This window comes from Polyodon spathula, chromosome 21, assembly GCF_017654505.1.
Source record: "Polyodon spathula isolate WHYD16114869_AA chromosome 21, ASM1765450v1, whole genome shotgun sequence".
Lineage (NCBI taxonomy): Eukaryota > Metazoa > Chordata > Actinopteri > Acipenseriformes > Polyodontidae > Polyodon > Polyodon spathula.
This window is the reverse complement of record NC_054554.1, coordinates 20,069,095-20,141,183: the sequence shown is the minus strand read 5'-3', so window position 1 is coordinate 20,141,183 and position 72,089 is coordinate 20,069,095. Positions and strand designations below refer to the sequence as shown.

The 72,089-nt window shown below is 38.9% G+C and overlaps 4 protein-coding genes across 8 annotated transcripts in view; 3 read left to right on the top strand and 1 right to left on the bottom strand.

Moving 5' to 3' along the window:
• Window positions 1-5,164, top strand: part of LOC121296195 (carbonic anhydrase-related protein 10-like) — a 201,598-nt gene extending 196,434 nt beyond the window's left edge. Inside the window, exons 7-9 of the mRNA XM_041221473.1 lie at window positions 2,115-2,269; window positions 2,654-2,828; window positions 4,571-5,164. Coding sequence (XP_041077407.1) covers window positions 2,115-2,269; window positions 2,654-2,828; window positions 4,571-4,593 — 353 coding nt within the window. The 3' untranslated portion in view covers window positions 4,594-5,164. The remainder of the gene's footprint in view (window positions 1-2,114; window positions 2,270-2,653; window positions 2,829-4,570) is intronic.
• A 10,715-nt stretch (window positions 5,165-15,879) lies between these two features.
• LOC121296593 (39S ribosomal protein L38, mitochondrial-like) lies at window positions 15,880-25,997 on the bottom strand. 2 transcript variants are annotated; one of them, XM_041222306.1, is made up of 9 exons: window positions 25,900-25,997; window positions 23,811-23,990; window positions 23,431-23,565; window positions 22,582-22,790; window positions 22,036-22,108; window positions 21,648-21,693; window positions 20,708-20,866; window positions 18,454-18,590; window positions 15,880-17,499 (listed from the first exon to the last, which is right to left on the bottom strand). In XM_041222306.1, exons 1-9 carry the CDS (start codon window positions 25,985-25,987, stop codon window positions 17,363-17,365), a joined length of 1,164 nt encoding a protein of 387 aa, XP_041078240.1. In that variant the 5' UTR covers window positions 25,988-25,997; the 3' UTR covers window positions 15,880-17,362. The 2 variants fall into 2 exon arrangements, with proteins under 2 accessions (XP_041078240.1, XP_041078241.1); XM_041222307.1 differs by lacking the exon at window positions 23,431-23,565.
• Window positions 25,998-28,634: 2,637 nt separating this feature from the next.
• Window positions 28,635-35,372, top strand: LOC121296421 (tripartite motif-containing protein 65-like). Of its 3 annotated transcripts, none has more exons than XM_041221981.1 (7): window positions 28,635-28,760; window positions 29,830-30,242; window positions 31,038-31,133; window positions 31,704-31,937; window positions 33,190-33,358; window positions 34,011-34,100; window positions 34,256-35,372. In XM_041221981.1, the coding sequence occupies exons 2-7, from the start codon at window positions 29,832-29,834 to the stop codon at window positions 34,780-34,782; spliced, it is 1,527 nt and encodes a 508-aa protein (XP_041077915.1). In that variant the 5' UTR covers window positions 28,635-28,760; window positions 29,830-29,831; the 3' UTR covers window positions 34,783-35,372. The 3 variants fall into 3 exon arrangements, with proteins under 3 accessions (XP_041077915.1, XP_041077914.1, XP_041077913.1); XM_041221980.1 differs by having other exon boundaries at window positions 29,809-30,242; XM_041221979.1 differs by lacking the exon at window positions 28,635-28,760 and having other exon boundaries at window positions 29,031-30,242.
• A 1,287-nt stretch (window positions 35,373-36,659) lies between these two features.
• On the top strand, window positions 36,660-50,641 carry LOC121296424 (WW domain-binding protein 2-like). Of its 2 annotated transcripts, XM_041221988.1 has the most exons (8): window positions 36,660-36,812; window positions 42,428-42,536; window positions 43,754-43,889; window positions 44,602-44,694; window positions 45,593-45,715; window positions 46,229-46,348; window positions 49,400-49,523; window positions 50,332-50,641. In XM_041221988.1, exons 1-8 carry the CDS (start codon window positions 36,754-36,756, stop codon window positions 50,333-50,335), a joined length of 768 nt encoding a protein of 255 aa, XP_041077922.1. In that variant the 5' UTR covers window positions 36,660-36,753; the 3' UTR covers window positions 50,336-50,641. The 2 variants fall into 2 exon arrangements, with proteins under 2 accessions (XP_041077922.1, XP_041077921.1); XM_041221987.1 differs by having other exon boundaries at window positions 49,400-50,641.
• The last annotated feature ends 21,448 nt before the right edge of the window (window positions 50,642-72,089 follow it).

Genomic DNA, 72,089 nt, shown 5'->3' with positions numbered 1-72,089 from the left:
AAAAGCTGATTTATACATTCTGTACTATTGTACTGATTCTTTTCTATTTACAGTTACTTCCAATTTATTGCAGATTAAAAAGTAATATACCACTTTTGACATTTAATGGTCTGGCTCATTTATATGTGTCGGATCTCTTGGTTACATAAGTCCCCATGTGACTTTGCATTATTAGAATACATGACTGCTGAGGCTCTCAGTGCTAGACTGCGACAGCTTTCTGGTATTATGCTCCCAAACCATGAAAATCAGCCTAGTGGATTGCAAATGTGGTGTTGATTTTTAAGAAGGAAAACTCCATAACATGTAAAATCATGGAAGCAATCATAAGAGGTGAACTTGAAGATTATGTATATAGTATCAACATTATATGAGACAGCCGATGTGGAATCAGAAAAGGAAGATCCTGGTAACAAGCCTCTTAGATTTCTCTGAAGAAGGATGGATTCAAAAAGGGCACCTGAATATAACACAATAACACAAATAACGTGAAAAAGTTGTTAAGCTAGGTAGACCTTTTACATGTTCTTTAATTAATTGTGACAACTGTTGAGATGCACTTTGCAGTGGCTGCCCCCCCCCCCCCCCCCCCCCCCCAAAAGCAGGTGACATTGAGATGTCTGTTTGGGTTACTAGTCGAGTGGATGCTCAGCTGATAACATGGTTTGTTCAGGGGTGGAAAGCGTATTCAAACGTGTTACTTAAGTAAAAGTCAAAGTATCCGTCTAGAAAACTACTTGAGTAAAAGTACAAAAGTATCATATCTTAAAAGTACTCAAGTATCAGAAGTAAAAAGTAGCCGCCCTTAAATTCTACCCATGGAAATCCACCTGAAAAAAAAAAAACCTCATCCTGCAGACCTACAGTATGATTCGCTTTTGATATTATTGATCTTTTCCTGCTTGTTGGAGGAAAACATTCTGGATCCACAACAGCTTTGGTATAGCTTCCCATTCGATAATGGTTGTCAATCAATTGAAAGGGAACGTTAGGTTATTACCATAACCCTGGTTCCCTGAAAGAGAATGACAACCATTACCAAATGGGTCCTCTCTAGACCGTTAATCACTGAGCATATATAAAAAAAACCTGCCCTATCAGGGCCCTGCTGTGAGGGGAAAGTCCCTCCCACCTCCTGCTGAAGAGGGACGTCCTCACAAGCCGTCGTGGCTCCAGATTACTGACAGTACATCTCCATGCTGATAGCCTCAGAGCCCACGTGACTTCTAAGGGCATGCCACCTGCAACACCCTAGAGCCCAGAGAGGGTCTCGCTTGGTTTTCAACATCAAGGCAGTAAAATTGAGCTAATATCTGACTACCTATCCATGTAGCAGCATTTCATAACTCATCTAATGAGGCGCCATGAAGGAAAGCCCACAAAGTTGCCTGGTCCCTGGTAGAATGGGCCGTAATGTCCCCCAGGGGGAGTCCGTCTGTTCGTACGTCAAGAGTATTGCATCTGCCACCCAGTGCGCTAGACATTGCTTCAATAGGGACTGAACTCTAGAGCGGGACCCATAGCAGACAAAAAGCTGGTTGGACTGTCTCCAGGATGCTGTCCTATCCAGCTAACAGTGCATAGCCCGAACTGGGCATAGCATGTGCTCTCTACGGTCCTCCTCTGACTCATGCGGGTGAGGTCTGAAACTTTCCAAAACCACTGGTAGGTGGAATGAGGATACCACCTTTGGCAAAAAGGATGGATTTGTTCTTAATGTTACCCGCGAGTCATTTCCCTTAAAAGCCATGCATGTGTCATCAATGGATAGCGCATGAAGCTCACTTACTCGCCTGGCAGACGTAATGGCTATTAAAAATGCCACCTTCAATGAAACAGGGCACAGTTCTACTGACGCCATGGGCTCGAATGGGTGACCCATAAGGGCCCACGGTACCAGTTCTAGATCCCACTTGGGGACCATACTTTTCATGGGAGGACGAAGCCTCCGAGCCCCTTTAAGGAATTGCACTGCCAGGAAATGGGACAGCGAGTCAGTTTTGTCCTGGCACACTGATATTGCTGCCAGGTATACCAATTTGACCAGTTCTGTGGTTTCCAGAGACATTTCTTCACTATTAAATGCACTGTTTTTTTTTTCCTTTTTCCTTTAGATGATGCATATTTACTACAGGGACTAAATATAGAAGAACTCTATCCAGAAACATCTAGTTTTATTACCTATGATGGGTCGATGACGATTCCACCTTGCTTTGAAACTGTAACCTGGATCCTAATGAACAAGCCAGTCTATATAACAAGGATGCAGGTAGTTCTTCAAAACATGTTTATACTGGACGATATTTGATAAGATTTTGTGTTTTGTACAACTAGATCAGAAGTTTTTTTTTTTTTTTGTTTTAATAAAGTTATCCCAGTTAGACATATTTATATACACCTCTTTGAGACCCAGGCATGGTATAAATGAATATCCTGATCACTGATATCAATGTGATAAACCATCAGAAATGTCCTGGTATGGGAATTTTCTGCCTGCATCACTTGGAAATTGTGTTGCAATAAGCATTTGTGTGGTACAAAAAAATACAACTTAGAGAGTAATCCAATGGATGAAAGTTTGTATTTAGCTACTTGTACTTTTAGCTATTTATTACTGAAGAACATCTTCTCCATGTTGTTTTTATGTGTGCAGATGCATTCTTTAAGACTTCTAAGTCAAAATCAGCCATCCCAGATATTTCTCAGCATGAGTGATAACTTCAGACCAGCCCAGCCTCTCAACAACCGTTGCATTCGTACCAACATCAACTTCAGCGTGCAAGGAAAAGACTGTCCCAATAACAGAGCACAGAAGCTGCAGTACCGAGGTAAATAAGTCTCCAAGCTATTACTGTCACGTAAACACCCTAGACATAAAAAAACAACTAATTGAAGAGGAAGAATGCTGCTTATGATGGGGTACGTTGAGTAATAAAGACAGCTAAAAGTCAGTTTCAATTAAGCATCATTAAAGCATGAGATTTACAGGGGAAACTAAATTATTGTTCATGGACTACTGTGGTTGTTGTCAAGAAGTGAAATAAGCAAAACACTCCATGTACAGTCATTTTACTATTTTGTTTAAAATGTATGGAAAATAAACCAGTAAAAAAAGTTATTAACTTTGTAGCACAAAATACAAATAAGTTAGTCAACATCTTTCAAAACTTGTTGTTTAAATATACCACATTGCAGCTACTAGCACACTCAGATTGGCAATTGTTGGGGGGGGGGGGGGGTGTAACCATTCCCCAGCCCTCCTTGAAGAGAATTACAGAGTTGATTGACTACCACTATAAATCATAAACACACACCAAATGTCTATTTTGGTTGGGGAAAGTGTATTTCCAAACAGTAACATGTGTTTAACCCTATAATGCCCATTTCTGTAGCAAATATACTACAGATGTTTAGGAAACTCTCTGGGCTATGTTATTTTTTTAAACCAGCTTCCAAATTCAAAGTTTTTCATAAGCAGTACATTGTGTGTGGCAGGACAAGAAACAAAAAAGTGTTTTGTGCAAGAAACAGAATATAGTTACGTAATAAAGTAGCTTCCCTGATTACATTTTCTTTTGGGCATTATAGAGTTAATATATGCTGCAGGGGACTGTGTATAATTAAATTTAATTATACTGCATTTGGTGTTGGTTTTAGAAACATGTCAGTCAATATGTGTAATGAATTTCATTTGCCTTAATTATCTCAAAGCTCAAATGATTTTAAAGAAATCATGAAATAATAAACTAGACCTGGTTGGAGGTTTAATCAGTTAATTAAACAATACAGAAAACACATTGGAACACATACCTGGTCTGGAATAGCACTAGCTGGATTCGTTAGGATTTATACGAGTTTCACAGTGATGTCATGTGTTTAAAAAAAAAAAAATCAACATAATAGTTAGGCATATTGTATATCCAATGTACACAAAACATAAAGTGAAGCACCATTTTTCCCTACAAAGCCACAAAAGGAGTGAAATAGAAAGTTAAATACTTGATTTCACACAGAAGAAAACAAGCCCTGAGCACTGTGTATCATGATACCAGTGTTTGACTGACTGGCTTGTTATACAGAATGTGGTTTAAGGTTCATAGCTTTTCAAAGATACTTTATTATACAAGTGTAAGGCAATTGTGTATCAGTTGCTTTACATAAGCCATCCACCAATATAGTTGTTCTGGTATTTTCTAGGATCCAGCTCTGGAGGGTATTACTGTATATTTGTTAGGAGTGGCTTTTTAATATTAGATTTCTGTGTTTTTGTGACAAAAGCCAGTTTCCCAAACTATGCGACTTGTTTTAGTAATTTACCATTTCCTTTGTCCAGTTAGTTTCTTACCTTTGTTTTTTTAAGAAAATGCTTCCTTTATATAACATATCACAACAAATAAACTGAGCAAATTTCATGAATATTAAAAAGTCAGATTAAAAACAATAATGAGTATTATTTCACAAATTAACAAAATAGAAGCAAAACCACCTTGGGTCCCCAGGGGCTGAATTATATAGATTCTTGGTTGGAACTGCTATTAATTGCAGCCTTTTTCTTTTGTTTGTTTTGCAGTGAATGAATGGCTCCTAAAATAAGGACATCGTTAGAAGATTTAAAACCTACTTCTGTAGCTTTACAAAATCAGGACTGCATCTTCACCTTTCTAATGGGATTTGACTTCATGTATTGTTAAGAGAGAGAACCAATTCCCTATTGTAAGAACTTTTAAATAGAAATTCCTCATACTTACTAAACTTTTGATATTTAACATTTTGGGGGAAAACTAATGGAATAATTATTTCATTGCCTCGTCACCAATGAAAAAAAAGTTCTACTCCTTTGTACATACGGACACCTTGCTTTACAAAATAACAACGTTACTGGATGTGTGTTCTTGGTGCCAATCGGTGCTTTCAAAGCAAATTGCTATATTCTCCTCATTGGACAAAAGGGCATGCAGACCTAGATGGAAAGGGAATGATCATACATCCATTTCAGAAAAAAAGATAAAAGTTGAACATGAATGTTGGCTGTGTACATATTGTTAATACTGCTGAAAATGAAAGCATTTGAGTACGCTGTGCTTGAGTTCTGGAGATATTTGAGCTGATGAGTTTCTTCTGTTTTATTGTTTACAATGGTCATACACTGTGTTTGGTTAATGTAAACAGCCCAATAAATGTGTTTTGAAAGTTAATTTAGTATATATGTTTGACTGTCTCTTTCCTGAACTGTATGTCACTATTATGTTAAGTTTCCTAACATGAGTAATCAGCAGTGTAGTTTTACATGTTATTAAAGATAAGAAATCTTTTACTTTGTATTTAGTTATTGCTGAGAACCAACATACATTTCTGGGGAGGATTGAAGAAAAAGTGGGTGGCAAAAGCTGCTAGCAAATTAGGAGCGACTGACATTCCCTTAAGAAAACGATAGCCTTAGCGATTGTCTTTGCTGTGATCTTAACAAAGAAATATGTGCTTTTTATTGCATAGCACCATTCACAAATGTTTACATGAATTGCATTTTTTATTGCATATGTCATTACCATATTTTGTTATATTCCTAAACATTCATTCATTTTCTAATAAATAGGTCCAGCCATTTACACACATTTGAATTGAAATGGCCTATAAAAAAAAGTATCTGTGTAGAAAAACATGTACAATTTGTTGTTTTTGACACGGCATGTTGGCATGTAATTTAGGTCAGAACATGCTTTTGGTGCTATTGTTACCAAGGGTTGTTAACTCCAAAGATGACTTTCTTTTAGCTGGTTGGCTTGTTTAACTTTTCACAATATCACAAAAGTTTTATATGGGTATAAATCACTTCTCTCCAATACAGCGTTCAGGAAGTCTCCAGTGACACTGTACAGCAGTATGACATAGGCTTACTGGCTTCATACATGTTAGTGGTGCACTGACAATGTGTTCTTACAAAATATAAAGCCCATACTTCATATCTGTGTGAAATAATGTATTCCAGATAATCTTTGTTTTAGAAACATACACACATATTCCAAAGTCAAAGGAATCTCAATCTTTCGCTCAATGACAAATCCTTGTGCTGAAAGAGGTGATGGGGGAATTGCGCACTAAGACTGTTGATGAGAAGAAGTCATTGTCAGGACTTGCTGCTGACATTAGGGCTCTGTACTCTGATATGGATATTATCTGCACTAACATGCAAGAGGCAGAACCGACATCAGAAGTACAGCAGAGGATGCAGTCCCATCTGGCTGAGCTTGAGGACCGAAACAGAAGATCCAGCCTCCACTTGATTGGTCTATCTGAAGGTGCTGAGAAAGATTATGCAATCTTGTACATCCAAACACACCTTCCAAAATGGCTCCCTGCCTTATCTGCACAGAACCCAGATACAAGGGAATACAGCACGTCCCCTAATCATCAAACTACTTTGCTTCATGGATAGACAAGTGATCATGAAAGCCTTTCATCACGTCAATTACCAGATCAAACACAGCTAGATAAGCTGTTGTTATTTCCAGACTTTTCGAATTTCACTGCACTTCACAAGAAAGCATTCTCACAGGTTCAGATGGCTCTCTACCCAGCTCGTTTAAGAATCATACACAAGGGGGTTTAGGTGCAGTGCAACACAATAGAGGAAGCTCATGGCCTTTCTTTCAACTCTGCAGAAGCAACACCCCTTCCCCATGGGATAGCTATATTTAAATTACGTTAACTGTACCCTTTATCTCCTGGGACATCTTCTCATAGAGGAATGCATGCAAGAGCTGGCTGCTGCTTTAATTTGTTCCCTTTCAGATCCGAAATGTATTCCATTACACATGGGTTAACCTATTACATCCAGTTCCACTGAACACTTCTACATGTCTACACCTGCGAAGTCAGCGAAGTCAGCCCGCCTGTCTCCACCCCCACAGGAGAAAATCTACATGCAAAATGTCTCAGTTGACAGAGTGAAACATTGCGACAGTATATATATATATATATATATATATATATATATATATATATATATATATATATATATATATATATATATATATACACAGTACCAGTCAAAAATTTGAGTACACCTGCTTGAAACCAGGTGACACGTGTACTTATATAAGCTGATAATTATAAGTGAATTGCATTCAAAAATTTTATTTTTAAATGAAAATGTAAATCTTGTCAATTTCAATAAAATGGTTACCCAAAGCAATTGGATTTCAGTCTGAAGCCTAAGTTAGTTAAAAGTCTGAAATGTGTATAACACGGTGTTAGAACACTGGCCTAAGTATAAAAGTGTCTTTGTTAGATGTTCTCTGAGTTAACTAGCATGTTACCTAATTAACCTTTTGTCACCAATTATTGTTAACAGGTGAGGGTCCATGATTACTATAAATATAGGTAGCATAGGCACAAGTTTGTCATTCCTGAAGCAGAAAATGACAAAATACGTTCAGTTAAGCAAAGAAAAAAGACTATAATTACTGTCTGTAATTACTTTAAGAAATGAAGGTTAATCTTTAAGACAAATCGCAAAAAATTTGCAAGTGTCTGTAACTGCTGTGGCCAAGACCATCAAACGATTTGAAGAAACTGGAATTCAGGAGGACCGAATAAGATCAGGCAGGCCAAGGGCAACCTTAGAATCAGAGAACAAGTTCATTCGAGTCGCAAGTCTGCTAAACCAGCGATTAACTGCCCCTGAAATACAAGCTCAGCTAAATGCTACTAGAAGTATATATGTTTCAACATGAACTGTTCAGAGGAGATTGTATGAAGCTGGCCTAACTGGAAGAATTGCTGCAAAGAAACCATTGTTAAGAGTGCAGAATAAGAGGAAGAGACTTGCCTGGACCAAAACACAGAAACTGGACGTTTGAGCAGTGGAAGTTGGTCTTTTGGACTGATGAGTCAAAATTTGAAATATTTGGGTCCAACCACTGAGTATTTGTAAGACGCAGAGAGGGTGAGCGCATGAGTTCTGCATATGTGGTTCCCACTGTCAAGCATGGAGAGGCAGTGTCATGGTCTGGGGTTGCTTTGCTGGTGACAGAGTTAGTGAGCTTTACCAAGTCCATAGGAAGCTCAACCAGCATGGCTATCATATTCCATCAGGATTACAGCAGTCCTTCATTCTTCAGCAAGATAATGACCTGAAACACACCTCAAAGTTGTACAAGAACTACCTGGCACTAACTACTTTAGACAACTCAATCTAATGACCTGGCACTGCCTAGTCTCTAGACCTCAATCCCATAGAACTTGTATGGGACTAACTGGACAGAAGAGTCAAAGCAAAGCTACCCACAAGTGCCCTACATCCCTGGGAATTGCTACAAAAGAGCTGGGAAGACATGTCGGGTGATTTCCTGCTAAAACTTGTTAACCGAATGCCTCGTGTTTGTGAGGCTGTTGTTAAGGCAAAGGGCGGCTATTTTGTGGAATCCAAGATTTAGAGACAATTTTCAATTTTCTTGAACAGTAGTTTGATACTCCTTATGTTTTGTTTTGTATATTGTAACAAAGTGTTTTCATTTTCAAGTATTTACAGAAACGTATACGACGTAAAACATTGTCAATTATGAAAAAAAACTAGTTTCCAGCAAGTGCACTCAAACTTTTGATTGGTACTGTATATATATATATATATATATATATATATATATATATATATATATATATATATATATATATATATATATATATGTGTGTGTGTGTGTGTAATGGTAACCCCGATGGGGGCTATACACCCATATGTGGGTATGAGTGTTTATAATATATGCATATATATATATATATATATATATATATATATATATATATATATATATATATATATATATATATATAGGGACAAATGAGTAATTTAAAATATATTGTTTTAGTTTTTGGCTTTAGATAATAGTCCATATTATCAGGCTCTGTGGAGCGGGTTACTTGTTCTTCTCAAACGTACTGTTTAATACAATAATACGGTCTCATATATACCTTCTCTTGATATTACTGACAAGATCATTTGTTACTTACCGACTGCGGCAGAGAGCGAATGAATCAGAGTCAATAATCTCTCTCTTGACCTGTGAGGGCACTGTGTAACAGAAACAGTTGGCCCCGGCCTGGATGGTTTGGCAGTTCATTCCAGGGTCATTCGGAAGTCAGCCATCCAAAAAGGAGACGAAGCCACAGTACTAGAAGTCATCGTCTTACTGCAGTAGGCGTTGTTTCAGTCATGGATTGGAGGAGACGTGATTGCACTCACTACCAAAATGGGACGTCACTGAATCTGTATCAGGGAATGTGGCCGAGTGGTCTGTTCCTTGTGTTATGGTTACGAGTGGACCGACAATGAAAACCAGTGTACTAACCGTGAGTGTTCGTGTGTTTTGTCAAGTCTAGTAATTGTTTTGATTGTCATTGTTAGACGGCTCAACTCCAGGAGCTGTAGTGAGATGCCAGTAATATGCCCAGAATACACTTCATCACTGTTCACCACTGTATTACACCACCTGAACCAAGAGCTATTTTTCACTGTGAACTGTCTTTGTTTCCATTATTACTAAGCACCGCATCACCTCTACACCTGCACACTGCAAACCACTTTCCCACACCAACCATTAGCTTTTCTTTATTTTTTTTCCTTTTGCATAGGCAACAAGTGTGTTATAGCTTTTCCATCTTGCTTACTTTCCAACCAAAGCTTAGTGAGTTGTATTTGTGGAAAATTTTGCAAGGTTTAGATTCAATTCTCCCTTTCTCAACCCCGGCTGACTGCTGTGTTAGTGTATGTTTCTGTATTTTGTTTTGGTGTATTTTTTTCTTGTCTTTCTGGTTTATATTTACAATTAAACCACTTGAATGTACTATCATTTGCATACATGGAGTGTGCATGCTTGTTATGTCAACACAAATGTATGCCGAGGCAATGTGGCAAAGTGGTTTGCAGTGCACAGGTGTAGAGCTGATGTGATTACGAAACAGACACAGACTATAAACTTCATGATCCAAACACATTTATTTTTATAATTGCAGTCTGGCGACAGCAAAGAATAAATCAGGCAATACATAGCAAAGTGTTCCAAACAAAGGGTGTATATTCACGAAATAATAATAACACTATACTACACACAAAGACACACACAATCACAAGTCCAGAGTGAGTGCTAATATCCAAGTGGTGAAACACAATTTATTTGTGTACAGTTGTGAAATGTTGTCCGGGTTGTTGCTGGCCTTAAGCGACAGCTCCCAGTACGTGTTAGCCATCTAATAAACAAACAAGTATATATAGTTAGACACAACAAAACAAACAAACACTCATGGTACAATTCAAGTTCTCCTTTCAGCGGTTCTCTCTTAACCATAATAAAAGGAACAGATCACCTAGCCACGTCCCCTTGGTTAGTGAGTGCAACTGTTTCTCCTCCAATCTGCGGTTGCCACGTCGCTTTCCTTCTGGGGCAATGACTTGGTGTATCGTAGCTCCACCTTCTTTTTAGATGGCTGATTTCCACCTTTTTCTTGGAATGAACTGTTAGTCCATTCAGTCCGGGGCACTCTGTTCCCTTTATAGCGCCCTCACGGGTCGGGAGGGAGATTTATAAATATTCATTCTTTCTCTGTCACAGGGGGTCATCTTTACAAGGGGGTCACATTTGTGTGTGTGTACAGCACCCTCTAGTGTTTTTCTATGGTAATGTACTACTATGGTTTTTGCTACTGTTATGAATAGTTGCTTACTGTTACCTGTATATCTGGAGAGTGGGAGAGTTTCTGTCATATTGGATGTACTGGATGTACAAGATTATGTCCTGGAATGCGCAAGGCCTAAACTGCCCAGTCAAGAGACGTCAAACTTTAGATTTTTTGCATAGAAAGGGTGTAGATGTTGCTTTGTTACAGGAGTCTCATCTAAAATTAGCAGATGTACATAGGTACCAAGATAAAAATTCATGTATATCGCCCATTCATGTTCTCTAACCAATCAAAGGGTGTCTCAATTCTCATCTATAAACTTTGCTTGTGAATGTCTATGCTTTCTTGATAAGATTAAGATGGAACTTGCTGAACACACCTATTATTATGAGGGGAGTGACTTTTATCTGTCCCTTGACCCTGCTCTAGATTTATCCAGAAATGTCCCTCTAGAGCTTTTTGAGGATTTGCACGTGAGCTAAATGTAGAGGACGCCTGACGTCTGAACAATTCTGGTGTTAAAGATTTTACATTATTTTCCCATAGACACAAAACTTTTTTTCTGGAATTGACTACATTTTTAATTCTCCAAATATCCTGCAATATATTTATTCTACCATATTCTGCCAATTCTAATAACTGATCACGCCCTGGTTTTATATGCATATGGTTTTTGCCCTGAAATACCATGTGCTAGAAGATGGAAGTTTAATTCCTTCCTCTTGCAAATTGACTACTTCGTAAAACATTGTCCACTGGTTTAAATAAATTTTTAGACATTAATGAATTTTTAGACATTAATTCCAGCCAAGGGATTAACACTAGACCTACCGGAGCGCTCTTTTTGGCGCATCACGTTCTTTTAAATGCATGGCGCATCATGTTTTTTAAATGCATTTTTCTCCTGGCAGCTAGGCACCTGTGCTTTTTTTTTTTTTTTTTTTTTACTTTTCCTATATATTAAATATCTCAAACCATCAGTAGACCCAGCGTTGCAGAAACTTATGGAGATGTAATACGTTTTACCTAGAACTACTGCAGCTGTCATTTTGACTGTAAAAACAGTGGATTTGGCGTAGTGCACACATGAGATCGATCACATGATTGAACTGCTGAACTTGAGAGCTTTGTTTTGAATAGTTATAGGAGACATTTTCAGATGTGATTTATCTATCAACAGCTGTAAAAATACTTATTTTCTATTTAAAAATACTTATTTTCTAGTTAAATTGAAAAGACCAATACAATGACTGCACAGCAAGTCTTATGCATGATTATATTGAAAAAAAAAAGTTATTGAATAATAGTGTATCAAACCAGCTATTGCAAGACTGGAGACAGAGGGTACCGTTGAATAGCTAAGAGTCAGACTCAGATACAAAATAAAAGGGTAAACAGAAAACACTTGTATAAAACAGTCAAAAAAAGTCTATTCTCTCTGAGCTGCTCAAAGGTCTTCTCTGAGCTGCTAAACCACTCTGTTTTATAGCCCAGCATTTGCAATCACAAGTCCCCTTCCAACACCACCCCCAAGTCTCGTGTTAGAGCTCGTGTTGTAACATGTTTCCCTCACGTGTAACAAGCAGGCTTCAAAAACTGTGTCACAGACAATATCCTGAAGGAAAACAAATAATAACATCAAAACGCAACGTTTTTATGCTCCAAATATCCCAGGCAAGATGGGGAAATGTCTGATTTACAAAAAAAAAATATGGGAAAATACAAGTAAAAAAAATAAACACACTGTTTTGAATACATTTAACACAGAACAGTTTTAATACACATTTTAATATAACGTAAAAAATAAAAGACTACTGTGGTAGTTCTAGTGTTAACTCACACTCCTTGTGAGAGGTAACTAAGTGTTATATAAGAAGTTGCAATATCTCATTCACCTCTAATATGAATAGAACACAAAATAAACAAGTGAATCAACTAGAGATTGGCATTTCAAAACTGGAAGCAGAACAAAAACAACGTTTTTTAGAATGTAAGGCAAAGAAACTAGCTGCCTTAAATGCACAACATAAAAATGCGACTAGGACCAAGGCAGAATTTTTATTCATAAAACCAGACAACATTACTATGAGCATGAAGAGAGATTGAGTAGACTGCTGGCCATGAGATTGAAACAGTCTGAGCGCTTCAATTGATTTTTTACACCCAGGAATGCGAGAGCGGATGTCCGCAGGCTACCGGCCTCTGGAGGACAAAGACCAGACCAGCAAATCTCCTCCCCAAGCTCACTTGGCCTGTAGGAGTCACCGCAAAGAGGACAAACAGTCTAAGCCGGATCCCACCTCCCCATGCCCAGGAGCGCCAAAGCCAATGTGATGCTTCACCCCAGGGGTCCCCAGCGAAAGGAGGAGGGTCTAGGTCTGCAAGGGTATCCTTGGTTCATCACGCACCAGTGACCCGTAGTCTGTTAGCTGCCCAGGAGCTGTGTAGTCCTTCGACGCTGTAGCTCCTGGGTGGCTGTATGGTGAATCCGCAGTGTGTAAAGAAGCGGTCGGCTGATGGCACGCGTTTCGGAGGACAGCGGGTGTTCGTTTTCGCCCTCCCGAGTCAGCGCAGGGATGGTAGCGGTGAGTTGAGTCTAAATAATAATTGGGTATTTCAAATTGGAAGAAAATGACTAAAAATAATTGGCAACGACTAAATTAAATACTGTTTAATTTGTGCTGGTTATTCTGCAAGTTTTTGTACGGTGCTTACAAGCTTCTCATCATATGATACAACGCAGACGTTTTTTTTGTTTTTTGTTTTTTTCCCCTACTCTGGTTTTGTCTTGTTTGTCTGACTGTGGTTACAAGTCAAGGTCCTTTGGCTGAATGTCCACACTTGGCTGAATGCCCAGGCTTTGTCCAGCCTGTTTCTGTGTGGGACGTTTCTTGTCACAGCTGAGTTTAGTTCTCTAGTTAATATCACCCCTCTACCAAACCCTGTTCTCTCGTTTTAAACATGATTTCATATTCTTTCATGTTTTCCAACAACCCCACATAGAAAATACCAAATGAGAATTGTGAAAGACCTCCTCTGCCAGGGGTACACTGTGTGTAGCTGGCATCTCTCTTCACATGTTTTGGGAATGCCCCAGGGTCCAGGCTCTTTGGAAATGTGTAGTTTCAGAAATATCTGGGATGATTGCTGTTCAGGTGCCACTGTGTCCTGGAGTGCTACTTTTGGCAGATGATTCGCAATTCGATATTCCCAGAATGTCAAAACGTCTGTTTCTTGCTGGGTTGACTGCAGTCAAAAAAGTGATCCTGAGGGGATGTGTGGAGACTGATATACCATTTCTAAAGACATGGTTACATTTATTTCACAAAATCACTTTATTTGAAAAGTCAACAGCTCGGCCACATTGACCTCTTGGTCGGCTGCAGCTAATATTACATCTCAGCACCTTATTAAGGGGGCGCCTCATTAGGCCAGCTGCTCCACACACACCCACTGCATTATATAAAGTATTTTTATTTGCTTTCATTACTGCATGTCTTTATATTACTGTAATTTGATATTTATTTTTCCTTGAATCTGCTTTGTTTTAATTATTTCTAGTATTGTATTGTACTTTGATTTGAATTTCTATCTGCATTTTGTCTGTCTTGTGTAAAACATAAAAAATATAGTTGTTCACAAAAAATAATGAGATTCCACAATTACAGTTGATAAACAAACTGTACTTGAAGAAGGGGAACCTGAAAGCCAGTGGGAAGAAGGTAATGTTCTTCGAGGATTTCTCATTTGCAGTTCAGAGACAGTGCCTGGAGTATGATTCAATATGCAAGCAACTACAAGATGACAACATACAGTTCACTTTGCTGTGTCTTGCAACACTCAGAATCTTTCAGGAAGGAAAAACAAATTATTCAAAACTGCACAATCAGCTCACGCTTTCCTGGATGAGCTGCACACTCTGGATCTCCTGCACAAGACTAAACTTTTGTTCCCTTTGCTTGCATTATTGAGTTAGAGCCAGTTGGACTAAAATACTGGACCATTTTGTAATGTGCACAAAGGTTTACAATAAGTTGTGCACTACCATTTCGTATTGATAAACACAACTATCCTTGTTGTTCTGAATAACCGCAGGCTCATTATAGATTGAAGTCAATTATAATTTTTTTTTTTTTTTTATTATTATTAAATGGTGGGGTGATCAGGGAGTGACAAAGTCTTAATCCCACAAAAAGCGAAGTATAGCTGCCCATATATGTTCCATTGTGGGCTCACTTGCTTTGTCACACACTCTGGTTGATTATATCTATTCTTACACGAGGTAACTACTTTCTAAATAAGAATATTGAAAAGGGGGACAGTGTCATCAGTTCAGTGTGCTTTAACAACAAATGGTGCTGGATTGGTTTTCAAAGAGATCAGTGTGCTACCTACAATACATTTGCTCTTGATTGATCATGGCTGATAAAGGTAAGTGTAGGTTTTAAAGTGTGCTTTTAAGACAATAATGAGAAAAAGTTTTCTAATAGTGATGGTGCCCTCTCAATGAAGGCTCTACCGTGTGGTAGTTGACCTTGACTTTCATTACCGCCCTCACCTTCGGATCAGGATGCAGAACTCCAGTCACTACCACACGGTAGAGCCTTCGTCAACATCACCATCGCTCAATGAGTCCAGGCCTTATACTGGCTCTGCAAAACCAGTTTAAGCAACTATGTCCAGCAGGGGGCAGTTAACAGTTTATAGGATATAAATCACTGATTATGCCAAGTTCACCCATTACCTACATACAGCGCAGCAATTCCCCACACCGCTCAGGAGATCCGAAGGTTCAGTTGGCGTCCTTCGATCCCACGACCAAGCCAGCTTTCTTTTTCATGCAGGAACTCCAAGAGTGGATGTCAGCAAGCTACCGACTTCTGAAGGACAAAGCCTAGCCCTGCAGGTGACTACCCGAGCTCACTGGGCACCTGGCAAGCAGGGTTCACTGTAGAATGATGAGGAGTCCCTTCCAGTGTTGCCTCCCTAACCAGCCCCAATGCAACACTCCCTGAGGAATCCCCCAAAAAGAGTCTGAAGCCCGCAAACCCCTACTAAGTGATTGGTAAGAAAATGTACAACTAAGCGCAGGATCAGTTATTTCCCTGGATGAATATCATGCTGTGCTGAACGATTATTTTTTCATAGTTAGAAAGAATATAGATGGCTGTTTATACTGAACATGCTTTGAAAAGACAGACAAGACTGTTCCCAGATGAGTGTTTATTGTGTAATACAAAACTGGTAATGTGATGTAAAAAAAAAAAAAAAAAAAAAGAAAATTTAATTCAGAAAGTTCACCCTGCTCACATCTACTCAAGCATGTAGCAGCACTACAAGAAATACACCAAGTAATATATTTATCAAAACGGTTTCGTTTTTTATTTTTGATTGCGTGACGTCCCTTTTTTTTTTTTTTTTTTTTTTTGAGCCAACACCATTTGATTAAACTCTTGGAAAAAGTTTGATTGTAAAACAAGTTCATGTTAGTTTTCTCTCCTGAGACTATGACTCTGTTTCATTGATAATGTAAAAAAAATTGAAAAAAAAAAATTGAAAAAAAATTTGCTCCTTATTGTTTTCATTCAAACTGAATGCAAACACAGAGTAAAGTTAAATTGATTTAATTAAATCACAATTAAGAGGAAACTTAATTGCAAAACAAGTTATAAGATTTTTGCAATGAGTCATTAAGATTTTAAATCTGGGAAAAGCAATTTAACTGAACTCACTTTTTGTGTTCGTTTTGAATAAGAAATAGGAGCTGGCTTTTTAATTATCTTTTTACATTATCAATGAAGCAGAATCAGAGTCTCATTCAAGTTACCGGAGATTAAAACAAAAGTGAACTTGTTTCACAATGAACACTTTTCCAAGAGTTTAATTAAGAAACAGAGTCAGCTCATAATATCTTTAAAAGAGCATCAGGCGACCAAAAAGAACAGCCCTAGTTATAAGGCAAGCTATGTGTTTTTGGTGAGATATTTTTTTTTATTGTGGTTAGTGCTGGCCCCATACCCTGGCAACCCAATTACATTTATTTTTATTTTTTTTAATTAAAAGGAAGCTGCACTTATACCCTATCCGTATACTGCACATCAAACTGGATTGTAATGACAAGAAAAAAAAGATAAACCATATTTATAACTATAACTAGTCACATGAGGTGGTATATGTAGAGTGAAAATAACTATTTATATTAAATAAAGGTGTAAGTAAATGGGGAGACACAAGGTGGATACTGGTGGTGGAAACTTAAGTATGCTAGGAATTGTTGCTGTTCTCAAAACGTAATGACCGTGCATTATGTTGGAGATTGCAAACATCAATCTCTCTTTCCTACTTTCATCTGAAGAAGAGACCTTTGAGGTCTTGAAAGCCTGTGAATAATTATTATTTAGTTAGTCCAATAAAAAGGTGTCACATCTCCTTCTCTTTGTGTATGACGTTTGAAATTGTGAGGTTGTGAATTGTAACAGAACTGGAGTCAGTTTGTTGTTGAAATCAGAGCAGCTCATTTTGTATTGTAAATGTGTGGTTTGGAAGTCTGGAGAGTTCTTCAATGGTACATGCATAGAAGAACATGTATATATACATATCATTTTTTCTAAAATGTATTATTTTTCAGTACTGCTACATGATATGAAAATCTAGCAGTGTCCAGTAGAATCGTAGTGTAACACTGCCCAGATTAATAGATGCCATATGTGGTTTCCTGGCTGTCCCTATACCTGTCCAGGTACCTCACTGGCTCGCCATGTGGGTATTTCTTCTGTGGAGGGTGATACACTGGAGGCCTATCATATTCAAACACTGGTTCCTTCATATCTGTTGAAAAAAATTGGTTTAAAATATGTAAATTGTTGTTGTCAGAGAGGAAAGTATTGCAATAAAAAATATATATAATTCTTAATTACAAAAAAAATACATTCTTCATAAACAAAGACTTACCAATATACCATTTTTCAGAAACCTGACAAATTTACATGATTAAAAATGTGATTAGCCCTAAGAAGTTTAATTAAAAAAAAAAAAAAAAAAAAATGTAGCAGTAGCAGCTCTGATGCTAAACGTTGCTGCTGTGAACTTCAATAAGAGACAGTTGAGATGACAGTGGACACCAACAAACTTACACCTATTGATGACACAGCAGACATTTACTGTCCGATATATGGCCACTGGAGCTGGAAGCTGATTGGCTAAATGCATCTCATATTTAAATCACTGCTTCATCATTTACATAACTAGCACTTTGACTACATAGGGAACCAATATAGGTCTCTCTTTATGTATATTTTTTTATATTAAAGATAGCAGTTACTTTTAATTCAATGGCTATCTGTGCTCCGACTGGCTTTGCATGTTGTATTAATGCACACCTTATATACATAGTAATTGTATCAGGTAAACACAGAACACAGGTAAGCACAGTTTACATGTAGTGAATGTGAGGGTTCTTTTCGCTTGTTACACGTATTAGAAGTGCATATCTGTAATTGTTCTGCATGTTATTATACTTCCTTCATATTGAAAACAAACTGTAAAGGAGCAGTAGGATCATCTAAAAGCTCAAACTACATCAAGGACTAAAGCAATCAGAGCAATAGAAAACTTTCAGACCTTTATAAATTATCTAATCACTTTTAATTTGAATACACTGTTTTATTTCATTGAATAGAGATCATTCCACTTTGTGGCCAGGTCTATTGGTATTTCATTTTGCCTTGGTACAGCTCCCTCTAAATGATCACCTATTAGAATTATAAGTCATAGCGTTCTTACTGAGCAGCTGGTGAAAGGTGTGTGTGACTGAATTGTCCCACTGGCTCTGAAAGAAGGCCAATCCTGCTGGAGTCATGTGGTCCTGGTGCTTTCTATAGAAATCAAATGTCTGAAATGTCCTGGATTCCAAGCTGTGACTGCGAAGAAGTAAAACATTAAATACAATACACTCCACCTGGAGATACCAATGCAAATATGGTTGCTTAAAAGCAATACAGCCAATATAGAGGAACCTTTAGACTTTGAAAAATACATGTCAGTCTGTCAACTGCACTCTGAACAAAATCAAAGCACCCCAAAGAATTGAATACATTTAGAAGAAAGCCTGAACACTGTTAAAAGGACTTTAAAAGGAACTATATTAACCTGGCTCTCCACTGAAGAAAAGAAAAGTTAATCAAATCTGTGAATTAATTAACTGATTTGGCCGGCCAGACTGGTCATATCAATGTGAAGCAGAGTTTCATTAAACAGGCCTAGAAGACAACACCCAACAAAGACATCACACAATCCATCAACACAGCTAAACAAATTGAGTATTCTCCATTAACATAAAAGAACAGAGAACAGTTAAAGAAAACATACCTGAGGAATGTAATAAATGTATCATTGCAGAAGGGCTGATACTTGTGAAAGGTAAAAGGGGTATATTATGATTAGGGCTTCTGTTTTTCATTGTATTTTTCGGTGCTTATTTTTAGCTGTTTTCGCGTTTTATGTAAATCGTTTTTTTTTGGCGGGCTTTCGTTTTTGATATACTATATGAAATTCGTGTTTTCGGACTTTCCAAATGTTTTTTTCTGTCAAAATATGTATAGCAGTAACTCGACAGTACTTGCACACTTAAGTTGTACCTTCTTTCCTTTACTGTCTTCCACAATGAAATCCCTATGGACACCGGCACATTCTTCTGGGATTTTTGTGTGTAGGCATTTTTTTTACATTTTGCCACAATTCTGTTTCAAATCCTCTGTATCATACCAACAAGCCTCCATCCTGATTGTATCTTGTTTTAAATCTCGCAGGCGGAGTCTCCAATAGAATGTGCTGTCACTCTGTAGTTGGGCCGGGTTTAAAGAATTCAGAAGGAATCAATGATAGGTGCAAGTCAGGAAGGCGGGACATTGCCCAGCAGCACTGGGAAATGTATTTACTATTATTTTTGTAGTAGGTTTTATTTCCACAGTTTTTCTGGTGTTTATTGGCTATCCACCGATTTCTTTTTTTTTTTTTTTTTTTGTATCAGGGTTGTTTTATCGGGTTTTATTGGTTAAAACTGAAAGTCAGAAGCCCTAATTATGATGCTGTTTCATTTAAGAAGGGCTGAAATAATATTTTCTATAGAAGGACAAATTAGAAATTGATGAATACATTCGTTTCCATGTATTTTTATATTTACAATGAAGCTGACATATGTGAACATTACTGATTGCTGAAACAATGTATTGATTTATTTGACATGATTATTTTCCACTTTTGTAACGTATCTATTTTCTAACTTACTTGATAAAATTCACAAAGATATAACTGTTGTGTGGTTTACTCCTCAGTTGTTTGTCTCAAAGAAAGAAATATATAATTGAGAGTGCAAATCAAATTAAAAGGAGTTCTTTCTACAGCACTGTCTTGCAGCCTGACAGCTAATAACCTGTTTTTGGAGAGAAGATAACACTGAATACCGTTAGATATTTACAAATACATAGGGAATTTAATTTATACCAAAAAAGTGATATGTCTGCCACCTTCAGTCAGTTAAACCTTGTGCGATGAGTTAGCTGAAGTCTTTCAAGCTGACTGAAAACTCAATTACTTAATGAATTTAAATTTGGAAAATGTACTCCATTCCAAGAGCTGGCTCGGGGTGACAATTGTCCTGTGACCTGTGATAGCAGACCCTGTCTGTCTGTTTAGAATCTGGAAATCTGAAAGCCAGCATCTCCTGGAACACCTAGGCACCAGCAGGAGATTTTGGATGTGTATAATAGGCACGTGTGCCACTGGTAGCTAGTGCACCCATTCCTATTGAGTATCAGTCAGTCTCACAATTAATCATTTTATGTTGTGATCATAATACTAAATTTACAATATGTCTAATGCTGATTTAGAAAAGAGAGAGTACATCAAACAACAAGGTATGTGATTATTGATTATTTAGCATTTTATATAATTTTGTATTATGTGGAGAATGATAGCAAATATGTCAGAAACATACTTATCTGCCACTGAAAACACTGACAAACACAAAGTTCCTTACCAGGGTGATGGTAAGCAGTCCTCTGTAAAATCAATTGGCCGCTCCTGCTTAAACAGGATGAATATAAACCTGTGGTATCCAGTTCCTTTTGCTGGAAACGGTGGCAAATAGTGACAGATCTGTTCTCCAGACTGAACTGCATTCCCAGGAATGTTTCCACTGTGGAGAGGGGGTCAAAGGTCATCAAAAGACACCACATTGTGGCCTTGGGAGAGTCAAGCCAAGAGCATCCACACTAATGGCTTCAAAAGGAATGGCTTCTGTGGATTAACTGTATTAATTAGGGGTTCAGATAAAAATAACTGGGCAGTTCTCACATGCGAACTGTCAGAATTGATTTAGTTTGCATTAAGATTAATATAAAATAAGATATAATTGCCATGTCTAACGTAATCATACTTAAAAAAACATTCCAATGCGAAGGTGTTTATATGAATGAATTTGTTTTGCAGCAGTGCTGGCAAGGCAAATGTAAACAACAGTAGGACTTCACAAGGGCTGCGACAGGACTAGGCGTATGACTGAAGATAGCAATAAACATTTAACCTTTTTCCCCCCCTGTGACGAGGTATTTAAGTATCAAACTCTCTCTTGCACATCTGTAAACCCTGTCTGCTTTGTACAGGAGGGATAGCCATTCGCTGAGCTGTGGTTGTTGGCAGTACTTTCTTTGCTAGAACATTAAAGATCGCTCTTTGAATACAATTCAAATCTAAATATCATTGTAGTCTTACTGTGGAACGAGGATTGTTCATTTCTTTCAACAATTCATAGTCCACATTTCTAATCACAATCTACGTTATGACGTCCATATGCGGGCCTGTGGACTGCTTATTTGAACCCCTGGTAATATACAACCCAAAAGTTGCATCTTTTTAATGATGAAAAGATATCACCATCTACCTCACTTCCACAAATGCAAAAATGGCTCAATACTTACACAATCCAGTGGACATATTCTGCGTCATTGTCTCTCAAATGTCCGTCTTAAAAAGATGAAAAGGCATACATTTGTAGTAAAAAAAAAGTACAAAATTGTGTTCCAGCATTAAATATTTTGTTAGTAAGTTAGCATTTCTGGCAAATTGGAAAATTGAAAAAAGGCACATTTATTTAAAACAAATCCTAACCCTAACCCTAACCCTAACCCCCCCCCCCCCCGCCCTTTCTGTTTGTTATTGAAATCTATGAGAATGGCAAAGGCAAACGCTACTTGTCCGATATAAACCGCTGCCCGAAATAACACTGTACGCTGTAAGTGGTGGTGACTGTACTATATCTCTGTTCAAGGTATTAAAAATTTAGAGAATTGTCATTGCTACACCTACCTGGGTTTGTGAGCAACAAGGTCCACAAGGAACTCTCCTCAGCCTCAAAGGTTACTTCTGGTTGTGAAGTGGCCTAAGATAAAACACAATTGGAGTATCTGATTCAGCAGCAGCAGCAGCAGCAGCGTGAATTTATATATTCTGTTAATCATTGTGATTTGTACAGTATATTGGCTGGTCTGACTTTTTTCTCTTTGCGAAGATTGCCTGGTACATAATTGTTTATGAGGCTATCCTTGGCAAAATCCTGAATTCTCTCAATGAATTGTTAATTACCGCTAGTAATCTTTAAAAATAGTAAGAATAAAAATAGTAGTAGTAGTAGAAATAATAATAGTAAAAATAAAATACAAAATCATATTTTTTTAATGTTTGGTGCTCTATTTGTGCATGTACCTACTGTAGTGCAATGCATAAGCACCCACATTAGGTTTAATAGAGATAAATTCAAATAAAGTTGTAATAAACTAGTGAAGTTGGGGACGTGAATATTATTTTTCTTCTGGATGTTGAATACAGAACACAGGACTGCCCACTCTGGCATACCTCGAAGGGGGTAACCACATTCCCACGATGCACCGGCAGACTGTGCTCCTCATCTAGGCTGTACTGGACCCGAAGTACAATCCGTGGGACGAAGGTGGCGCCGTGGAAGAGGTCTTGATACACCCCATAATGCTCTGCCACTTTCTGTATATCATAGGGACCACTGGTTCTCTCCCACTCAGCCTTCACTTCATCCAGGGGTATCGACACTGAAACACAAAGCAGCTTAAAGCATGTGTAACTAACAAAACACCTCCATTAATTCTCTGTGCCAGTTTTGAAAAACAAACACACATATTTTCATTTTAGAACACAAGCTACCTGCAGACTTTTGGCCAGTCTTGCCTTTTCTGGGTCATTTCACTGGTTTGTTTCCTGTCAATAACCAGTTAACAGCTCCCCTATTGACGAACATGCTTTTAGCCAGCGACATGCTTTCTCCCAGAAGACACTACTGGGGTGAAGTGAACAAAGGCAAGGCTGTAACAGACTTCCTGGAAGGCCAGGGAAGCACAAAACATGAACTTGAGTTTAGTACCAAATGTCTGTTTTAAAATGAAAATACATGTTTGCTATGACGTGTGCAAGACATTTAGGCTGAATTTTGAGAAAAAACAATCTCTGGAGGTGGTGCATATCTCCATTTACTGTTTTTTTTTCCCTCGACATACAAATTTAAGATAAGCTAGAAAACCAAGCAAGTTAACACTCATGTTAAAAAAACACAAACAATGGGAAGTGTAATAATAATAATAATAATGTGCTAATTTGGCTATGTGCACTTCTTCCAAGCGCTCTATTGTGGATACCATTCTGCTACCAAGAGTACATTCTTGCTGATTAACGTACGTGTGCGAAGGCGTGTGGCCCTCTCCATCTCGCTGTTCTTGTGGTTCTCTCTCATCATCCTCTTCCTCTCTTTCACTTCCTTGATTCGGGGAGCCCGGTGGCTGGGCAGGCCAATGTCAATCCTCTCACTCTTCTCTGGATAACATGAGGATGTGTCATACAGTCATTCAAACCCCTTATCCACTAGCAACAGCCCTGGGGTACAATCATTCTGGAGGCACTCACAGTAGTGGGATGATTGGTCGCAGGCAAGTACAGGACCACTTTCAGGTGTCACATTGATGTTATGAACGGTTTAGTTTATGGATACACCTTACAGTTCTGTTTGGTAATCATCTGTACCGATCCCCCCACCCACACATGCTGTATTGCAGACTCACCCTCATCCTGATTGAGATATTGTCTGTAGGTTTTCCACCAGTGCACTTTTCTGCTCTCCTCCCCTGCCACCTTCAGATATCGAGTGTAGCTGCGGTATTTCTCCAGGTCATCAAGGTTTTTCATATCAATGTCCATGTTGGGCATCGGACCCAGCGGGGCTACCCTTCTGCAACATGTAGCTAAAATTAAACACACATTTATTTAAATAAAATTATCATCCACACCAGTGGTACATTCACACCAGCCAATCTATGTGCAGCAAAGCCTCAGCAAGTGATGTAGTTTGGTCTGGTCTGCAACAGTGACACATATCCATGGATAATACAGTGATAAAAACTTACTTTGGAAAGTACAAAAATGGATGTTGTTATTACTATTATAAACATTAAAAACAGAAATACTTGTACACCCTTTGGAAGCCTAATTCAAAACTGATACTGCTTAATTACAAATGTAATAATAATAATGGCTGTCCTCCAATCTCACAACTAAATCAATTAACTCTTAGCACCCAGAAGCCCATCAAGCTACTGTCCTCTGGAGACCAGCCCTGCAGGAGTCAGAGTCTCACAGTCCCGACTGTATGACTCAACTTCCACACCCCATGGAAACTGCTCTGATCTGACTGAAAAGCACAGCAACTAATTGAAGTTGATGGACCTTCAACTATATCTTGTATTTCCCCATTCTGGAGTTCAATGGCTACCTGAAGTGTGCGTCCCTTGACCTCTCAGGGATGTTGCTCTAAAAATCCAACACATTCAGATTCTGTCAGTTAATGTATTATCAGACCTAACAATTACAAAGTGTACTGGTTCAGAAATGGGAGTTTTTGTTATCAAAAACAAAGCACCCCTGGACACAAGGGAGACAGCATATTATATTAAATAGTTTGTTCACACAGCTGCTGATAGCATCCAACAAGCTCAAAAAAGCCAGACAAAACTAATTCCAGCTGTTCAGTCAACTATGCACAAATTTAATTGTTGCATTTAATTGAAATATGGTCATCTAGTGCATATGCTTGATAAAAGTCATCAATTATGAAGCACACAAAAACAAATACACACTACAGAATGCATACTAATGTCAAACATTAAAGCAGTAGAATTAAATATATAAGCATTTAATAATATGCAATTCAAATTTTTAGAAGTTGCAAGACAGCACAATTTCTAACAGTTTTGAAACAAAAAAACTCTTAATCTATACATCAAGAATAAGAATTTTTTCAACTGGCAAAATTAAACCGATTTGAAAATGTGTAATTAAAGATCAAAAAGTAAAATATTAAAGCCTATTTACTTGCATTACATCAATTTGTACACATATTGTAAACCGGAAAACATACCTACAGTACATTTATTGAACACAAAGTAAATAAGACATTTAATACAAATCAGTCATAAAACAGCTATTTAAGTTTTGCATTCACGGATATTGCATGCATTACGATTGATTTATACACTATGCATTCTGGTATAATTAGCTACATTTGTTTGGTCACAAAACTAACAGTTACAGTTTCGTTAAAATCGAATCTTTTAACCCAATCAAGTCATTTGTTTCGAATACGGTACTATTGGAAATCATACAACTAATAGGAGATACAAGGATTCCAAAAAACGATCAATATCATGTTAAAAAAATGTTCGAGTAAATTAAATAACTATGATAGCTAATAATGATAACAATTAGATAGGTTTTATTTAAAAGTGTATGGCAACGTACTCTTAAATCTTCCATATCTTTCTTGTTTTTATTGCAGCTGTGCACATTCACCAAATCCTTTGCTGTGCACTAGTGGCAGCAAATGCTGTGTACATGTTGTAATACTATATATATAATGTGTGTGTGTGAGAGAGTCAACTTAAAATTACATTTAGAAAGAAAGAGAACGCCTTTTTAATAACATACAATGTAGAATTATATTCCTAACAAACCAATTGACTAGCACAGTTGGTAGATTAGTGTACTGTGTAGTTTTGTAAACATGGTGCTACAGATGCGTCGTTATAAGGTTGCCTTGTTCTAATAATTTGCAGCCCGTCTCGGCTAAGTAACATCCCTTGTTTGATCTTGCTATACCTGAAGTGCCGAACCCTCGATATATCCAAGTTACCCGAAATTCAGCCCGGACCCGCAAAGTTACTCCCCGTATCAAGGGCGCTGCCATCTTTCCAATGACACACCCCGCAGTCTGATGTCATCAAACAAACGCTTTTTTTTTTTTTTGTTTTTTTTTTCCCTAGTCGACATGTACACGTGAATTGTGTGCACTTAACACACCCAAAAATAGAAATTCTGTAAATGTTTGTGTCCTTTAAGCTGTAATAGGTCATTAAAAATAATATCTATGATATATTTAAGATACCTTAAATCATATAGTATATATATATACTATAATTTATAAAAATATATTGTATATTTAAATATAGGTATATCTTAACAAGAAGTTTAAATTGTTGTAATTTATATTAAGGTCAGGATAAGAAATTTGGTAGAAGTTTGTGTTTTTTGAGAGTGATAATTTGAAGTGTAATGCCCGGGGTTCAAAAATAAAAATACAATAAGTACATGAAAAGTAAGAAAGACGTTGGTTACATTAATAATACTGCTTATTTAAATACTAGACGAGCCTCTCCCATAAATGCATAACACGCTTCAGCACAGGAAGAATGTTCGGCTGTATGATACAGGCCCGGTTTTGGGATGGAACTGCATAACAGTCTTGAGTTTTGATTGGTCCTTGTCTGTCACAGGAATATGACCTCAACACGAGCCGGGAAAGCTTGGAGACATTGTGATCGTAGAGACAGCGAGAGAGAGAGATCTGCTTTTAAAAACCTTTCAATTAAATATGTAAAGTGGTATTTTGCTAATATAACAAACTGTGGGCGACTATTTATATAAATTGTCATGTTATGCAGGAATGTTGGCTTTCTGTGGTGATCTACTTTTTTTCTTTCAAATACCACTATAATCGTTTGCGTGACTTATTTAAATTGCATATATATATATATATATATATATATATATATATATATATATATATATATATATATATATATATATATATATATATGATATTCTGATTAGCTGACAGCCGAGTTTCTAAATCATGCATGCTCAGTTTACCATAAAAAAAGTACACGAGAACTGGATCGTGAATTCATTTAAAGTAACACTAAGTGCATGAATCAATGTTAATGTATGTTTTACTTGTCCCATATTTTTTTTTTTTTTTTTTTTTTTTTTTTTTTTATGAACAAACAAAAATAAAATATAAATGTTAAAAACAGTATTTCTTATTACAATGAAGAAACTACATTGCACTGAAATAGATATATGCAATTTTTTTTAAAGCAGTCGTTTTCCTTTAGAAAGGCTAATATTAAAACCAGTTTTTAAGAAACATGGGTTGCATGGTGATGTGTGCGTGCCTGCAGGGGTTGCATGGTGGTGTGTGCGTGCGTGCAGGGTTTGCATATTTGTGGATGTCTGTGAAGGGGAAATGGAGTGCGGATTTGTTGCGAAAAACCGGGGGTCGGGGGAAATGAGGGCATATAAGGGAGTGCAGGAAAAGACTAGGACGATTGGGGAGGTCACAGGTTTGAGAGCAGGTTGTGTTCAGGGGAGATAGAGTGAGGAAGGGTTGGGTAAAACAAAAACTACTACAGTAATTTATTTTCATTTTCGACTCCCAGTTCCCTTTCCCTCACTTCATGATTTTATTTTGTGATTCATTATTGTAAAAATAAACAGCTTGAGCCTTCATTTGCTCACGGCTGCAGTCTCAGTTCTTTCCAGAAAAGAACCCGAAACGCTACAACACACTGGTGGACATTTCTTCTCAAAAATGTGTTTCAATATTAGCCTTTCTAAGGGAAAACGACTGCTTTAATGAATTTGCATGTATCTATTTCTTCAGTGCAATGTAGTTTCTTCGTTGTAATAAGAAATACGTTTTAACATTTACATTTTACTTCAGTTTCTTAATAAAAAAAAAAAAAAAAAAAAAGTTTTCTGGGACGAGTAAAACATACATTAACTTTGATTCATGTGAAGGGTTACTCTTAAAATGAATTCACGATCCAGTTCTCGTGCACCTTTTTATGGTAAACTGAGCATCCATTTCTTAGAAACTCGGCAGTCAGATGACCACAACATCCCACAAACTGGGCTGAATTCCGAAAAGCAAAGTGATCGAGAACTTGGGACTTTAGCTAAACACCCAATCGGCCTACAATTTGAGAAGTTATTTGAAAAACAGGGCGGCCCAGAATTTGTGACGTCTTAATACCAAATCGCCCAGAATTCAGGACGTTATATGAAAACCAAACAGGTCCAGAATTTGGGACGTTAACTAAATACCAAATCTGCCCAGAATTTGTGAGTTATCTGAAAATCAAATCGGCCAGAATTTCGGACAAAAAAGCAAAGCGGCGCAGATAATTAACAGTCTCTATGTAAAACTGTGATTACATTACATATAAACTAATGAATCCTGTAACTAAACTGTAACCGTGGGCAGGATATAAATTTGCAATTAAAATAAATCACGCAAACGATGATAGATATATCCTATTCAAAGAAAAAACGTAGAAAGCCAATTCTTACATTCGTCAACATGACAATTTATATAGCCACCCACAGTTTGTTATATTAGTTCAGCAAAACACCACTTTCTATTTAACTGAATGGTTCTGGAAATCACATCTCTCGCTCCCCCCCGCCCCCACACACACACACACACACACACACACACACACACACACACACACACACACACACGTGGTGACGTCAAATTCCTGTGACAGACAAGGACGAACCAAAACGCGAGACTGTTATGCGTATCCATCCCAAAATATGGGTTTATGTCATACCTAGCAAATGCTGACTTCTCTTTGTGACAGGTGTTTTATTATTTGTGTTTGACGTTATTACAGGTGAGTTTTTAGTTTAGCAACGTCAAGCTGCATTGTATTTTTAATGTCACTCAAGAAGGATTGCGTGTGCTACTCGGTTGGGGTCAATGCTATAAAAATATTTTGACTTACTTCCTTATGCCATTTAAAATCGCACTGGGCTGAGTATTGAGTTTTGTTGATTTTATCTATATATATATATATATATATATATATATATAATATATATATATATATATATATATATATATATATGTAACATGTGGGACTTGTGGGACGACAACTGCTTGAAGAGTACAGCTCTATAGAGGCTGCTGTTTTCGCAAAAGGAAGGGTGAACAAAAATATATTAATTTGATTGTGGACAGTAGCTTGTAAGATATTGTATGTGATGTCTAGTTAAGGACTTTAGTAAATTATTTTAAATACTTTATTTTATCTAGTACATTCTACTCCCATCGACGTCTCTGTTTACTAAAGTTCTTTTGAGATACACATTAAGAACATAGAGTAGCTATAACTTGATTCACACCACTGATAATGTGATGGCCACAGATGGAACCCCTCTGAATTCCACTTTAGAACCGACCAGTCGATTGATTTTATGCCACATTTCCATCTGCACCGTGAAAGCAGTCTCCAAAACTCATCTCTCATGAAACTCATGAAACTGGGGCTGCCGCTAGTTCAATGGACAATCCAGTCTGCAACCAAACATTACACTAAAGCCAAGGACCATCTGTATCACATTTTTGTATAATTGCCATTTATGAATGAATTCACCAACCTCCAGTATTTTGCTGACAGTTTAAAATAGCCTATATTCAGCCTACAAAAATGCACCTGTATTGTCGTTCGCATTGGACGCTCATTAGGTAACTTTCATCAATTTGATCTTGATTTGCTGCTGATGGAAATTCTTATTTCAAATTTTAAAAAGTCTTATTTCAAATCACTTTCAGGTCAATTCCAGTGGTAAATTGAAACATGTCTTCTTTTTATTGTTATAAGATATTAGTGTATATTTATCACAGTCTATGTGTATTCATGTTACATATGTCATATTTAGTCAGGAAAGGCCTTTTTACAGCAATGGACCACCTGGATTGTGCAATCTGCCTGGATCTGTACAGGACTCCAGTTACCATCCCCTGCGGACACAACTTTTGTATGAAGTGTATTTCTGAGCACTGGGACAAGGCTATCAAAGAAGAGAAGGAGAGTGCCTGCCCACAATGCCGCCGAAGCTTCCCATCGAGGCCTGAGCTGAAGAAGAACATCGACTTGTCCGACTTGGTGGACAAGAAGCGGAAAGAAGACAGTGTGAAAAGCACAGAGCCTCCTAGTATTAGCAGAGCGGCAGCAGGGCTGTGCAGTCGGCACGGCAAAGCACTGGAGCTCTACTGTGAGGTGGATAAGATGTGCATCTGCTGTGCTTGCGTCATCAAGGAATGCAGCACACACAAGACACTCCTGGTGGAGGACGAGAGAAAAAGCAGAGAGGTACAGTATATGTATGGGAAAGATAAAGAAGCTCCCCTCCCCCATTTGTAACGTCAGTGAAGAAGTTCTTAAATACATGTTTTAGGGTCCACGCTTTTTTAAACTGGTTTATCAGACTTACGGGCATTAATAGGGAGGGATCAATACCAGCAAAAGGTACTTAAATTTATATTTGTACACACACACACACACACACACACACAAAATACCTACACAGGTTACAGAAACAATATATTATTCAAGTGGGGCATATTTAGGGTACCAGATTACTTGTGGACAGTCTGCATATTACATTATTTAGTTTTTTTTTTTGTTTTAAATTTTTTTTAGAGGTGATAGTTATCTATTCAGGAATACCAGGATATTTTGTGAGCAAGTAGTTTTACTGTCATTGAGGATAAACTTATGGGGTGCTTGTTGCACTTTTTTTTTTACCCGGACTACTGTCCTACTAAATATCTATCCCTGAGTAGATAGCGATCCATGTTCAAATGCCTGTATTGGAGAATTCTTTTAGCATACTCTATGTTTCATAGGTGCAACACAGTTATATAGTTATTGATCACTTAACTCTAATCAAAAACCTTTATCACTAAATATCTGCACAGTCATACTTAAAATTGCATCATTTATTGCAATATAGAATGACTGGGTGGTATATATGGTCTTCATTTTACTCTAAATCTGGGTTTCTGAATGAGTGACTGGCAAGACCGGTACAACATTGAACGTGATACCGGTCTTGGTACATGTCTACGGTCTATGCTATGTGTAATAAATTCCTTGTTTTTGTAGATAAGACTGATAAAAAACAGCAAAAAAGTGGACATACAGATTGAACTGACTGAAAGGAACATTGCAGAGCTGAAGGAAAACATTGACACAGCAAAGGTATTTTTACAGTTCACTCCAATGTATCTTGATCTGCTTTGTAGGCAGGAGGGTAGAATACTTCTAGCTCATAGAATTAACTTTGTAGTCACAGTCACGCATGCAACATTTTGACTAAAACATATCGCATCCGTCACTTGGTATGTGTGATGCAGTAGAACATTATTATTACAGTTATGAAATGAGAGCAGGTCTGTCAAAGCTCAGCCTATTCCTACTGCTGTAGCTAAGTGATCTGAACAACAGCATGTTTTGGTAACTCATTCCATACATTTTTAAAGACTTTATCAAAAATATAATAAGAAATTATTCTAACCTAATTAGTTCTAGGATGAATAGATTCTGTTCTCTCAACCGTGTAACTCATACCTTTAAGCCCAGGGATTTCCCTGTTCTTTGCTGGACTCTCTTCAAAGCCACAGACAATGCCACAGAATACTGCAGTCAGTCCTCATGAACGTGTTCAGTCTAAAGTAGATCAACTAGACTAACAGCATAAAAATATAAGAACGTAACATTTACAAACCCGGTTCCTAGTAGATGATTGATCCTCCCCTTCACTCTGCCCAGGAGTTGTCAGAGCGCACAGCAGAGTGGTTGTCTAATAAGTTCTGTAAGCTGCTACAGAATGTGAAGCAGTGCCAGGAGGCCATGGCACAGTATGTGGAACAGGAGAAGGGGAGAGAGCTGAGTTGGGCTGAGGAGAATCTACATCAACTTGAACAGAGTGCTGAGACACTGAAGAAGCATCGGGAACAGACTGAGGCCCTGCTCAAAAAACAAGACAATGTTCAATTTCTGCAGGTAATTTGGCAACATTTGGGACCACTGGTGTATGAAGAGAAAGATAAACGTAATACTGATTTTTTAAGGAGGTTTTTTACAGTTCTTTTTTTGTTTATTTACAGACATGGTGGTGGGGAAACGTCACAGACATACTTATCAAAAGAAGAGATTACATTAAAAAAAAGTTAAGAGACTGATCGTAGGACTGACCTCATGTATACTGAAGCAACCAAACTTTTCTTTGCTCAGATACACATGCCTTTCACCACTGGGGACCAGGATTTCAGTTCAGGTCCTATTTATTGAAAGGAGACAAAAATAATGTTAATGTTACAAAATGAGAAAAAAATACAATACACCATTGCTATAACAAACCTATTGGGATAAACTGTTGGAGTAAGTTAATGAGATGAGATTGTGACTAAAAGTAGAATTACATGTACCTGTTTGTCTCGTGTATGCATTATTGTGCCTTTGCTTTATCCTATTCCTTAAAGAATTAAAACACAGTACAAAAAGCAAAAATCCTGAATTGAAGCTGAACTTTTATTCAAAATCAATCTGACATGAATAATTTCAAAGTGCACCAAATCTTAATCCAACATGCAAGAATCCCAAAATGATTTTTTTATTTGAAAACAACCCGGCATGAAAAGTTCGTCAGATCTTCAAGTTTTTTTGTTGTTTTTTTTCTCTTTAATCAGTTTTGCTTTGCCTCATGGTTGCTGAGCCAACCTATAAACCTATATTCACAACAGAGATATGCCTGTGTTACTGCTTTTTTCAAAATAGTTTCCAGCTTTGTTGCAACATGAAATGATTACAAACCAGTATGTTGACAGTGTGTGTTTATATTAACGTTTAAAAAAAATATAATATATTTGGGACCCAGGTTTGTTATAGCCGAAGGTTCGTTATAATGAAGGGCATTATAGCGAGGTTGTACTGTACCTTCAGTATGCTGAAGAGAACTGGGATGCTATTACTCAATTGTGTGGTTCTAGTTTTGTAAAATTAACACCTGAGTAAATGCTTTGAAAATATTCCCAATGTCAAATATTTTCTCGCTATGGCATTTGTAATTATTTTGTAGTGAATTAACCATCATGGACTTCCAATGTAATTGTCTGACACAGGTCAGGTTTTGCTGAAGCTTGTAAGCCTTGACTACAGCAATATTTCAAATGCGTTATGGCTTTCAAGTCTTTTTTATTTGTATTAACATAAAATCCAGAAACCGTGACCTGATTATTCCCATAATTCCATACAGGAGTCTCAGTTCATTGACCAGCCACCCTTGATGAAAATTCCATTGACTGTTACCTTGGATTTAGATGCCAAAGTGACTGCTGTGACTGACATAGTGTCCAAGATATCAAAACTGGTTTTGGAGGATTTGCAGAAAGTGACGTCTCCTGCTGACACACAAGAAGTGCAAGGTATGGCAAAGCCTGTTGGTATTTAAAAGCACTCAGTACTTGCTTATTGCAAATAAAGCACATGATGCGGTTACTTTTCAACTTCTTAAGACCAGGTAGGGCCTGCGAGTTGGAAGCTCAGTGTATCATGTGCTTTATCATTGGCTTAATACATGGTACAGAACTGTATTCTGTGATTCTTTTGGTTAAGTTTAATCATGGGTAGTGTACAAGAAAATACATCCTTTTATTTTACAAAGCTATCAAAGATTCAAATCTTAGAAATCCTTTGATGTTGTGACTTCATATTTGCAGGTTTATATAAACCTTTCATGTGATTCTGAGGGTGATCAGAGCATTTGAAAATAACGAAGAGGCCATTCCCACTGATTTCTTTGTTCCAGGCTAAATAGATTCATCTCTGTAGCTAAATCCTTTAAACCCTGGGATTAGTCTGGTTGTTCTTCTTTGGATTCTCTCCAGGGTCATAATGTCTCTTTAGCGCTATGGTGACCAGAATTGGACACAGTATTCCAAGTGCGATCTCACCAGTGCATTATACAATCTCATTATAACCTAGGATTTGTATTCCCAACTGTTTACTGTCTTTAATAGATTTGTGTTATTTGTCCATTTGATATCCTCAGCCCTTCTTCACTCTTTATTGTTGCAGACTCTCCAAAGGAAAAGCAGTGTACTGAAGACATCTGTGCGAATCCTGCTGTCTCCACCAAGTCTCCCATTGGGGAATGCTATCAAGCATGTAAGTGTCTATGTAAAACAATCATTGACATGGCAGCGATTTGCTTTTGATTTTGCCACACCAGTCAAGCAGGTCCTTTACCAGCATAATTACTGGGTGTGGTTATATGTGAGCCACTAAGACATGCTTTACTATGTATTTTTCTTGTGTTGCAGATTACCACCCACTTTCCTTTGACCCCTGCACAGCCCATAACTACATCAGGCTATCATGTGAGAACCACAAAGCAGAACACAGGTCAAATGAGGTGCAGAAGGTCCCTGCACACAAGGCCCGTTTCGAGGGCTGTTGCTGGCAGGTGCTGTGTGCGGAGGGGCTGGAGGGCGGGCAACACTACTGGGAGGTAGAAGTCTCCCATCCGTGGGTCTACCTGGGGGTGGCCTACAGCTCCATCAAGAGGAAGGAGAGGAACAAACAGTGGTTTCTGGGTATGAACAAAGAGTCCTGGAGCCTGCAGCTGAGTAAAGGCTGCTGCTTTGCATTGCATGATGGTAAAGAAGAACGGCTGGGGGAGCATGACTACAAGAGAATTGGCCTCTTTCTGGACTACACGGCAGGCACCCTAACCTTCTACGGGGTGGGGAGTAAACTGAACCACCTTCACACATTTCACACCGTCTTCAGCCAGCCGCTTTACCCAGCCTTCTGGATCGGGGAGGATGTGAGTGTCACACTCTTATAACAGACAACGTGGGAACTGTTTCTTCTAGTTATTGATTTACACTGCAACGTTTATTAAAGGGGAGGCCCATTAGGGATTTTTTTAAGATAAGTTATACAGCATATCTGTTTGCAATTACAAATAAATTATCTTTACTGTTTTAGCTCTCCACATGTTCTATCCACTGCTGCAGGTGCTGTGAATGCTGTACTATTGCACTCTTACATTTCCTTCTTTCCTAAATCCTTGTGTGGATGCTTCAATGCAATTGAATTCAAATACAGACCAGACAGAAAAGTTATTGTAGAAAAAAACAGAAATGTTTTTAAATCGGACAAAATCAAAGGCTCTGATTAGAAGTCACCTTGCTAATCCACAGAAGTGTTGTTTTGCTTTATGTATTTTTCTTTTGTTTTCTGAAAAGTCCTTCTTAAAGGCATTTTTATTTTTAAACTTGGAACTGTGGGGGAAACCTTCTGTTTAATACTCAAAAATTAGGCACACAGTCCTTGTTGGGATAGTGGGCTGAAGAATACCCTTGTGGGTATAATGAGGATTACCATTCTTGGCATTTATATCATAAATAAAAGTGCCCACTGGGCTGAACCTGTGGCTCTGTCTCTGTATTTATTAGAAGTTATTTATTCATGACACCTCATTGTCTCTGTCAGTGGATGCTGCATTGTCATCTATAAAAACATGCTACTATTGTTCTTTCTAGGTCTTTTGTGGTCATTATGTTAAAAATTCAAGATGACTGCCAGTTTCTGTATCCCACCTGAACCAATGGTTTTTTAATTGTTTTTGTTATTTTTAATCTTGCTACTATGATACTGTAATTATGCTAACTATGATACTGGGCTTGAAACATATACCACATCTATGACCCTATGCAATGGGTCAAAATTCAGGATGACTGCCATGTCAGAGTTATACATCAAACATCAAAATATTGGTGCTAGGATTCTTTTTTCCCATGTTTCTTTTTTTATAGGTTCCTATTGTGCACTTCTGTTCCCTTATGGAGAGGTCACATGCAGTTTTTTAAAGCAGCAAATATAACAGAAATGTCATAGCAGCAATAAACGGTGATGTAATTGAGATTGTGGGAGCTTAGCTTAGCCCAAGTGACAGAAGAATACTCAGTTAGTAGGTTTAGATTGTTCAGGAGGGACGGATAAGCGAAGTGGCGCTATGTATTAGAGACAGCTTACAAGTGAAACCACTGGAAAGGGAAGAAACCAACAGTGCATCTGGGTCAAGGTAACAGATTCATAACAAAAAAGGACAATAGGAGTTTGATATGAACTATCAAACATAACATCAACTATCAATAGCATAAAAAGCAGGTCACCTACATCCACTGTATGTACAAAGAGATAGACTGAGTAATTTATTTAAAGAAATGATCAAAATTCATGATGGTCTGCCACAATGAAATATGGGTAAGCAAACTTAATTTCAAAGAAGGTGTATTTTCTTTTTTCTTGTTCTATACTTTTTTCATTATAAACCAATACAATAGGATCAGATGTAATGTATTATTATTATTATTATTATTATTATTATTATTATTATTATTATTATTATTATTATTATTATTATTATTAATAAGAAGAAGAAGAACAACAACAACAACAACAACATTTGGCATTAATTTAAATATGTTGTTGTAGCTTTAGTTTTTATTTTGTTTTATAATTGTTACAGTATACAGTAATAACCTTTAGGCATGGTGGCAAATGATAACTACCCATTGAACACATATAAAATTTAACATTTTCTGACTTTCATTTGAAGCGTTCTTAACAAATGCATCCAACACGACGAAATTCGGGAAGGGGTGGGGCACGTTACATGGCGTCACAGTGATAGTTCCAGTAGCCGGAAGACTGCAGACTCCTAATACAGTGATAGGCAAGGGAAAATTGAAGAAAATCCAATAAAGATAAACTACTGTGAACATTGGTAGTATTAACCACTAGCGGCGCCATGGCACTCAATAAGAACAATTCTGAGTGCGGTGGAGTTATTATCAACAACAGTGAAAGGTGAGTAAAGAGGTTCTATGTCATGTAGTCTGCTTATGTAACTTGGTCAGCTGTGCATGTGTAAAAACACTGCAATCCGGTTTCTAGAAACATTGTATTTACCATAAAGGAAGTACAGATGTACAACAACTGTAGACGATAGGCTTCAAAACTGGATTATTTATATTAAAGACACCACTAGTTGTGTAGCCTACGTACAGTATTTAAATTTCACAGTGACTTGGTAGTAATCGTATTACATAATGCTACGCACTGTACGAAATGCACATTTTAGTTTTCAAGCACAGATCAAAACCTTCTAGTAACGTGTATTTGGTCATATTAATGGAAATGTCGTTATACAGTAGAATAAAGCAAACCGTTTAAAAAATGGGAAGTATTATCAATACAAAATGCAAATTGAACTTGTTTATACAATAAATAAATACGCAAACATGCGTAGTCCTTATTGGAAGCACCAAATTATGGCATAAGACTATTTTGGTTCCCTAGTATTTGATATTCCCTTTCAGTTGAATGACAACCATTACCGAATGGGAAGAGCCTCTCTGACCGTCAACCACTGAGCATATATAAAATAGCTGCCCTATCAGGGCTCTGCTGTGAGGGGGAAGTCCCTCCCACCTCCTGTTGAAGAGGGATGTCCTCACAGTAGCACATCACCATTTTCTCTCTCACTTCACTGAGACAGGTCAGATTGCATTTGCTTTCTTGTACCGAAATTGGCTGATTTATTAATTCCACTGTAAAATCTCGCTCTCTACTAAGAGTGCTCTCGCCTGATTCTCACGTCAGTTTACTGACTAGAGCTGGTTTCGACCCCTCTTACGAGACTGGCAGCGGTTATTACTCTTTTTTCACTACACGAGTCCTTGTTTAGTTTGATATACCTCTCGGCACTGACTGTGCTCTTCTCGACGTTGATCCCAGCACCGACTAATTCGGCACCGGTGAATCGCTTTAAAGCGACTACAGCCTGACACCGACTGTGCTACTATCGGCAACGAGCACAGCAGCTTTACCTGCAAAGCCATGTCAGTACAGTCGACTGGGTCCTCAACTGGGTTCCACCAGTGTGACCAGTGCGTAGCGAAGCTGCTCAGGCAGGATGAGCACTGGTCCTAGGCCAGATGCTTAGGGTCAGACCATGCAGCTAAAACATTGGCAGGTGAGCTAGACTGCTCTCCAGGTAGGAAGTTCTTGAGAAGAACTAAGCGCCGGAGAGTAGCCCTATCCCCAGCAAAGTCTCTCTCCCCGAGCCAAGGGAGAATGAGATCAGTGTTCTATGGCCCTCCGCAGAGATCCTGTAGGACCCCCCTCCTACAGTGACCAGGGAACTCTCCCGCACAACTGGGTCACCCTCCCCTTTCCCACCACCTGTACAGAGGCGCAGACACCCCTCATGGGAGGTGAGATAGTCACCGTCGAGGCTGTACCGCTCGAGGGGACGCTCACCAGGGAACAGGAGGTTGCCGCACAGGCACCACTCCCCTTCCCCACACAGGCGCAGATGATCCCCATCACAGTTGCCAAGGAGGCACCCAAGCTCAGCTGAGCGGAGCTTTGTGGAGCTGGCAGAGACTGTAAGGGCTCAGCAGAACATGTAGAGACCCTATTAAAATCACAGGGGAGATTGCCCTGCCCCCACAGTCTCGTTCCCCATCCCCTCTGCCTAGACCTCCTAGCCCAGGCAAGCTGTCCTTCACGGCGTCCAGAACGTCTCGGACCCAGCCACCTCCATCGGGCAGGCCACAGTGGGGGGCTCCTTTCCGCTCCTGCTGCATGTGTCGCAGAGAGAAGAGTTCCGGGCACTAGTGCAGGACGCAGCTGCAACCACGGACGTTCCCTGGCCGGCAGAACAGGAGGGAAAGGGGAACCGCTTCCTGCAGCAAAAAGGGCACCCACAGCATGTCCTCCCTTTATGCTAGGACGCACTGGAGCAATCCAGCGTCACGGTATTGGTGCAAGGTTCCACCTTCACCAAGGGGGATAAGGACCCAACCTGTCCGTCCAAGCCTTGCAGGACAGCGGATGTGATGCTCAAAAAGGCTTACGCATTGGCAGCGCTATCAGTCCGAGCAGCAAATGCCATGGCTATACTGGTGCTCTACCAGAACCAGTTAGCAGAGAGGCTGCAGGAAAGGGCTACAGAAGCAGACACAGGGGAGCTCCAGGCGGTAGCAAAGGCGATGATTGACCTAATGGGAGAGTTAGGTCAGGCATCAGGGAGGTCGCTGGCGGCGATGGTGGCCGCCCGCCGGCATTTGTGGCTGACACAAGCCAAGGTCGTGGAGACCGAGATGGTGGCGCTACTGGATGCCCCCATAACACCGGGACAGACTTTTGGGGTTTTCACGCCTTCCACCTTATCGTCAGCACCCAAGGTGGCATTCGCAGCCTGATGGGGTAAAAGGGCCTGAACACCGCCCTGCACCCCAGAGTAGACAAGTAGGCAGAGGCAGAGCCAGCAGCAGGGGACCACCGCAGGCTAGGGGTAACCGGTTCTTCAGCTGGAGACCGAGGTCGGGGATTAAGAAAGACCAGCCTCGTCAAAAGCCCAAGGGAGACCGCCCCTGAGGGGCCCTGGCTGGCACCAAACCCCCCCACAACCGGACTGACCAACGGTAACAACCCCTAGCAAGGCTACATCAAGACTGTTCCTCAAACAGAGGAAGTTCAACATGTTGACAGCACAGCGTATCATCCTTGTCCGTCCAACCGGGCGACTGGTTCACATCAATCGACCTGCAAGACGCCTACTTTCATGTCCAGATCCGTCTCACGCACAAAAAATATCTGCGCTTTGCTTTTCAAGGCAACTCGGATGAATTCTGCGTGCTGACATTTGGCCTCTCACTGGTGCCTCGCACATTTTCAAAGTGCATGGATGCAGCACTGGCTCCACTCAGGCTGTGGGGTATTCAGATCCTAAACTATCTGGACGATTGATTAGTTTGCGCGCGTTCAAAAGCACGCGCAGAGGTGCACACAAAACAGGCCATAGATCATGTGACAAAGTTAAGGCTCTCAATGCATCAACAGAAGAGCAACTTCGTACCGACTCAGTCCACAGTGTTCCTGGGGATCAAACTAAACTCTGTGAGCATGCTTCCCTCACTGTAGGAAGACAAGATCCGATCGTTGGAGGCCACACTCTCCCTATTCAGAATACGCTCTCCTACAGGTCAAAGTATATCCAAGGTTGTTGGGGTTGATGGCAGCTGCCTCGAGAATCCTTCCACTAGGGCTGCTGAGAATGCGCCCGCTTCAAGCCTGGGTGAATACACTCAAGGTGCACCCATTCCGAGATGAGTACCGGCTGATGCGAGTGTCCAGACAATGCCGGAAGACACTGGAGTGGTGGCGCCATCCCGGCAATCTGCGCCTCGGATCTCCCCTCAAATCCCCCATAGAAGAGAAGTGGTCACTACAGACGCCTCCAGCCTGAGCTGGGGAGCGGTCTCGAATGGGAGAGGAATAAAAGGCCAGTGGAAGGGACATTGGTAGCAATTGCACATAAATGCCCACGAGCTGCAAGCAGTGAGCCTGGCGTTATCCCATTTTCACCAGCAAATATCGTACAAACATGTGCTTGTCTGGACGGACAATACGACAGTGGTAGCCTACATAAACCATCAAGGCGGCCTGCACTCACCGGGCCTTCACCACACAGTGCACAGACTACTGTCCTGGACACACAGAAACTTGCGTTCCATCAGGCCGGTTCACCTCCCCAGTGTGGATAACAAGGCAGTAGACCTCCTGTACAGAGGAGCTCCAGACAACTTGAAGTGGAGGCTGCATCCTCAAGTGGTGAAACAGATTTGGGAGAGGTTTCGACCTGCACGAGTTGACCTGTTTGCCACAGCCGAGTCCACCCTATGGTTCTCCATGGAAAGAGATGGGGCCCCCCTGCAAGTAGATGCGCTAGCTTACCCCTGGCCACAGGGACTATTATATGCATCCCCTCCACTACCATTATTACCCCTGACACTAGAGAGGATCAGGGTGGAGAGAGCACAGGTTTTGCTGGTTGCACCCAGATGGCCAAGACGCCCCTGGTTTGTTGTCCTCTCCGACATGTTGTTGGATCAGCAGTGGTAGCTCCCGCTGTGCAAGGATCTCCTGAGCCAAGCGGTGGGGCTATTATGGCACCCGAACCCAGCCCAGCTCCAATTCTGGGTCTGGCCGTTGAACGCAGCTGTCTATTCAGACGAGGTTTGCCAGATGCAGTAATTTCTTAAATGGGCTCGGAGGCTTCATCTTCCCATGAAAAGTATGGTCCCCAAGTGGGATTTAGAATTGGTACTGCAGGCCCTTATGGATCACCCATTTGAGCCCATGGCGTCAGCAGAACTGCGCCCTGTTTCAATTCTGCCAGACGAGTAAGTGAGCTTCATGCGCTGTCCATTGATGACACATGCATGGCTTTTACGGGAAATGACTGGGGGGTAACATTAAGAACAAATCCATTCTTTTTGCCAAAGATGGTATTCTCATTCCATATTAACCAAGCAGTGGTTTTGGAAACTTTCAGACCTCCCCCGCACAAGTCAGATGAGGACCGTAGACAACACAAGCTATGCCCAGTTTGGGTTCAGCGCTGTTATTTGGATAGGACGGCATCCTGGAGACAGTCCAACCAGCTGTTTGTCTGCTATGGGTCCTGCTCTAGAGGCCAGGCCCTATCGAAGCAATGTCTAGTGCACTGGGTGATACTCTTGGCGTATGACTAGACTGTCTCCCCGTTACCAGGGGACATTACGGCTCATTCTACCAGGGGTCAGGCAACTTCGTGGGCTTTCCTTTATGGTGCCTCCTTAGATGAGTTATGCAATGCTGCTACATGGACAGGTAGTCAGACATTTGTGTGTTTTTACCGCCTTGATGTTGCAAACCGAGTGAGACCCTCTCTAGGCTCTAGAGTGTTGCAGACAGCATGTCCTTAGGCGTATTGTGGGCTCTGAGGCTATCGCCGTGGGGCTGTACTGTCGGTAATCTGGACCCACTTTCAGGGAACCAGGGTTATGGTAATAACCTAACGATATATAGACGCTTTCAATTTGGACATAAACGACAGCAATGTACCCTATGGGAAACCTCTGAGGAAACTCCATGTTAAATTTAATCTTGTGAAATTTTTATAATTAAGATGTCTTCGATATGAAGGTTTCAAGAAAAAAATACTGTTGATGAGAATGGTACTTTAAGTAGTGTTGAATGTTTTGTGAGGGCTCTTGAAGAGTGCCAGGTAACTGATGTTGAACAGACAACATTGCAGTCCAGCACAAAGTGCTAATCATGGATCTGATTTGAACATTTGCGGTTTCTTAATCATTCTATTTTTTTTGTTGCGACAATATATTTTTCAACTTAATCCTGATTGTTTTCATATTTTGTATTCACATATTATAGGGTTTAAATCATTTTGAGAATAATGATTGAATTCTGGAGAGCTTAACAGGAATATTTGTCTTGTGAAGTTCATGAAGATACCTACAGTAGATCACGTTCCATGCTGCAACAAGGCTGAAGTTCTCATTGAAATGAATGAAGAACACAAATCCCCTTTCCAGAGTGAAAGTTGATAAATGTTATCTTCTCCATGCTCACAGCATTTTGATGACATACGACCATGTGGAGCTGTCCTTCTGTGAATCTAAAAACATGCCTGAAGCTTTCAAAGGGACCATCAAAGGAATAATTTACATGACCCCTTACAGGGTGAGTGAAAAAACAACATTTCCAGGGTGATGCAAATATATTGTAGTGTCATACGTATTACTCACAGTACTACCAATTAAGATCCAGCTTTATATGTAAGCCTACATAGTCTTAAGGGATCTCATCATGTGGGTTATGGTGACCTTATGAATGGTCAGTTAAGCTCATCAAAACCATTAGGTTAGGCATATGTATTAAGACTGAAAACAACAATTTACTAAGTTGCTATAAACAAAAGTATTATCTTTGTATTTGTGTCTAGCCAGGGAAAGTCCCCATAGTAACCTATGAAGAAGATGAGGCCTGCAGAGTTGAAAGGTCATCACATCATGTGATTTCTTTAGATCCGGAAGATCTTAGGGTGAAAAAAAGAACTAATTATATCTGAAGCTACTTACACTGTTGGTATTTCTTATATTCAGTCCTGCAAAGCCATGTGTGGCTGCTGATAGTTGATTAAAATAAATAACAGTAAAATATAAGAGTACATCCCAATACAATACTGTTCATTCTGGGAGTTGATTTTCAGATTTGTATGTCGATTTTAGTAGGGCTGAATATGCTCCCTATAGCCTGGATGTCACCAGTTCGAGTCCAGGCAATTCCACTGTCGGCTGTGCATGGGAGCTCCCAGCGGGCATTGACGGGGGGTGTGGGGCTTGGGCTTACTGAACATCAGCGATCCCTGTAGACTGGCCGGGCGCCTGCGGGCTTCCCTTTAAGCTGTCCAGAGCTGTGTTGTCCTCCGACGGTGTAGCTCTGGATTGGCAGCTTGGTGGGCCTGCAGAGTGAAAAGAAGTGGTCGGCTAATGGCACATGCTTTACAGGACAGTGTGTGTTTGCCATTGGCGCTTCTAAGTCAGTGCAGGGGTGGTAGCGGTAGTTGAGCCTAAATACAATGGACATTTCAAATTGGGAGAAAAACTGAGTAAAATTAATTGGCGACTTCTAAATGTTTTAAAAAAAAAAAAGTAATTCCTTAGTTAATTTATCTATGATGTGTGAATTTAAAAAAAATGCTGTGATATGGATAATACAGGATACAGGTAAAGTAAGTAGTTTTTTGTAAACACTGCATGAGGTTCAGTAACACTTTAAAGGAGGATACATCTAACCCCTATAGAATGCTAGTGTAGGTTTAAGTGTAAGTGGTCAAAAGCTGTTATTGCATGTTGCAATACACAACACAATGATTTCTAACATTTCTTTTCATGCAGGTCATTTTCCAGAGCAAAGGCAAATACCCCCTACATTCCTTCATGATGCCCTTCTACCTGATGAAAGGCTGTGAGGTGAAGCAGCCAGTGCTTGGAGTCAATTACATCAAAGGGACTGTGAGTGCAGAGCCTACAGGTATGCCAGCAACGCTGGGAGGCAGCATGCTGTGTTGTATGCAACCCTCCAATATCTCTTTAACATAATGAACTATACCGTGAGGAAAGATCTACCAGCGCCACAACACATACTATTGCTAGTATCTCATAAATGATATCTCAGAATTGATCTGTAACCTTTGCTTTGACCCGTGACTTAAGATGGCTTTTTATTATTCTCAAAACTGCCCTGCCTCATTAGTAAACTCCTTTACCAGTGTTGGAAAATCATTCCCTTTTTTCACATACTATATTAGTACACAAAGAGGCACCTTGGTTTTCTATAAAAATTGATTTTTTTCTTTTGATTTCACATATTAAGCATGTCCGTGTCTAGTATACATTAAGCACTCCCATGGCCTATGCATTAAGATTTATTCATCATTTTGCATATCATTTTACATCAGTGTAGTAAAATTGATGAAAGGTCATATTTTATTTAGTCACCCAAATACAAAACGCACTGTTAAAATTTAAAGGCATCTATAAGATTTAATATCTGGTGCTTCTCATCTGATCGGCATATTGTACACCTTTTCAGGGTCATCATGTAGACAAGCGTGGGTTCTGTTCTTTAAGTTCTGCATTGAGTAACCTCCCTCTCAGTTTCCATTGCAGGGATGGATGATTCAGGTGATTCATGCTTATGAAGGGGTTTGTTGTTCACGCATTGCATGTCTATTTTTTTTCAGGAGGTTGGGAGGGCTCTGTTACCTTTAAATTAATCTTCTCAGCAGGGGGTGCTATTGAGTTTGGACAGTACATGTTGCAAGTGGCATCACAAGGTATGTTTTTTTGTTGTTTGTTTTTGTAACAGTCATAAAGCCTAATTTCCTCAGCATTTTCTATTTACTTACAATTGTTAATAGAATATAATGCGCATTCTGTATTTTCATTATCGTCCAGTGTGAATTACCCATGTTTTCATGAACTGTATTGCTGCAGAATGAATTGCTAATTTCTCTTGGACTATTCGTTTTGTAGTCGCTTTATATATCTGTCAAAAAACAAATGCAGACCTACAAGTAAGTTGGTCACATCTACTGAGCTAAAGTTTGTATTTGATCAATTAAAATAATAATAACTAACAAGAAAAGTTCCATAAAATGTCACTGCTATGTACCGTCATTCATTATATACAGTAGGTCTCCTCCAGTGTGCAGTTTGGAAGGACGCACGTATTTTTGCAAACATGGTGTCTTGTATTAAAAGGTTAAAGAAATCTCTGTTTACAAGCCATGCTTTTAGACTGTCTTGCACATCTTGGGTCATTTCACCTGGAAAGTGAAACAGTCCACACTCCTTTACTGGCTCTTTCCTGTGAGCTGCTTCTCTTATTGACTGACATGCTTTCAGCCAGTAATATGATTTGACCCAGAAGATGGTGCTGGGGTGAAATGGCCTAAGAAATGCAAGTGTAAACAGTTAGCCCAAGAGTAAGGCATATAAACATAGAAAGTATGGTTGAAAGTAGAACCAGGTAACAGGGTTAAAAATGAAAATAAATGTGTGCTATAACATGTCTTTCTTTCAAAACTGCACATGTGAGACCAATGTTACAAATGGAAGTGCAAACTGGCTAAGCTATATGGAATTATTTTGTGAGCTACAATTACTTTAATTCCAGTTCATGGGTTCACTACCCAGTTGCTGATGCTGCTGTCCTGCTTGTTTGTTCCTCAGCTTCCCGGGGCCAGACCCCCTGCGGTGCCTACATGCCTAATGAAGCCTATGCCTACCCTCCACCCGCTGCCAATGGGTTGTTTGCAGGCCCTCCACCAGACTACCCCTGCCACCCTCCTTCAGGTCAGTCTGCTCAGGAGCAATGCCCAATGTGGTAATGTCCAGGAGATCGTGTTTAAAAAGAAATGGGAAACAAACTGTTTACACTTTTTAATTTTCTTCTTAAACATAAGAACAGTATTTCTTACCAATCTGGGGTGAACTAAACTAAAGGTCTCATTGCCAGCTCAGAGAGAAAAAAAACCTCAGTCTCTTTATGTAACTTGAACACATTGGTAAACTGTTGGTTAATATATGCAGATTTTTGCAAAAATGTGTTCATGTATGTTTTTCAAAAGATGATATTATCTTTTTGTTTTCTCATGCCTATTAATAGTACAGTCTATTCTATAGTGTCTTATACTAAAAAAGTGGAAGACGGATACAACCAAGCAAAATGCTGGAGACTGGAAAGTTACTAATTTACATGATTTACAGCATAATACAACAGCTACAGATAGCCACGCTTTTTTAATGTTGAGTCAGGTCCAGTAGGTATTGTCACAGTGTTGAGACCAGTGTGGTATCTGTTCACAGCTGGTTTTTACCTTGCACCCCCGCCTATGGATGGAACTATGCCCTACATTCCCCCACCCCCCTACTCTGAATCACTGAAACAGCCCCCACTGAATGAAAACCTCCCCAACACTACAGCAGGTAATCCCACACCCTTATTTAATGAGCATTGATGTGTTTAGCTAGACATTAACCCATAATGGCCATTCTTCTTATTAATCGGGCAACAACAGCCATTAATAAGACAATTGAGGGGAGCTTGTGTATTTGTAAAGTCCACTTCCACTTCTTTAACTGTTTATAGGACTTATTGGTTTCGGGGGATGAAGAACAAACCCTTTCAGAAACTGGCTAGTTACACAATTCTCTAGGTTTGATCATGCAAAATGTCAATGTGAACAACTGCTGGACTCGGTTGTTTTGCACATAGGAAACGATCTATACAAGGTAACATGATTCGGAAGTAAACATTTTGCAAGTAGTTTAGCTCATATTGGAAACAAGTAGAGCAAAAAACTAAAAATGGCTTTGGGAACTATATTAGAGTTACCATATCCTGTGAAAACTGGGATTGTCAGTTTCAGCCTTGATTTGTTGTTCCGGTTTTTTTAATTAAAAAAATTTAAATAAACAGTTATATGGATTATTTGTTTAAATCATTCTGGTTGTGTATACCATATATTGAAATGGTAATAGCTGATTTATTATTTAAATAAGGACCTTTGTACATTTGACATGTGTTGATTAGATGGCAATATAAATATAAAAACTGAGTTGTTGTGAGCGGCAATAAATTCACCTGATGTTTAATTTTTAAACTATTATTGTGTTGTTATATACTGTTATTTTAACGGCTTCAAACTTGCTACAGCGTCAGTGAATTGACGTGAAAACGTCCCAGTTTTTCTCTGGAAATCTGGACAGTGGGAGAAACTGAAGCTGTAGCAGAAATTTGATCAGACACCTCAATCCAAGCTGAACTGGACAAAAATAGTAAAACATTTTCAGTCTTTTCTTAAATTACTTTGTTTGATGTTGACAGTAAGAGAACCGTGCAGAGTTGCATAAACATTATTCTCCTACTGTAGGCATTCAATGCATGCATTATTTAAATGAGCGAAGTGCTCCCCTAATGCTTTCTTGCACAGCAAAGTGTGATAACACTATGTAACACAATTTTTGTTCCTGGGTAGTAAGTGTTATTTCCTAATTGCTTATGCCTCAAAAATGACTACAAAAGATTTAGAAGTGAGTAGTTTTTCGAGATTTGTATTTACAGAATAATCGTAAATCTCGAAAAACTACTCACTTCTAAATCTTTTGTAGTCATTTTTGTATTACTTTAGTATAAATACATGTTAATTTGGATTCATATGTTGTTTTTTTCTGACTTTATGTGAACGAAATGACACACATTTGCCCATTTTCCCATTGGAAATAGTGATATTTTGAAATATCACTGTCCTGGTCACAAAAGCAAAGTTTGTGGGGAATAATAGCCATTTTCTGTACTTTTGAGGCATAAGCAATTAGGAAATAACACTTACTACCCAGGAACAAAAAAAAATAAAAAATTTGTTACACGGTGTAATCTAAAATATGCTATATTAAAAACCGGAGAAGTACATCAATAGCTGCAGTGTTTCAATACGCCTTGCAGACATTGTAAATATCCGGTTCACACACCATATAAACAAACAGAGTTCACTTGAAAACTGCATTGTGAACACAACCGGAATCGGTCCATAAAAAATGGACCAAAAATGCTCAGTTAGCATTCAAATTAACTCGGTCCTTTTGCTTGGAGATAAGTGTGATCGCAAAACACATTGATACATTGTTTCAGGCTAAACCAAGCAGACTGAATCCGTTTGAAATGGACCAAGTGTGAATGCAGCCTTAAATCTGTTTAACATGCAGTGTTTCAGTTACTCTGCAAATTTGAAGCAGTTAACTAAAATCATCTCTGAGGTATGAGGCTTGGCAGTGTGACAGTGGCAGCTTTGTAATTTTACTGTCACAAAAAGGTTAATTTATCTTAGATACCCACAATTGAACTTGTCCTAGAGAATAATAGATTACAATTCTGTGCCAAGTATGAAAACAAATTAAGTCTCTATCATCCGGAAACAGTCATTATATTTCAGCCATCTTAGGTCACAGGTTGAAGTAAAGGATGCCATGAGATTTTCCCAGAAGTTTATGAGATAAGCAGTTGAAGTAGCGTTAAAAGCCATATCAGACCTTATACAGACTTCACACTCTGAGATAGTGGCTTTATAAAAAATCATTGATTAATATTTCTTAGTAAGTTTGTTTCTAGATGTATTGACCTCTACACTCACCTGAGGGGTCATGTGCCCTTGTTTAGACAGAAATGTCCTGCCATCATTTCTTTGCTTCATTTCTTAGACAGTTACCCCTGCCCCTAATTACCCTGCTTGATCCTAACTGTATGTGTACACTGTTATCTGCAGTGTAATAACCTGTGCTATTTTGATGCATAACCTTTATTCCAGCAGAAGCAAAGGCAGCTGAGGCTGCATCAAAGGCCTACTGCGCTCCAGCTAATCCACACAATGTGTACATGCCACAGGCAAGCGACAGCGTGCTGCTTCTACAGTATACACCACTGTACTGCTTCCACTTTTACAATTCAGATTACTCATTGGCAAGAGGCCCAAGTAGTTGCTCACTTTCCTTGTATGTGGGCCGGGCTGTAGAATATCAGGTACCTACACTGAGCAAGCTAATTCTCTTTCCAAATGCCCTTCTTTCTTAAATTCATTACAAATAACTTTGATGTATGTTTCGGATTGTTGTAAAATGGATACCCTTCCAAGCTTCTAAAATTGGATTATTTACAACGGTAATGTTAGCAGAGTTTAATAAGTATTGGGTATAGTTGCAACTACACCCACAAGGGGTTGAGTGGTTGTTCAAATGGTTTCTTCTTAATATACAATAATTGCACTGTTAATGTTTTTGAAAAGAGACAGAATGAAAACTATTTTGCAGTTACATGTAGTATAGTGTGAAAATGATTTTGTGAAAGGTGAAATGGTCAGGTGGGGACCACTGGCTTACCAGGCGGTGAAGTAGCTTAATGCTCTTTGCTGTGCAATAGGGGTTATTGTTTTTGTTTTAAAAACCTGGAACATCTGGATTATTAACATTTTTTTCTATTTGTAGGACCAGCCTCCTCCATACTCCCCTCCAATGGACAAGAAGAATCAGTAAACCGAAAGGACTGCTGTTCCACCACTCATTCTAGCATTTCTTCACCCTCTCCCTATTGGCTGAGCTTGGCTGAGAGGTATTCCATGAAACCCGCAGTCTCTGTTTAGAGGGTCCGTAACATGTCTGCTGCTGATAAGAATGTAGACCACTTGTTTCTAGATCACTCTAGCATGGATTAGTTCATGGAAAAATAGATTTGCTAACAGAACAGAACGTGGCTCTATTGGAGTAGTATTCACGGATATGTCACAGTTTTAATTGTTGAATGAAGTTAAGGTGTGCCGATACTCATATTTTCTGAGTAACTGCCTTAAATAAGTATTTGTCAGCAGACTTTAAATAAATCCATTCATTTAAAGTGTTGATTTCAAAACAAAAAAAGCTGAATTTTCATCACTTTTACAATTGAGTACCAGCAAATGGCAATTCACTTCGGCGTTGAGTGCTTTAAAAGCAGATTGGAAGCGAATTTTACTCTCACCCGGGGCGCTGACGTTTTTACTGCCATGCCGAGGCCATAAACTCAGAATTTAAATATTAGCAAATAGAACGTATTCGTCATGTAAACATGACTGTTCTTTAACCCTAACTCAAGGGCTTCCGCTGTGGAAACTGGGATTTGTATTTCTTTGTCGAGATTACATCTTGCTCAGGACTATAATCACACAATTCATTATAGAGAGTAAGCATTTCTAAGGGAAGTGAAATAAAAGTGATTTCATATCAAAACGATTCTATATTAAATAACACTGCCAGATTGGTATTGATTGAAACTCAATAATTGTGTAAACAAGGGAAATCAAAGGATTGCATTGTTTTGTTTTGAGAAATGTGCATGTTTTATTCCATTTAATTAATACCCAACCACTTAAAATTTCTTGAAGGTAATGACTTCGTAAATGTGAGCATTGGGACACCCCTAAATGATATGATGAAGACAGCACAGCACCTAGTGAGGACCAGACTCCTGGCCTTTTAATGGTGTGTGATGGACTGATTTGTATTGTACATTTAACAGAGCTTGCAGTTTAAAATGGCTATACATTGTGTCAACGATTCCCTTCCTACAGTGTGTATCCAAAATGTTAGAATATCTCTGTTTTAGGCACTTTTGGGCAGACAGCTACTATAAGGCTGCTGTTTATTTAAAGAAAAAGATCATTTATGAATTAATGTATTCATATGAAACATATGTAGCTGTATTATATTCTAATTTGTGAATTACATTTTAATAAAGTGGATTCCGTTTGTGTGTAACTGTCTTCTTTCTTGTAATATAAAATTAAAACAAAACAATGTTAATTGTGAAAATAAGACTAAAGACTTATCATTACAAGTGCATGAATAATTGAGTAGTTTTCCATTTCAGATATTTAAGATTTTGAGAGGTCAAGGATTTAATTACTAACACCAATTTATTGGATAAAAGAATAGCAAAGAACAGACACCTTAAAGTCAACAATATATCTAAAACATATAATATGTATAAAAGATAGTCAATAGTCTCAGTTCTAACTTATTTACAGTAACAGACAAAAGTATTGACACCCTACGCTTAATATACGATCTTTCAAGAAAACAATCCTGTACTATACAAGCATTTAGTAAACATAAGTCACTAATTAATGACAAAGTTTTCTGGTAGTTTAACAAACAATCTTTATAAAAAACAAAACAAAAAAAACAAAAGCGCTTAACAATTTAAAATATTTGTTCATGGCAAAAGTATTGGCACCTTTACATTAAGTCTGTAAAAAATTAATAGATATAATTTAAAGATAATATAAAATTGATGGAAAACCATTACACAGTAATTAAACTGCATTGTAAAATCAATGAACTGAAAAATATTATATCCAGTATCAGTTAAAGAAGAACATTTTGGCAGCAAACCAGATGATGGTCAAGACAAAGGAGTTGGGTTCACTTATGTGTGTGTGTGTGTATATAAATACATTAGGAAAGATAACCACGTAATAGGTATAATGTTTATTTTGCTGTAAAATTAATGTCTGTGTTATAAAGTGCCAGTGTAGCTTTTAGATGCTGCATCAAAAGAGACAGAAACAGAACTTAGACTGAGAAGTTGTTTACAGTTTGAACACCGATACTGTTTTTACTGTAGAAATACCGCATAAATCACCAGTATAGGGAATTGGGGTACAAGGGAGCACTGTGTAATTATATACACACACACACATATATATATATATGTGTGTGTGTGTATATAATTACACAGTGCTCCCTTGCTATAAGGCTCTTGGTTATAACGCGCCTCGGGTATAACGCTCCTACAGCAGGTACCCCAATTCCCTATACTGGTGATTTATGCAGTATTTCTACAGTAAAAACAGTATCGGTGTTCAAACTGTAAACAACTGCTGTGAGAGGAGCTGAAACTTTCTCTGGGAGACAAAACACTTCAGCTTCGCAGCCGAACCTGGGGCGAGTCCATTCCCTGTTCTCCTCTCCCAATCCGCTCTCCTTCTTGAACTTGATTTGCTTGTCTGTTGCTTTGAACTGAACTCCTGCCCACCATTTAGTCAGGCTATTTATAGTTTAAAAACTGCTAATTAAAATGATCCATTTTTTTGTAAACAATATAGCATTGATTACATGGTGCTTGATGCATGGTTAATTCACAAAGTGTTTTTTTGCTTCACTATATATGCAAGATATTTTGTGTTTTAGTCAGATGTGTGTTATGTGTCCTGCAGTGCCCCCCACCCCCTCTCCCGTTTATAACGCTCTTCTGTTATAAAGCTGATATTGTGCCCCCCCTGAGACCCACGTTATAGTGAGAGAGCATTGTATGTACAGTTCCTATAGAAAGTCTACACCCCCTTTCAAAATGTTCACCTTTTGTTGCGATCTGGTCTGTATTTTATTCAAGAAATCCCACTTTGAATCCCTTTAGAAGTATACAAAAAAACACTCAGGAGATTCTGTAGCCATGTGGCAAAAAGTTTTGTGGTCTGACAAAAAAAAAATTGAACTTTTTGGCCTAAATACAAAGCGTTATCTTTGGTGCAAATCCAACACAGCGCATCACCCAGAGAACACCGTCTCTACTGTGAAGTATAGTGGTGGCAGCATCATGTTATGGGTATGTTTCTCATCGGCAGGGACTGGGGCACTTGTCAGGATAGAAGGTAAAATGAATGGAACAAAGTACAGAGAAGTCCTTGAGGAAAACCTGCTGCCCTCTGCAAGAAAGCTGAAACTGAGACGGAAGTTCACCTTTCAGCATGACAACGACCCAAAGCACACAGCCAAGCTACACTGTGTGGCTAAGGAACAAAAAAGGTAAATGTCCTTCAGTGGCACAATCAGAGCTCTAGCCTAAATCCAATCGAAAATTTGTAACATGACTTGAAGATTGCTGTCCATCAGCGCTCCCCAAGCAACTTGACAGAGCTTGAACAGTTTTGTAAAAAAGAATGGTCAAATATTGCCAAATCTAGGTGTGCAAAGTTGGTAGAGATCTATCCCAACAGACTCAGCTGTAATTGCTGCCAAAGGTGCTTCCACCAAGTATTGACTCGGGGGTGGAGACTTATCCAATTATGATCTTTCAGTTTTGTATTTTTAATATATAATCTTTTTCTCAATACAAACTTTTTTACCCTTAACAGTGCGTAGTATGGTGTGTAGATAAGTGGAAAAAAAATCCTCATTTTCAGGCACTGACACAACAAAATGTGAAAAAAGTTCAATAGGGTGTAGACTTTCTATAGGCATTGTATATATATATATATATATATATATATATATATATATATATATATATATATATATATATATATATATATATATAAAATATTAGGTTAATTTCAGAGGTTTAAGATTTGTAGAAGTACAGTGTATTCCAATTAATTGCATACATGATAATTGCATATTTATGTTAACTTAAAACAATGTGAAGCACATTTCTTACAAGAATGCACATGCATTCCTGTTAATTGCATATCCGGTGTGCCTCACAGTTGTATGCATTTCACCAGACTAAGGAACATACATTTTCATAAGAAATGTTCTTCACAATTATATGCAATTATCAGGTATATGTATTATAGTGTATAGGTTACTGATAATTTCACACTCTGGTTAATTGCATAAAACTGTATGGCACCTGGGCTCAGCAATTAACAAGAATCTACTGTAATATCACTTAGCATGATATGCTTCTGGTATTATTTAAAGGTGGATTTCAGTGCTGCTTGCATGAATTGTCTCATAATAAATTCAGTAGATATTGAACATTTCACCAATCTAATTAGAAAAACAGGAACTGAGCCCTCATTTTGAGCAGTGATATTTTTTTTCCTTGAAGCATTAGGTACAATTGTAAAGGCTTATAGCTAGAGGTTTTTTTTTGGAGGGGGGTACGTAGGGGTCTAGCAACATTGGTGTGAAGCTACTGGCTTTGGCTGTTGGTGTCGGTCAATGTGGTGCACCTTTTATGCCACGTCATAAAAAAGTTGGTAAATAGATTTGAGGGGGCTAAGCTGGTAGCCCCACCCACCACTTATGAATATACATTCAAGTGTATTTTATTAGTTTACTGGTCTGCTATTTTAAGTGGTGTTATCTTTCCTAGACTTATTTATCGCTCTATAGTGTTAAAAAAAAAAAAAGTAGCTGATCACTCAGATGTTTGGGTTAGTCAGTAAATTACATGCTTTCATTATTAAGATTTGTCAGGATTGATCTCCCTTTTTTAAACTTTTCCACAGATGAACCCCACTTCTTCTCGAATCACCCACGGGCAGGTAACTGTCCTTGTAATCTGATTTATTACCCATTGGGTGTGAACTACAGGAGGCTATAGGTCCATTAATGTTTGTCTGGTTTCTAGTAGATGGACATGAATATGTTCTTAAAGGATCCAAATGACTCCACAGCAACACCATGGTAACTAATTCCATGCACTCAGCACCACAAATCCTTCATGTTTCAATTTTCTATGGTGTCAGATAAACACAGTCTGTGTTGTAATACTTCGATAAAAGTTCTGTGCATTGTCCCTTTTTCATCTCCCTCAGTAAATTCATTTATTTGTATAAAACAATGGTGTACAATAAACAACTAAGGCTTATTTGTGTCTGTGTTTGATAAAACTCAGATGTTCTGTTTCAAGTTCATGGTTATAGAAGGAGCAGTAGCCAACATCTACATCTGCATTAATGACTTAAGGAAATCTAAAATGACTGGGCTTGTTTTTATTACAGCCTCGACAAGAAGGTTATCATTTCTGTGCACTACCCATGAATCTGGGAAGTTTCTTAATTATACATAGCCATCGTTTGTCGAAGTGGTGGCTATGCGATATCTATGTGGTATATTGAACTGTTTAATTTCTCATCAGCAGGGTTCTCCAGCACCTATGAGAAAACTAGAAATAACCAGAAAGCCAAAGGACCGCAAGGTGAGTTTCACTGCCTCTCCAACCAGTGTTGGATTTTAGAGGAGCCAATCCTGTAGGGATAGGATAGCCATGGTGATAGATCTCTGCCACAATGCCGATTTAATGAAAACCTACTTTTCGTCTAACATTTTGGACAATACAGTATAAGAAAATGTGTAAAGTAGTATGTTTATATAGCAGTAAAGCTGTATTGTCTTTCAACACACGCTTTCTAAATTTGAAACTTATTTATTTCACAAACCTTGCTTTGGGGAACAGAGACAGAACTGTAAATTATTCAGTCTTTCTCTCATCTTTTTATTGTACTTCCCCATGTCTCTCCTTTCCTGACTTTCATTCCCTTGCACTCTCCACTCCAACTGGCTTTGTACATTTCCTTTTTAATTCTCAATACAAAACAAAAACAAACACTATGTCACAGCTAAACCGACATTTGTTCATAGCATTTAAATTGGATAACATTTCATAGTAATGTAAATGAAATATGATTGTAATTATATTGCTATATATCAAATTCTCAAAACATTTTCTTCATTTATAAATTTTTATGTTCATTTTAAGACTAATTTAAATAGGCCAAGAATTCTCTGTTTGTTGCTCTGCTGAGCTGGGTGGAAGGGGTGTAGGTGTGTCAGTATTGTATATGTAATACTTTCATGTTCCCTTTGTTTAATGTGTTAAGCTAAATGATGAGGATCCCGTGGAGATGAAGAGGAGAGTTAAAGAGCTGGAGTTAACATCACCCAACCTTGTGTAACGGGCAGTGTTGTGTGATGCTATTGCGGATTCTGTCCCATCGGTGAGATAAAAGCTCTATAACCACAAATACAGATGAGCCCGGCTCTTTAGGGGTCGTAGAGTAGTAAAATAAATAAAGCTTTAAACACGTTTTCCAACAAAAGCATCACAGCAGTCGGTTGCCATTGCTACTCGCTTTTGCTGTGCTTGTACGTAGTCGACATTTTTTTTATTCCCCCGAAGGGCCTCTGCGATACGATCAACAAATTGAATATCTGCATTTTCTCTGCGGTAGCCCAATCATAAGTTAGCTGGGTGGGGCATAAACTGTGTCTGTTTCAGTTGCAAGTACTGACAGTAAGTTTAACCAATAGGAGTTTTGTATCAAATATCAGCCAAGTTTTACGTAGCTGTCCAATCATAAGCAAGCAGAGGCCGTTCACGGTATTCTACATGAAAATTTAAGGTGAGTGAGTAGCCAAAGGGAAAGTGAAAGATCTGACAGCTGTCCAATCATTCGTGAGCAGAGGCAGGGTGTTAATATGCCGGGTAAGCATTGAATTTTGCCGACTGTTATTGAGAAAAATAACACATTTCAGTATTTAGAATTTTATTTTCTCTCTCTATATATATTTTTTAATTTCACCAGACAAGGGAAACACCATAGTAGATTCAGTTACGAATCCACCTTCTATGAATAATTGTACTGGAGCGTAGCTATCTTTAAAACAGAGTAGTGTTTGCCAAATTGAAACAAAGCGAGATGCTATCTATTGGCTTTTATATTAGTTTAATCATGGTTATCTGTGTAAACATGCTATTTAATAATATTTGTATTGCATATTTTATATAAATTATTTAAAGAATAAGCACAGCATGTACAATTACTGCCTGTGACTTGGCCTAGACTCCCTTTAAATCACGCAGACACTTCCTCACAAGACCTGAAATAGTATCAGGTGATAGTGCATTTTTTTTTTTTTTTTTTTTTTTTTTTTTTAATTATCTGGGGTAATAACAGGAGGTATCCATAACAGATTTGTGCTACAGCTTCACAGTGGCAAGAAAGACGTTATTTGCATGGAATATCCGGTCACTTAACAAACTGACTTTGCAATTTACAGCTTGGTAACGTGGAGAACTACTGGGTCAGTGTTAAAAAACAATTTAAAACAATACAGGGCACAGCAGAAGACATGATGCCATCGTACCTGAACACATTTAAAAGGTATGGCAGGAACTGTCGAGACAAATTTTTAAATGTTCAGCATCAGATCACACAGCTGTGAAGGGGATGGGTCCGGTGGCAGCAGGCAGGCAGACTGAAGAACTGACAGCAGGAGTTAAACATATTTTAACCCCAAAGTCTCTTTTAAAAGAGACCCAAATCTTTTGTGAAAAGCTGAAAGTTTAAGAGATATTTTTTAAATTATTTATTTTCAAAATGGCATAGGGAAACCGTAGTTCAGGGGGCTGTTCATTTATACACACATAGTCACACACACATATATATATATATATATATATATATATATATAGATATATATATATATATATAATATATATATATATATATCATATATTACAGTACTCTTCCATCTAGGCAGTGTTTAAGATAAGAACGTACACAATTGTCAGCTTGCCCGCAAACAGCCATGTAAGATCAATTTATGCCCGTGCCCAAATTACTTTGAGGACCACTGCTCTAAACAATGTAAACCTGTAACACTTGGGATTTCCTATCTTGCTCTCCTGAAAAAGCTTTGATTCAAAGAGACCATCCAGACAGACCTGTACTTAACTCTGGCCTGGAAAGAGAAACTGTGTGATTGCCTAGATCATCTCCCAAATGTAATTAACCCTCATGATGACTTATGGGAACACAGGGATGCACACATCTCACATTTAAATTCACAAGGAATACAAACCAAGTTCTATTTAATTGTCAAATAATGAGAGCAGACTAGAAACCACATTTACTATGAGGTTCACTGCAGCACTCATATAAAGAAGCTGGCATCTGTGTTAAGGCTATGTGTTTGTTTAATTTAACTCTGTCTCTTACAGTTTAAACCATTGTACAAAGAAATGTTCTACACCATCCTGCACTGGCTAGGCAAGCCCAGTCACGAACACATCAGTGGCAATAGAGAACTGTTCCAGTATGTGCAGAAGGTAGGTGGACAAGAGTAGCGCTAGATAAATCACTTTAACAGGTAAACACATCTAAGGTTTTCAGGGATGTTTTACTGATGTTTAGTGTTTTATTCTTTTAAAATGACACATTCTGCTATACAGCTATGAAAGTATTGCATCACGTAAAATTTTAGAATTAAGACAAATAAATAAATAAATAAAACAATATGAATTTAGAAACTACAAAATGATATTTCAAAAAGCCTATCAGAAGCTACAATAGTAGTACAGTATTTCATGTTAGATTGTGAAATCTCACATTCTAATAAAACCACAGTGACAGCTGTGAAAACATGAGCAATAGAACAAGGTACCACAGTGGAAACTGTATATAACACTGGCTTTGTGCCATATTTGAAACTATAACCTTTATAGTAAGTCTGTAAAAATAACTATATGAGTGAGCTCCCGGTGTTATTTACAAAAACAGCTGCAGAATGTACCTATGTTTGGATAAGTAAAGTCCTTAATGTTTTTACAAGATGGTGTGTAGTAGGCAGTGTTGTGTGATGACGTGCTATTACAGATTTTGTCCCATGGGTGAGACGATTTTAAATTAACCTAAATTATATGAAAACTGCATTCAATAAATGTTAAAGATATCAAAACGACACAATTACAGCAGCTCTCAAACGTATTCACCCACCTTGGACTTTTCCACATTTTATTGTATTACAACATAGAATCAAAATGGATTTAATTAGGAGTTTTTGTCACTGATCAACACAATAAAAGTCCATAATGTCAAAGTGAAAAATAACATCTACAAATTGTTCAAAATTAATTACAAATATAAAACAGAAAATAATTGATTGCATAAGTATTCACCCCCTTTGCTATGACACGCCTAAATAAGCTCTGGTGCAACCAATTGTCTTTAGAAGTCACATAATTAGTTGAATGGTGTCCACCTGTGTGCAATTAAGGTGTTTCACATGATTTCAGGTTAAATGCACCTGTCTCTTGGAGGTCTTCTACATCATGAAGACGAAGGAACATTCAAAGCAAATCCAGAATAAAGTTCTTCAAAAGCACCAATCAGGGGTAGGATATAAGAACATTTCCAATCATTGAATATCCCCCGGAGCACAGTAAAGTCCATTATTAAGAAATGGAGAGAATATTGCACAAGTGTGAATCTGTCTAGAACAGGTCGTCCTCAAAAACTGAGTATCTGGGCGAGAAGGGCACTAGTCAGGGAGGCCACCAAGAGGCCTATGGCAACTTTAAAGGAGTTACAGTCCTCCATGGCTGAGCTGGGAGACAGTGTGCATATGCAACAATAGCCCGGGTGCTTCATAAAACTGGCCTTTATGGGAGAGTGGCAAAAAAAAAGCCATTGTTGAAAAAAACTCACATCAAATCTCAGCTAGAGTTTGCCAGAAGGCATGTGAGAGACTCTGACATCAAGTGGAAGAAGATTCTATGGGCTGATGAGACCAAAATAGAGCTTTTTGGCCCCAAAGCTAAGCGTTATATTTGGTGCAAGCCTAACACTGCCCATCATCCTGAGAACATCATCTCTACTGTGAAACATGGGGTCACAGCATCATGCTATGGGGATGCTTCTCTGCGTCGGGGCCTGGAAAGCTCGTGAAGATGGAGGGCAAAATGGATGCAGTAAAGTAGAGAGAAATCCTGCTGGAAAACCTGCTGAAGTCTGTAAGAGACCTGGGACTTGGGAGAAGATTCATCTTCCAGCAGGACAATAACCCCAGACATACAGCGAAAGCCACACTGGAGTGGCTTAAGAACAAAAAGGTCAATGTCCTGGAGTGACCCAGTCAAAGCCCAGACCTCAATCCAATTGAGAATATGTGGAAAGAGTTGAAAATTGCTGTTTGCCAAAGGTCCCCATCCAACTTGACAGAGCTTGAGCAATTTTGCAAAGAAGAATGGGCAAAAATGTCAGTGTCCAGATGTACAAAGCTGGTAGAGACTTTGATTCAAGAGGGTGAATACTTATACAATCAATTATTTTCTGTTTTATATTTGTAATTAATTTAGAATAATTTGTAGATTTTATTTTTCACTTTGACATTATAGACTTTTTTGTGTTGATCAGTGGCAAAAACTCCTAATTAAATCCATTTTGATTCCATGTTGTAACACAATAAAATGTGGAAAAGCTCAAGGGGGGTGAATACTTTTGAGAGCCACTGTATATAACAAATAAAAAGTTAAACCCTAAACTTAACTTTATAGCTGTCTTTCCATGATCTACATAGGTACTGTATGTAAAGTATGTCACACTTTTTTTTTTTTTTTTTTTACATGTATACAGTATAAATTGAAACTTGGTAAGGACAGTTGTGAAGATTATTAGAGTACATGCAGATGTCAAAAGTATATTACAGGTACAATCAGCTGAGTGCGGTCTTCTCACCTCTCTGTTGGCCACAGAACTCAATTTCCCAAAATGTACGCACTCTGAGATCAATCAAGAAGTTTGTTGGTAATTATAATGTGAAAGCAGTGGTGAAGATCACCATCTCTGAGGACTTCATCCAGCGCAGCAGCGCCAAGAAACAGACCAACCTCATCAAAGGAAGACATATTAAGTCCAACTGGACGTAGGTTTGTGTGTTTCTGCTCATGAGGATCATCAGAGAAGTTTTTTCTCCTAAACAGTTAACAGGGCTACAGCGGTATGGTGGTACTATAGCTCCTTTCGTGGGGAAGGAGCTTCCTGCTGATATACAGGACCGGGTGCTCGCTTCCCCGCATCTCCTGAGACAACACTGCCCCGAGACCTGTCTCTGATGTATCTGTCTGCAGGGTAAACCGCCTGCTGAAATCCGAGCTGGTGGTCCAGTGGTTAAAAGAAAGGGGCTTGTTACCAGGAGGTTATAGGTTCAATCCCATTCACTGTCTCACTGTGTGTTCCTGAGCAAGTCACTTAACCTCCTTTTGCTCTGTCCTTCGGATGAGACATAAAACCGAGGTCCTACTGTAAATGACTCTGCAGAAGCAGTTGTGTAGCATTGTTCTCACCCAAGTTTCTGTAAGGCTCTGTGGATAAAATTGTCTGCTAAATGACAAAATAATAATACAACAAACAACCGCAGTGAGTGCAGTTTGTTACTACATGTGTTCGCACTATCCGCAGTGTGTGTGTATGAGGCCTTAGTATGGTAATTTTGTAAATTAAAATATATGTTCTTTATAACATGTGGTTCTTTTGAAACTTCACATGAACTGCAGACACCAAGGGGTCGACATACAGATCAATAAAGCTATCCTTATGTCTGTTTCTGTTTGAGATGGCTCAAAGTGAAGAACGAGCTACACCAACCAATGGTAAACGTAGAGACGTGGCCTTGATAGACATTTAATTACTATAGATTTGTATATTGTGCTTGAGACATCTGGTAAAATTTTCCATTCAGAATGGTTCCATTCTGACATTAAATTATAAAATACTCTAATCATAATATTCATTGTACTTTGTAAAACAAAACAAAACAAATCTTGCAGCATACTATTAAAAGGGTTAAATAAATAAATGTTCACATGATATGTCGAGCCTTAAGCAACATTTGTTTACTTGACTTAAGTTATTAATTAATTATGTAAGTATTTCAGATACTGGTATCCTATATGCTGCATATGAATAATACTTCATGTGTTGTAAAAGGTTTACAGTTAAGTTTGATACTCCAGAACCTGACAATCTTATTTATGTATTCCTAATATTATTATGCTGCTTCCTCTGCAGAGTATGGAGGAGGCTGTGCAAGCCCTGGCCAGCCTGGTCCAGGAAGTGAAGGATGACCTTGACGTCAACAAGGAGGTGTGGACCAAAGTGTTCTCCAGGTGAGACTGCAACACAGACTGCAGCTTTCCAATAACCAGGGTCTAATGAACCACGCTGTACAGATCCTTACACTGCCAGCCGAACTATAACTGACTGCCTTTCACAGTTATTCTATTGTATTTATTAATAAGGAGGCTCATTAATTACAACTGGTGGTAAAAACCAATGGGATTAATTAAGGGATAATGGCCTTGCTGTGGCATCTTACAATGTTACAGTTGAAGTCCCAAGTCAATTAACTGAATGAGGGAGTTCCTTTACTGGGGAACACACCACAGCACTGTCAGGATCACTATTATACTACGACTTCGTAAAGTTATTTATTGACCTTGGTTTATCTGAAATAATCGCAGCATCCCTGTGAAGCTTTGGTTTTAGAAGAGGTGTCAGTATTTATCATTTGCTTTTCAATTATTGAGTAGTAAAAGAACTACTGACCTCTACAGAAAACAATGGAGGGCAGTGTTCCGTAGTTTAAGTAAGAATTAAAACACATCAGGGTTTGCATCCACAGCTTGTGAGAGTAGGAAGCTTCAAATAACATTTAATTTCTTTTTTAGATTTCTCTCACTATTTGGTGGTTGGAGTTTGCAATCATTCAGAGTGGTTCATGGTTCTGTTGCTAGTGCTCCACACCAGTACTATAAATCTCTCTTTTCCTTTACTTATCCTACACACTGATATGTCTTTCCTGCCTTTGAACATTACTGGATTCCACCTTTATAATTTCCGCATTTTACTCAATTTCATTCTGACATTTTGATCTCATATCCTAACTTTACTAATCTATTCCCACCTGTACAAGATTATCAACATCCAATACATACAATAAACATACGCTGATGCTCATAAAAGGACCATAATGAGATTTTAACAATGTAATATTAGATGGTGGAACCTACATCAATCCTGGTATATAAGAATATAAACTAAAACTCATTTTAACATTAAACACATTGAGACCTTGAAATGTTGTTTTCCAACTTTGAGCAACCCACCATCATGCCCAAAGGGAGGAATGAGGAACCAGTGGTGTTTTCAAGTATAGCCCATGGACTCGTTCTATGCTCTTCAATGCTGTTGTCTGTATGCAAGCCCTCCCCAACCTGTTGTGTACTGACTCTGTGTGCCCCTGTCTCCAACAGTGTTCCAGTGGATGTGTTCACGGTCAACTACCTGGAGTTTGATGCCTTGGTAAGTGCACCTTTCTGTGGCTGAAACAAGAAAATACATGGCTCTCCTTTGTTGTTTTTGCTGTTGTCCATATTGCAGCAATTTTGTTTTCAACATATTCACAATTTTTTCGCTTTTTTCTTATTCACACGTCATTGGTAAATAAACTAGGGGACTGCTTTTTTCAGGGAATGTTTATCAGGACATATTTGACTTGTCCTCTAAACATCCTAGTTTATACAGTTTGTGCTTCCTGTTGGAACAATGCTGGTGCTGTGACTGGAATGAGGGGTGCATTGTGGGAACTGAAAACCAGCACTGTTGCAGGAGGGAGCGTGATCTGGATGCACTGCGATCCTTAGACGAGATGTTGTTTCTCTCCTCGCTAAATCTCCGTGTTGAAAAATGTATTGTCCATGATGTGTGATTAAAAACTTTAAAAGAACAATATATTGATATATATAACAATATATTTAAAAATATAACGCTTGATAGAGACAATATGGGACGCAGCAAAGGTAACATAATGCGTTTCTTGTAAACTTTGCAGGGTGTGTAACACTTTGAGCATTCTATTTTCCACTGTACACAATAAAACCAAATGGTAACCTTCAAATTTCAGTTTAATTTATTCCATTTCCCCTTGTGGTGTTTGCGATCATTCTGAGTGGTTGTGTATTATGATGCTCCAATATTGAATTATTTCTTCTAAATATGCCTTTACAGTATCTGGCTTTGAGATGCTTTACGGTTGTTAAGAGAATTTCTAGTGCTGGAGTCTGAACAGCTTCATTCCATTCATGTGACAATGCTGCCAATCCCAATCATTTTGAATTAATTATAGGTTTGTGTTTGAGTGTCTCCTGAAGCAACATGTTCATTCAGCCTCTATCTATCTCTGCTGGTGGACGAGGACCCAACAGGCATTCACCCCCTGCTGGTGGACAGGAACCCAGCAGGCATTCACCCTCTGCTGGTGGAGGTGGCGGAGGCAGAGGCAGCTCCTGCTGCTCTGCTGCTGGCAGTGGAGGTGGTGGAGGCAGAGGCAGCTCCTGCTGCTCTGCTCCTGTCAGTGGAAGTGGTGGAGGTGGGAGCAGCATGTAGCCTCCTGGCGACGGAGGTGGGAGCGGCATGTAGCCTCCTGGCGACGGAGGTGGGAGCAGCGTGTAGCCTTCTGGCGATGTAGGTGGGAGCTGTGTGTAGTCTACCCTTGTTACAGAGGACTGGTGCAGCTCTCCCTCACTTGCAGGGGACTGGTGTGGCTCTCCTCGTGCTGGAGACAGCAGCGTTGGCTCCTCTCCCTCTGGTGCTGGAGAGAGCAGCGGGGCTTCTCCTGATGAGACCAGAGATGGCGGGACCCCTCCTATATCTGCGGCCAGGTAGTTGAGCACCATGGCTGCGTTGTCTTGGAGGGACACTGGGTGGTGTTGCTATTCCCAGGTTTTCCAACACTCCCCATCTTGGGCCCATAGCAGGTTAATCACCTTCGGGAGGTCTCTTTTCAGGCCCCCTTCAGGGTCCGTCAGCCAGTCCCAGATCTCCCTCGATGGTGGCCCTCGAGCAAGCAGGGCTTCTCCCACTGACGCTGGAGACAGATAAAGCAGGCACTCTCCTTCTGCTGGTGGAGACTTGGGCTGTGGACGCATTGAATCCTCCCTCTTGGACTGTGGACGTTCAGCCTCCTTCCACATAGGCTGTGGAGGTGAAACCAGCAGGCATTCTTCCTCTGCTGGTGGATATGGAAACAGCTGCCATATGGGGCTTCGGACTCCCGCGGTACCCCCGCCTGGGCGATGGATGCTCAATTGGTCGTGTCCCCCTTCCTCACATTGCCCACACCAGCTCAGTGGCACCTCGGAGCAGTCCCTCCATCGGTGATCCTCCTTTCCGCAGCAGGTGCACTGGGGGAACAGGTTCTCTGGTTCATCTGGCCACTGTGGCTGTTGCTGCTGGGGCGGTGGGAGCAGCAGTCTACCCCTGCTGCTAGTTGTGGAGGCGACCCCTGCTCCTCCCTCTCCTGAGGGACTGGGCAGTGGGCCATGTAGTGCTTACCTCCTCAGATGGGGCATAGTTGGGGACGCTGTCCGAGGGGGTACCAGGGACAGTTGGTGCTGGAATGCCCCGGCCCAGAGCAGGAGTAACAGCTGGGCTGCTGTTCTTCCAGCTGGTGTTGTGGCTGCTGTCTTCTGCTATTCTTTCCCATTTTTTTTTTAAATCCAGGAGAAATATCCCCATGCAGTACCTGCTCTGGCCTGAGTCCAGAAGGCGCTGTTGTCCCGATTCTGACACCTTGTGTCACAAAGACGGCTGCAGTAGATGATTTATTTGTTTATATAGATGTTGGCGAACGCTATCTATTTGTTATGTGTAAAATGACGGCGGGGCCCTATTTTGTGTTTTGTATATGTTTTGCAGCAGGTGCAGAAGGTGGCCATCTCCCAAAGTAATTAAGTGATTAATGTATTGCTAATTGGGGGATGGTCACCTGCATAAATACCTGCAGCTCTCTGAACTCCAGGGGGGGGGAGAATAATTTATAAGAAAGAAAGATTTAGTATCAGTGAAGGCGATTACCAAGCCTGACCTGGATCGTATTTGTATTTTGGTGTTCGTGATTTGTTTTTGTCTGACTATTTATTTTCGCTCTGTGAGCAAGTGTTTGTTTTGTTTAAATATTGTATTTTTTTTTGTTGATCTTTAAAAAACAGCGCACGCCGCACCTTTGAACTGCACTTACCTTTTGTTGTTCGTCCTTCTTCTGGTCTGATGTCACTGCCACACACAAGTGATTATTATTAATTATGTTTGTCATATTATAAATTATTTAAACTTAAATGGTACTGCAATTCACAAAGACACAAAGGCACTTCACGAACCTCGGCAAGATTTAATGACACGTTGCAAAAATGTTAGAACCTGTTTTACAAATAAGTTTCCTCTTAATTATGATTTAATTAAATCAGATTAATCACTCACTTTGCATTCAGTTTTATTTATTTATTACATTATCTGTGAATCATAATCATAGTCTGAATCAACTTATGGGAGAAAAAACTAAAGGGATCTTCCAAGAGTTTAATTGAACAGAGTCGGCTGAAAAAAAGGGACATCACATGATCAAAAATAAAAATTGAAAATGAAGAGCCCTAAGTGTAGCTAAACATTATAATGAATTTAATATCAACCCATAGTAAACTTCACCAGAACTTCCGTGCAGGGTATATTAGGATAAACACCAGATTTTCATTTCGCTTAGCAGGTTGATAGTTTGTTTAACATAAATACAAATATTTAAAAAGTAAGAAGTCAAATGAGATCAGGGGTTGGCTGTGTATTTGGACCCACACTGCCCTGCTTTCACCTTGTTTCAGCCTCCTGGCTCCCCTGTGGACCCATGCCATTAAGAATCTGAACGGAGTTTCCCAGCAGCATGTCTGCACCCTGGAGTTTTACCACAAACCCGAGTATGCACTGCAGATGAGCATCTCCTTACAATAATTGCAGCTAATAAGATAATTCAATACATCTTAGCCATGTTGTACTTCCGTTAGATATATAGGTCTCAATTGTGAAGTTTTAAAAGAAACCCATGCTACAGCAGACGTGTATTTTCAGGGGTGAAATTCTGCCGGTACTTCGTACCTGGTACTATTTTAATGCCGGTACTGAGTACAGGGACTTATTTAATCTGCTTTTCATCCAACAGGCTTGCATTCCATTCATTCACACTAGTGACATCATAACGACCACTGAAGGCTGAACAGGCAGAGTGGTACTACAAACAAACAATAGTGTCATGTTCATATTGTGGGCTCTTAAAAATATATATTTTTATCTTACAGTCTACGAGAAATCTGGGTCAACATTATCAACAAACGAAGGCGACAGAGCACAAAGGAGAGAGCAGCAAACAATAATAACGGATAGAAAAGAAACACAGGTCTGCGCTGTGGCATAAGCTTTTTTTCACAACTTTCTGTATGAGGCAACAATACATTTCCTGTATACATTGAAGGCTATGTAGAATTTAACAGGTGCAACATGAGTGATCTGTGTGGACATGCACAAGAACATCTGTTTTTTGGGACTAGTATGCAAAACCTTCAATTATAAAGAATTTCTTGAAAACTTTGGTTGCTCCTTGATCAGAATCTCTGTTCTCTGACCTACGGGTTGAAACGCTTAAACCATTGCTGTGTTAACTATGGTTTTTAATATGTTCAAATACTATTCAAATACTCAACAAAGACTATTGTTTTTATTGATAATTTATTTGGGCTAGGGCCTTAATTGAAACGGGAGTTGCTGTCTATTTCACCTTTGATGGGATTTCTCACTGGAGGAGACTTCTAATTATCTGTGTCCCAGGACGAGGCACCCCGGATTTACTGAACATTCACAAACACGAGGCATTCAGTTAACAAGTTGCAGCAGGAAATCACCCGACATGTCTTCCCAGCTCTTCTGCAGCAATTCCCAGAGATGTAGGACACCTGTGGGTAGCTTTGCTTTGACTCTTCTGTCCAGTTCGTCCCATACAAGTTCTATGGGATTGAGGTCTGGGGACTGGGCAGGCCAGGTCATTAGATTGAGTTGTCCTTCACTTTCCTTCTTCGCCAGATAGTTCTTGCACAACTTTGAGGTGTGTTTCGGGTCATTATCTTGCTGAAGAATGAAGGACTGCCCAACTAGCCATAATCCTGATGGAATGGCATGCCTCTGAAGTATGCTGTGATAGCCATGCTGGTTGAGCTTGCCATGGACTTGGTAAAGATCACCAACTCTGTCATCAGCAAAGCAACCCCAGACCATGACACTGCCTCCTCCATGCTTGACAGTGGGAACCACACATGCAGAACTCATGTGCTCACCCTCTCTGTGTCTTACAAATACTCGGCGGTTGGACCCAAATATTTCAAATTTTGACTCATTGGTCCATAAGACCGACTTCCACGCCTCAAACGTCCAGTTTCTGTGTTTTTTGGCCCAGGCAAGTCTCTTCCTCTTATTCTGCACACTTAACAATGGTTTCTTTGTAGCAATTTTTCCAGTTAGGCTAGCTTCACGCAATCTCCTCTGAACAGTTGATGTTGAAACATCTGTACTTCTAGTAGCATTTAGCTGAGCTTGTGTTTCAGGGGCAGTTAATCGCAGGTTTCGCAGACTTGTGACTCGAATGAACTTGTTCTCTGATTCGGAGGTCACCCTTGGCCTGCCTGACCTTGTTTGGTCCTCATGAGTGCCAGTTTCTTCAAATCGTTTGATGGTCTTAGCCACAGCAGTTACAGACACTTGCAAAGTTATTGCGATTTGTCTTAAAGATTGACATTCATTTCTTAATGTAATTGGTGACGAAAGGTTAATTAGGTAACATGCTAGTTAACTCAGAGAACATCTAGCAAATATACTTTTATACATAGGCCAGTGTTCTAATACCGTGTTATACACATTTCAGACTTTTAACTGACTTGGGCTTCAGACTGAAATTCCCTTGCTTTGGGTGACCATTTCATTAAAATTGACAAGATTTAATTTTTCATTTAAAAATGTAATTTTTGAATGCAATTCACTTATAATTATCAACTTATATAAGTACATGTATCATATAATGAAATATTAAGTGTTTATATACAAGTTTATACAGTTAAAAGCATAGATAATCATGAAAAACCTGGTTTCAAGCAGGTGTACTCAAACTTTTGACTGGTACTGTGTGTGTGTGTGTGTGTATATATATATATATATATATATATATATATATATATATATATATATATATATATATATATATATATATACAGTACTGTGCAAAAGTTTTAGGCAGGTGTGAAAAAATGCTGTAAAGTAAGAATGCTTTCAAAAATAGACATGTTAATAGATTATATTTATCAATTAACTAAATGCAAAGTGAGTGAACAGAAGAAAAATCTAAATCAAATCCATATTTGGTGTGACCACCCTTTGCCTTCAAAACAGCATCAATTCTTCTAGGTACACTTGCACAAAGTCAGGGATTTTGTAGGCATATAGTCAGGTGTATGATTAAACAATTATACCAAACAGGTGCTAATGATCATCAATTCAATATGTAGGTTGAAACACAATCATTAACTGAAACAGAAACAGCTGTGTAGGAGGAATAAAACTGGGTGAGGAACAGCCAAACTCAGCTAACAAGGTGAGGTTGCTGAAGACAGTTTACTGTCAAAAGTCACACACCATGGCAAGACTGAGCACTGCAACGAGACTCAAGGTAGTTATACTACATCAGCAAGGTCTCTCCCAGGCAGAAATTTCAAGGCAGACAGGGGTTTCCAGATGTGCTGTCCAAGCTCTTTTGAAGAAGCACAAAGAAACGGGCAACGTTGAGGACTGTAGACGCAGTGGTCGGCCAAGGAAACTTACTGCAGCAGATGAAAGACACATCATGCTTACTTCCCTTCGCAATCGGAAGATGTCCAGCAGTGCCATCAGCTCAGAATTGGCAGAAAACAGTGGGACCCTGGTACACCCATCTACTGTAGGGAGAAGTCTGGTCAGAAGTGGCCTTCATGGAAGACTTGCGGCCAAAAAGCCATACCTCCAATGTGGAAACAAGGCCAAGCAACTCAACTATGCACGAAAACACAGGAACTGTGGTGCAGAAAAATGGCAGCAGGTGTTCTGGACTGATGTGTCAAAATTTGAAATATTTCGCTGTAGCAGAAGGCAGTTTGTTCTCCGAAGGGCTGGAGAGCGGTGCACGAATGAATGTCTGCAGGCAACAGTGAAGCATGGTGGAGGTTCCTTGCAAGTTTGGGGCTGCATTTCTGCAAATGGAGTTGGGGATTTGGTCAGAATTAATGGTCTCTTCAATGCTGAAAAGTGCAGGTAGATACTTATCCATCATACAATACCATCAGGGAGGCATCTGATTGGCCCCAAATTTATTCTGCAGCATGACAACGACCCCAAACATACAGCGAAAGTCATTAAGAACTATCTTCAGCGTAAAGAAGAACAAGGGGAGTCCTGGAAGTGATGGTATGGCCCCCACAGAGCCCTGATCTCAACATCATCGAGTCTGTCTGGGATTATATGAAGAGAGAGAAGCAATTGAGGCTGCCTAAATCCACAGGAGAACTGTGGTTGGTTCTCCAAGATGTTTGGGCCAACCTACCTGCCAAGTTCCTTCAAAAACTGTGTGCAAGTGTACCTAGAATAATTGATGCTGTTTTGAAGGCAAAGGGTGGTCACACCAAATATTGATTTGATGTAGATTTTTCTTCTGTTCACTCACTTTTGCATTTTGTTAATTGATAAATATAAACTATTAACATGTCTATTTTTGAAAGCGTTATTACTTTACAGCATTTTTTCACACCTGCCTAAAACTTTTGCAGAGTACTGTATATCTCAGTGCGGAGAAAAGGTTTGTGAACCCCAGTGATAATTATGGAAATTCCATAATTTTACCATGATAGCCTTCTTGAATCAAAGTCTTTTCTTAAATATCCAATAGGGTTTATATTAACCAATTCCATGTCTTTTGAAATAAAATGATGTATGAATTAGACAAACAATGAGTAATTAAGATTCAGGGTATGTGAAAAAGTAAGTGAACCCCTGGTTTTATCAGCTCACTTAAGGGGATAATTAGAATCAGGTGTATAAAATAATTAGGTAGATCTTCAGGGGTGAGTTTGGGAGGACCCATCCTATATAAAGATCAGAAACTTTGTGAGTTTGTTCTTCACCATACGGGTGTGTGGAAACACGTCATGCACCGATCAAAAGAAATCTCTGAGGACCTCAGAAAAACAATTATTGATGCTCATCAGTCTAGAAAGGGTTACAAACCAATCCTAAGGATTTGGGGCTCCACCAATCCACGGCCAGTCTACAAATGGATTATTTTAATATATAATTATATATAATATTTAATTTTGTTACTGTGCAGTTATTCGTTTAGACAGTGTCTGACACAACATAGTGGCTACTAATCCATTTGTTATGTGAAGGATTATACCTTGAGTAAGATAACTGCATTTGCTGTTTATTACTGTAATAATAAAGACCCTTCTGTTTTCAAAAGAACTCTATTCTGTTTCACCAACATTGTCTCACCTTGTATACAGTATATACACAATTGTATGATGCATAAGTCCTTTAGTTTTTATTTAAAATAGGCTAAGCAGCCACAGGAATATGGGAATACAGTTAGCAGTTAGCCTTGTTACAAATACTACAACTGCAAATGAATAAATAATAATAATAATAATAATAATAATAATAAATAATAATAATATAATAATAATAATAATAATAATAATGTGTTATATACACACTATCTAAATTGTTTGTAATTATTCAAAACATTTTGTTCATTCTTCAAACCGACAGATGTGTCGTTGATTCTCACTGACTTTCTTAAAGTCTTTAGTTTTCATATAGTTTTGTTTAAGGAGTTTGATGCGCTTCCTGCATTGGTCGGGGATCCTCTGTATTTGAGTTTCGCCCCACAACGCTGGGAGACTGCTTCGAGCAACCGGAGCGAACTCAAAAGCGGGGTGTTGCGACACTCTTGTTCTAAAGAACGAAAGGGTTCTTATGTTATGCATGTTTCTAAAAAAAAAAAAAAAAACCATTTAAAAAAAAAAAAATATAATATATATATATATATATATATATATATATATATATATATATTTTTTTCTGTGTTTTTAAGCTAATCATGGGTACAATCAACATATTTATTTAAATAACATAAAATAAACTATAGAAATACAGCATGTTTGAAACTCAACCAGTAAGTAAGTGGTTTAACAGTAATATAACTGAGAAAAACAATCCAGCATAGTTTTTGTATAGAATTATTTTTGATAGCATTATTTTTTAAAGAATAATTCTCACTCATATACTCTAATATAACACTTTAGTTTTTTTGACGCCCATCGGCGTCCTGTTTAACAAAGCTAAAAAGTTATCGTTAAAAGTTTGCATAACCAAATGTATGGGGTATATACACTTTTGATGACAAATTAATAATAAAATGTAGATATTTACAACTAGTCACTAATACACAGTTAATAAGTTCAAATCTTTAAGACACTTGTGTCTAACGTCTTCTTTTTGTGGCACTGCAGCTTCCTGTTTAGATTTCGTGGGAGAGGAGGCGAGCGGCACTCACATCGTGCGTCGGGTTAGTTTACACTGCCTTTCGGACTGGCCTAAGCCGGCATCGAGCCACGTCTTTAGTTGACTGTTTAAACTGCAGAAAAAAGATCTAAGCCCTAAGCCATCCTAAAAAT

What these genes read in the sequence shown, in the direction of transcription:
- LOC121296421 (XM_041221979.1), top strand. Translation starts at nt 29,727, where the DNA reads ATGTCTTCTTTTTATTGTTATAAGATATTAGTGTATATTTATCACAGT. An exon ending in ACAATGTTCAATTTCTGCAG is followed by an intron (nt 31,938 to 33,189) that starts GTAATTTGGCAA and finishes AATTCCATACAG; the next exon opens with GAGTCTCAGTTCATTGACCA. An exon ending in TGGGGAATGCTATCAAGCAT is followed by an intron (nt 34,101 to 34,255) that starts GTAAGTGTCTAT and finishes CTTGTGTTGCAG; the next exon opens with ATTACCACCCACTTTCCTTT.
- LOC121296593 (XM_041222306.1), bottom strand. Translation starts at nt 25,987, where the DNA reads ATGGCAGCGCCCTTGATACGGGGAGTAACTTTGCGGGTCCGGGCTGAA. An exon ending in TCGAGGGTTCGGCACTTCAG is followed by an intron (nt 23,991 to 25,899) that starts GTATAGCAAGAT and finishes GTTTAATTTTAG; the next exon opens with CTACATGTTGCAGAAGGGTA. An exon ending in GGCCACACGCCTTCGCACAC is followed by an intron (nt 22,791 to 23,430) that starts GTACGTTAATCA and finishes TTTGTGTTTCAG; the next exon opens with TGTCGATACCCCTGGATGAA.
- LOC121296424 (XM_041221987.1), top strand. Translation starts at nt 36,754, where the DNA reads ATGGCACTCAATAAGAACAATTCTGAGTGCGGTGGAGTTATTATCAAC. An exon ending in TTTACATGACCCCTTACAGG is followed by an intron (nt 42,537 to 43,753) that starts GTGAGTGAAAAA and finishes CTTTTCATGCAG; the next exon opens with GTCATTTTCCAGAGCAAAGG. An exon ending in CCCCTGCCACCCTCCTTCAG is followed by an intron (nt 45,716 to 46,228) that starts GTCAGTCTGCTC and finishes ATCTGTTCACAG; the next exon opens with CTGGTTTTTACCTTGCACCC.